Source organism: Dendrobates tinctorius, unplaced genomic scaffold, assembly GCF_039654945.1.
Source record: "Dendrobates tinctorius isolate UK_male_01 unplaced genomic scaffold, ASM3965494v1 ptg000069l, whole genome shotgun sequence".
In the NCBI taxonomy this organism is placed as follows: domain Eukaryota; kingdom Metazoa; phylum Chordata; class Amphibia; order Anura; family Dendrobatidae; genus Dendrobates; species Dendrobates tinctorius.
This window is the reverse complement of record NW_027361737.1, coordinates 13412389-13484477: the sequence shown is the minus strand read 5'-3', so window position 1 is coordinate 13484477 and position 72089 is coordinate 13412389.

Sequence of the window (72089 nt, the reverse complement as noted above, 5' to 3'; positions counted from 1 at the left end):
TCTGCCTACACCCTCCTATTTCCTGGGCTTCAACACAGCCAGTTGTAGTTCGGAAGTGCCGTCCACACGGAAAGAGATACTTGCTTCCGTGTCTCAGTGGGGTTCAGTAACGTCAGCTGATCCCCTGCTGTGTGGATGGCAGTCTCTCCTGCTGTAACCTCATTCAAAATACAGTAGACCTCTGCCTACACCCTCCTATTTCCTGGGCTTCAACACAGCCAGTTGTAGTTCGGAAGTGCCGTCCACACGGAAAGAGATACTTGCTCCCGTGTCTCAGTGGGGTTCAGTAATGTCAGCTGATCCCCTGCTGTGTGGATGGCAGTCTCTCCTGCTGTCACCTCATTCAAAATACAGTAGGCCTCTGCCTACACCCTCCTATTTCCTGGGCTTCAACACAGCCAGTTGTAGTTCGGAAGTGCCGTCCACACGGAAAGAGATACTTGCTCCCGTGTCTCAGTGGGGTTCAGTAATGTCAGCTGATCCCCTGCTGTGTGGATGGCAGTCTCTCCTGCTGTCACCTCATTCAAAATACAGTAGGCCTCTGCCTACACCCTCCTATTTCCTGGGCTTCAACACAGCCAGTTGAAGTTCGGAAGTGCCGTCCACACGGAAAGAGATACTTGCTCCCGTGTCTCAGTGGGGTTCAGTAACGTCAGCTGATCCCCTGCTGTGTGGATGGCAGTCTCTCCTGCTGTCACCTCATTCAAAATACAGTAGGCCTCTGCCTACACCCTCCTATTTCCTGGGCTTCAACACAGCCAGTTGTAGTTCGGAAGTGCCGTCCACACGGAAAGAGATACTTGCTCCCGTGTCTCTGTGGGGTTCAGTAACGTCAGCTGATCCCCTGCTGTGTGGATGGCAGTCTCTCCTGCTGTCACCTCATTCAAAATACAGTAGGCCTCTGCCTACACCCTCCTATTTCCTTGGCTTCAACACAGCCAGTTGTAGTTCGGAAGTGCCGTCCACACGGAAAGAGATACTTGCTCCCGTGTCTCAGTGGGGTTCAGTAATGTCAGCTGATCCCCTGCTTTGTGGATGGCAGTCTCTCCTGCTGTCACCTCATTCAAAATACAGTAGGCCTCTGCCTACACCCTCCTATTTCCTGGGCTTCAACACAGCCAGTTGTAGTTCGGAAGTGCCGTCCACACGGAAAGAGACACTTGCTCCCGTGTCTCAGTGGGGTTCAGTAACGTCAGCTGATCCCCTGCTGTGTAGATGGCAAAGTCTCCTGCTGCCTACACAGTCGTACCACTACTGATTTTTAACCGTGCTCCAATTAGGCCTGTGGCTCCACTGTCTCTCGTATTTCCCCTGTCCTCCAACCCTGCCAGTTACAGCTCCGAAGTGGCGTCTGCACAATCCACACTTGTTCCTGTGTTACAGGTGTTCAGTCCGGTCAGTTAATCCCCTGATGTGTGTCCGGCAATGTCGCCTGCTCTGTCCACATTCCCATTATGGGAATGTGGACAGAGCAGGCGACATTGCCGGACACACATCAGGGGATTAACTGACCGGACTGAACACCTGTAACACAGGAACAAGTGTGGATTGTGCAGACGCCACTTCGGAGCTGTAACTGGCGGGGTTGGAGGACAGGGGAAATACGAAAATCAGTGAAGCCACAGGCCTAAGTGGAGCTTGGTTCAAATTAGTAGTCTACAACCGATCTTAAAATTTCTTCAATGCAGCCTCAGCCTGCTCCGTGCTTGTCCCTGGGCTTCAACACAGCCAGTTGTTGCTCGGAAGTGCCGTCTTCACAGAGTAAAACACTAGCTCCTGTGTTTGTGGGGTTCAGTAACGTCAGCTGTTCCCCTGCTGTTTTGATGGCAATCTGTCCTGCTGCCTCCCAATTGACAGCACATCAGGCCTCAGCCTGCTAAGTGCTTGTCCTGGGCTCCAACATCGCCAGTTGCTGCTCATAACTGACTTTGGCACGGGTACTCCCTCCTGCCCAGCTTGGTTCCAGCCCTGCCTGCTGTTTCCGGGAAGTGTCAATGTCAGTTTGCCACCCCAAGTTGCCATGTCATGTTGCGGTTGGGTTAGCCGAGGCTAGGGTGCCAGCAGTTTAGGTGCTTCCTATGTGGACTGCGGGTTCTGGTAAGAAAGGCTTGTTCCATAGTGCCAGTAGGACAAGCACCCCCTGTAGGACTGTGTGATTCGGTAACTGCGGCCAGCTTGCGGCATGCCAACTTTGCTTTTCAGGGGTAACTTCTGATACCCCTCCGGGTTCCAGCACCTTCAGCTGGTTCTCGTCAGAGCCTTTGGCCTAGGTGCCTCCATCTCGGTATCCGAGTTCCGGCAACGTCTGCTGGTCCTTGGTAGTGCTTTGTAGCACAGGTACCTCCTGCTTAGTAACCGGGTTCCAGCACCGTCAGCTGGTCCTCGGTTGTGCCATTGGCTCTTATTCCTTCTGCTGCCCCTCCGGGTGCCAGCACTGTCAGCTGGTCCTCGCTATTTCCATTTGCTCTTGCAGCTTATGCTACCCCTCCGGGTTCCAGCACCGTCAGCTGGTTCTCGTCAGAGCCTTTGGCCTAGGTGCCTCCATCTCGGTATCCGAGTTCCGGCAACGTCTGCTGGTCCTTGGTAGTGCTTTGTAGCACAGGTACCTCCTGCTTAGTAACCGGGTTCCAGCACCGTCAGCTGGTCCTCGGTTGTGCCATTGGCTCTTATTCCTTCTGCTGCCCCTCTGGGTGCCAGCACTGTCAGCTGGTCCTCGCTATTTCCATTTGCTCTTGCAGCTTATGCTACCCCTCCGGGTTCCAGCACCGTCAGCTGGTTCTCGTCAGAGCCTTTGGCCTAGGTGCCTCCATCTCGGTATCCGAGTTCCGGCAACGTCTGCTGGTCCTTGGTAGTGCTTTGTAGCACAGGTACCTCCTGCTTAGTAACCGGGTTCCAGCACCGTCAGCTGGTCCTCGGTAGTGCCATTGGCTCTTGTTCCTTCTGCTGCCCCTCTGGGTGCCAGTACCGTCAGCTGGTTCAAGAGGACAAAGAACAGGAAGACAACCACCAAGATGCAGAACAACAAGAGAGAGAAGACAAAGAAGCATAAAAAAAACAAAGCAGAAGAACATTAAGCATAAGACTAATACTCTGAGCAAATGATATTATCTTATTTATAAGCAGAAGAAGACTAAGCAGTGTATGGGGGTGAGTCCGTTCCTCCTCGTGGTGCCCCTGGAAAAGGCCTGCTGCTGCAGGCCAAACTGAACGCGGACAAATCCTGTTGTAAATCTTTTGTGACAGGCAGAACGGAAGGTGTAAACTTCTAACTTTTCTAGATAACAACTACAGGAATGCCTGACACAAACAAGAATATGATGAAGAAGAATAGGAAGAAGATGAAGAAGTTGAATATGTAGAATAATAATTGTTGAATAAGAAGAATATGAAGAATGTAAGAAAAGGAAGAAGAAGAAGAAGAATGTAAAAAAAGGAAGTAGAAGAATTTAAAAAAGGAAGAAGAAGAAGAAGAATGTAAAAAAAGGAATAAGAAGAAGAATGTAAAAAAAGGAAGAAGAAGAATGTAAAAAAAGGAAGTAGAAGAATGTAAAAAAAGGAAGAAGAAGAAGAATGTAAAAAAAGGAATAAGAAGAAGAAGAAGAAGGTAAAAAAAGGAAGAAGAATAAGAAAGAAGAAGAAAGAAGAAAGAAGAAGAAGACATACATGTCTGGCAAAATATAAATGAGGCTAACATAGTCAATATCTTTGTAACTCCTAACATCTTTAAAAAAAAAGGTTAATTCCTGCTATTCCATTTGATTGGGCTAAACCTCTATGGCTTTAATGTCTCCTCCACCTCCCACAATACATTCTACATTATTCTTAGTTGTTTTTCTTCATGTAGAATTAACCTACAAGGAAAGAAAGGGTTTTTTTTAATTCCGATATTTTGGCCCCATTGACTTGCATTGGTTCCCGGTATCGGAATCGGCGATACCGATACTTTTTTTTAAGATCGACCGATCCATTCCGATCCGATATTTTCAAGTATCGGCTGGTATCGCTCAACTCTAGTCACGGATATATTTATATCTATGTGAAAAGCTGCAGCAAAGCGGTCTATAGGAGCGCTAAAGGAGAGGCAGGAACCATAAAAAAGGTTTTAAAAATCAGCTTTATTTCTTCCTTCAATACCCACAACGCGTTTCCACAGTCACAGCCGTCTTCCTCAGGTGGAATCATTCCACCTGAGGAAGACAGCTGTGACCGTGGAAATGCGTTGTGGGTATTGGAGGAAGAAATAAAGCTGATTTTTAAATCCTTTTTTATGGTTTCTGCCTCTCCTTTAGCGCTCCTATAGACCGCTTTGCTGCAGCTTTTCACTTATTTTCCTCTCCTTGAGGACTAGCGGCAGGAGCAGCTTGGAGGGCAGCCGCTTGCGGGAGGGCCTGCATTTTTTTTGGCAATGCTGAGAAGCTCCAGGACCTTTGGTATCGCACTTACGGCTGTGGCCGACTACAAGATATATCCGGAAGCCGGTGAGAGATGGACCGAACAGGAGAGCGGAGGTTGCCGACAGCCATGTGCAGTGCCCTCCTGGGTTGAGAGGACAAGCTCCCCACCCACTACTAACGTTTACACCGTGGTTGTGCAAGGGTGGCACAACCCTCTAAGGTGAGCACCCTGTTCATTTAGTTAGGGAAATCGATTTTAATACAGGTACACTCATTGCACCTCTCTTTTTATTTTTTCCTTATATATATTTATATCTATTACATACACACATTTCATAATTTGTATGAATTCAGTGGTTGATCTGTTGTACAGACATTTGCATATGTCTATCACATGTATTGGGACTGTACAATCATTGTCACAATATCGACCTTTGTCTCTTGTTTATGAAGTTGGGATCTTATTACATTGGGAACTGCAACATAATTAGTTTAAAAAGTTGTACATGTTTTTTTTTTCAAATTATTTTTATTTTTTATTTATTTTGGAAAAATAACTTCATTTCACCTAGTTTTCCAACTATCTCCTGTAAGTGCCATTTTTACATACCAATGTTTTAATGCATTTGCTTACACTATAATAAACTTTGGAGTTCTAACTATCCCTTTATCCTTGAAATTCAACTTGGTAATTGAAAACAAAGCTTTCCGCCTGCATGAGGTAGATTAAGGTGGACAATAAAGAAAAGCTTGAAGACATATATTGTTGGTGCATGGTGATGTAATTCATTGTGACAAGTGTAATTTATATGCTACATTATCTGCAAACTGTACATTTTAGGCCAATTTTCAATGGCTGTTAAAGTTAAATGTTAAAATTCATATTTTAGGGATGACACTGGTTGCTTGTTCCACTTCTGCTACTCATTTGTCATATGATTGTAATCAAGAAGTGGACAAGGGCAGTAATAAAAAGTGTGAAGAAGGAAATCATTCTGCAGGAACCTCTTTCATTCTTTGGAATCAATTCTGCTGGACTCAGAATTGTCCTATAAATCAGGCATCCTGCAAGCATGTACCTTCTGTCCGTTCTTACTCAAAAGCTATAACCTTGTTATCATGGTAAAGCTTTAACATAGAGATTCTAATACTATACTAGGATTTTTGCATTGCAGTGGAGAGATAAAACTAACACAATGCAAAATCTGTAACAAAGGTAAAGGTATTTTATACTGCTAATGTTCTCTTATATTTATGGAGTATAGGAAGTGTTGGTTCTCTGCTGTCACTGCATCTCTACACCCCTTTAAAGTACACAGTTATGTCACTAGGCAGGATTACTTGGTACAGTAAAGAAAATCATAAAATAATATCCTATCAAAGAGATTATATATTCAGGTAAACTTAAAAAATTGTATAAACGCACTGTTGTGAAAGTATAGAAACCTATGGTAATAAATGTAATGTAAGCCAACATTTAGATCAACATGTTAAGATAGTCTAAAATATACAATGTGCATACAGATTTAATGATATAATAGTCAATCATCAGTAAGTGCATAGAGTGGGCAAAACATCAGTGTTGACATCTATTTGGTACAAATCTACTGTAAGGGTCTGAAGTTGTTCTTATTTAAGAATCTTTAACTAGAGTTGAGCGAAACGGGCCGAACAATTTCAAAAGTCGCCGACTTTTAGCAAAGTCGGGTTTCATGAAACGAAACCCGACCCTAGGATGAGGTCGGCCACGAGGTCGGCGACTTACGCGCCAAAGTCGCGTTTCAAAAGTTTGTTTTGCGCTCTTTTTCAGCCAATCAGGATCCACGGACACTGTGGGCAACGTGATGACATAGGCAGGGGTCACCACCATCTTTCAGAAGGGCATGCAAGTGATTGGCTTGTTTTGGTGGGCGTCACAGGGGGTATAAAAGGGCGTGCACGCCGACCGCCATCTTACTTCTGCCGATCTCAGTATAGGCAAGCCCGGACGCCTGCCCCAAAGGGGCTACAGGGAGGGCGCACATGACTAAGGAGGGATGCTAGGCCTGAGGGTTAGTGAAGGGTAAGGTGTAGTGCTTTTGTGTTTGTGGGGAAGGTGTGGGTTGGAGCTATGGGGCTTATGGTGCAATGTGAGTTGGCAGGGAGTGGTCAGTAGTGCTTTGTGCTTGTGGGGAAGGTGTGGGTTGGAGCTATGGGGCTTATTGTGCAATGTAAGTTGGCAGGGAGTGGTCAGTAGTGGGATGGATATATAGGGCAGAACTGTGGGGGGATGGTCATTCCTTACCTTGCAGACGTCCGGAATTGTCAGCTCCTCACATCTGGGACTTCAGCTTGAATCTTTGGATCCAGAAGATGGAATACCTCGTGGCACAGATGAAGAGGATGATGGAGCAGCGCGGCCAGCAGTGGATGAAGGAACAGCTGCAGCGATGGTCTGGTGATGGCGACGGCGGAGAAGATGGGACCCCTCTGCCTCCGAAGCAGCAGCGACGATCACGGCCTCCTGAGCACCTCAGCCCAGAGTTAAGTTTGCAGCGGAGGATGAGCCCCATTAGCAGACCTGTTGCAGAAGACATTGTGGGGCCGGAGCCAGAAGTCGAGAAGCAGGCAGCAAGGTAACGGGGCGGTGAGTGACGTGGCCGGCCTCCCCTCCATTTCGGATTGCGTCATACAGTGGTGACACGCACGTTGCGGCCACGTTACCCGGCGTGGTCACCTGACCCGGCGCGGTCATCGGCATCGGTGGACGGCGGTGACGTGACGCGGCAAGGAGCCCGGTGGCGAGGTGGTGTGTGACTTCACCGGCCTCATTTCCTTTCTCGCGGCGCTGGGGGGAAGCGGGCTGTGGCTCGGTCATGTGGCCACACTTCAGCTGCCAGGGGTCAAAGGTCATGTGGTCCGGCGTCGCGTTCCCCCGGCATTGGGTGCCAGATTCAGGAGGTGTTGCCTGCGGCTGGAGCGCCAACCTCCCCCCCCCTGTTTGAGGCTCCGAGCCAGTGACTTTTTGCCATGCGTTCCCGGATGGACAGTCGGTCTGGGCGCTGGCGCTGCGGCCCAGGAGGGCTGCAGTCGGCGTAGATCCATGGAGAAGATCGCAGATGCGGTGCTCGACGCGGAGGACACGTGACGGCTGTTCCGTGGGGTTCCGCGGAGTCAGCCTAGTAAGTAAGGCTCACTTAAATCTTTATTAATGTCTAGATTATATTGGTTGGGAAGGGTGTTGCTACATATGGTTTCGGGTGTTTGTCTGGGGGTTCGGAAAGATGCGCGGCTGGTCCATGTGGACAGCGTTCGAATCTGTGAGGGAATGGTTGCTTTGTGGTCCAGGAGGCTGTTTTGTGCGCTTCATGAGTGTTGGGAGGTATTTTTTAATTTCATGCTAGTTTGCTTTTATGATAGTGGGTATATCTATAGGTGACGACATCATTTTATTTTGGTTAGTATAATTGTGCTTGCATTCTCTGGGTGTTTGTGTATGACTGGTGGTGATTCCATGGCGGTTTGTGAGTAATTCAGGTGGTGATACGGATATTGGCAGAGCGGTGGTGGATAGCCATATCCATGCCAGTTTTATGGTTTATTGTTATAGGCATGGGGTCTTTGGGCTGGAGGATTATCGCCGCGCCAAGTATTTGATAAGGGTTTGATGGTAGTTCACTGATGTGGTGAGCTGTTTTATCGCCGCGCCTAGTATTTGATAAGGGTTGATGTTAGTTCACTGATGTGGTGAGCAGTTTTATCGCCGCGCCTAGTATTTGATAAGGGTTGATGTTAGTTCATTGATGTGGTGAGCAGTTTTATCGCCACGCCTAGTATTTGATAAGGGTTTGATGGTAGTTCACTGATGTGGTGAGCAGTTTTATCGCCGCGCCTAGTATTTGATAAGGGCTTGATGGTAGTTCACTGATGTGGTGAGCAGTTTTATCGCCGCGCCTAGTATTTGATAAGGGTTGGATGGCAGTTCACTGTCTTGGTGATCTGTTTGGGTAGTGCATCGGGCGGCTTAATCTTTCACGTTACAGTGGGGTGTGTTCTATTGCTGGTCAGAGGTGAGGGGGTAGGTGGTCGAGTTTTCATTAGGGTGTGTTTTATTTATATGCCGGGTTCGGTTCTCCAATAGGGGCTTTGAGTGTACTATGGGTTTTCATGTTCACTAGGGGCATTTTGGTTTGTTGCGGCAGACGTTCTGGTGAGGTCGAGATGCTTGGGACGGCAGATCTTTCGGGAACCTGCCTTTCTGGCAGCAATGGATGACATTTCCCCCGGGGGGCTTGGAGTTGACCTTTTACCGGATTTGTTTTCCTGGTTAATTTCTGGGGGTACGTAGATATGGCGTGGAGCTGGGGTTATGGTTGGTCAATGTCCGGTTGTTGAGGTCCGTGGTTTGGTTTCTGTGTGGTAGTCGGGGATTATCTGGTATTAGGGATGGTGCAATGCTTATTTTCTGTTCATGGTCCAACCTGGGACTACTATCTGGTATTAGGGAAGGTGGTGTGCTTATTTCTGTTCATGGTCCAACCCTTGACTACTTTGGGTTTCTTCATGCTCAGGGCGTTGTTGCGGTTATCATGTGTTTGGATAAGTCAAAGTGTTTGATTCACTTGGGGCCCTATGTCTAAGTCAGGTTAGGTTAACGAGTACATCGTGTCAGGTCGGGGGTCGTTATTAGGTTCCCGTGTATATCGTGCTGCTGTTTTGGGGGGTTGATTTTGGTTATTGAATACGTGGGGCTACGATCCACTGGGGGTTTTTGCATGATCTGCAGTCATATGGCGTTCTTACGGTAATTTGGTGGTCGTGACTGCCCTGGGGCAGTTTTAACAACTTTTGTATGTAAGGACTGGTGGGTTCTCACTGCGGTCCTTTAGGGTTGCCAATTGAGCTTTTGGCAGACTGTATCGGGTGGTATTTGTTACAGCCGTTGATTGCAGCTACGTAGGAGTTTATTATACAGAGTGGATAGTTTTTTGTTACAATGGGCTAGGAGGTTTATTGTGGGTGCAGCTGGTCCTGCTTTGCCTTCTGGGTATACAGCTCTCCTTAGAGTCTTTTCTTTTTGGGTGCCCCCGGACGGGGGGGCCAGGGTGAAGTGTTGCGCAAGGATGATGCAACATTTGAGTTGGGTAACCCAGCGTGTGCTTTACTGGTCTCGGGGGTCCTGGTTGGTGAACGGTTTGTTTATCCAGCGGGTGTTGTTCCATTTGTCAGGAATTCTGTATAGAGCATGAGGCAGGACATGTTGTTTTCAATGGCCGTGTGAATGGTCTCCCGCGTGGGTGTAGCCCGTCCGGCAATACATGGCTATGTCATTTATTCCGTTATGCGCACTTGTCAGGACTGGCTGATATTATGGGGACACGGTTGTGGTGCAGCGCTGCTGCGGGGGAGGTGTACTTTAGGTAGTGGGTGAGCAGGTTGCAGCTATAACATTACTTTCATTAATGTCGGGCTGGTGGTACGCTGTGGCAGGGGAAGCTAGTGCGATGTGCATTGACTTTTAATGATTCTAAGGACCTGGTAATCGTCTGGGGCTGTGCTCCGTTTGGGGGTGCTTTTTGCGGTGCTTTAAGGCTGAGTGGTGGACAAGCATCGGTGAGTGCAATGTTTTGACGGATGGCCCGGGTTTATGGTGTCTGGGGTTTTCGGGAGACGTGATGTGTGTCTGAGTTTTCCTGGACTTCAGGTGGTGTGGAATCGCTTTTCTTTCTTTTGTGAGTAGTGTCGAATCCGCAGTTCAGCGGGGAATGGGTGCGGAGTACATCTCACTTTTGGTAAGAGGGTGGCAACAATAGTGTTGTGATTCTGGGTTCGAAGTGCACGGGTGATGCACACAATTAATTCGTTCCAGGTCGTGGTGATTACGGGGTGGATTGGTTTATGTTTTCTAGTTGGGTGGATATTTTAAGATAGATGCTATCACGCAGGGTTGACGGGACCAACAGCGTTTTGGTACTGCACGTGTGTGGTGGAGACTTGGTCGCTGGGGCGTCAAGGAGTTTGATCTGAGACATCGGGCCTGAATGCTCCTGCCTGGGAGCCATACTCGTGTTGTTGTTCATGACTATATAGTGGGGCACGTTTTTCAAGAATCTGTCGGAGGTTGGGGAACCAGTGTAGGTTCTGTTGTTACATCTATAATGGTTGGCTTTGATTATTATCAGGTGGAGTGCAATTTTCTGCCTGGGAGCCGTGCTCATGTTGGTGTCCATAGGGGCTCCTGTTTGGAATGACTACATAGTGGGTTTTACTGGGCACATTTTCAAGAATCTATCGGAGGTTTGGGGAACCAATGTAGGTTCTTTTGTTCACGGCAATAATGGTTGGCTTTGATTAATTATTAGGTGAAGTATAATTTTCGGAGGCGCCTGCAATGTTGCGGTCTCAACGAGGCAGAGGCGGTGGCTCAGGTTGGGGACTGGTCGCGCAGGCGGTGCATAGGATTGGACGATGCGGTTGGCTAGTTGCAGGTCTTGGGTGTGGCTGACCTTGTTGTACTGGTATTTTGGTGTAGGTTGGCATTGTGAGGTCTAATGGGGATCAGTTTTGATTGATTGGTCTTGGTACAGAAACATTGGTTACTCGAGCCGCAGAGTCGGCTCGGGTTGGGTTTTGGTGGTGGTACTCGCACGTACAAGGTGTCATATGTGCTCGCGGTGGCGGAAAGGAGGGGGTATTTGAAGTCGGTGGATTGCACAAAGAGCGGGGGGGTGAACCCAGTGCAGGAGCGGGTTACCCCTGGTGGTGCAATGGTATACTTGGTTAAGGTGGGTCCCAGCTGTGCTGGGTCACAGTGGGACATGTTAACGTGGGACCCTGCTGTGCTCGGTCACAGCGCGGCATGTTAACGTGGGTCCCTGCTGGGCTGGGTCCAGCAGGACATTGGTTGGGCAACACTCGGCTGGGTGTCCTCGAGCCGGTGTGGTGCGGCTGAGGGCACGTGGTGGAGCTGGTGTTGCAATCATGTACAATGGGTTTTGCAACACTCGGCTGGGTGTCCTCGAGCCGGTGTGGTGCGGCTGAGGGCACGTGGTGGAGCTGGTGTTGCAATCATGTACAATGGACTCTTCATTTACCCCCCCTCCTTTTGCTGGTGGTTATGTTTATGGAATATTTCTACGTTTATGGATAAAATGTTATTGCTTGTTTGCTGTTAATAAACGGGGCTGCTGTGGCCTTTTACATCCAATGTCACGCAGTCGTGTCTTATTTAAGTTAAGAAGGGGTAAGTGTGGGTTTTGGGAGGGGTCATTACAGTGAAGCCGTCAGTCAGACTTTCCTAAGTCAAGGGAGAGGTTGCTGATTCTGTAGGGAGAGCGTTAGGCAGGGAAGAAGACAAAAAAACTGCTTCTGCTGCTAGCGATTTGGCCTGTACAACACACCAGTCACTGTGTGGGCAGTGCAAGGGGAGGCTATATAGTGGTGTATCAGTGGTGTTGGTTGTTGGGCTGCCTTCTAAGGCTTCCTGACATTCCTGCATTGCTGTTTACCCACTGCTCCGCAAACTGCTTTTTTAAAAGCAATCCAATCTCCCTTATCCTCTAGTCACTTTTGTCACAGCTGTGCCATCGAGCCTGTGACATAGCGCTCAGATATCAGTGGGCCTCACACAATCCAAAAGTGTCCAGTGTCCAAAAGTGTGTAGAGATTCAAAATCTCCCTTATCCTCTAGTCACTTTGGTCACAGCTGTGCCATCGAGCCTGTCACATAGCGCTCAGATATTCATTGGGCCTCACACAATCCAAAAGTGTCCAGTGTCCAAAAGTGTGTGCAGAGATTCAAAATCTCCCTTATCCTCTAGTCACTTTGGTCACAGCTGTGCCATCGAGCCTGTCACATAGCGCTCAGATATTCATTGGGCCTCACACAATCCAAAAGTGTCCAGTGTCCAAAAGTGTGTGCAGAGATTCAAAATCTCCCTTATCCTCTAGTCACTTTGGTCACAGCTGTGCCATCGAGCCTGTCACATAGCGCTCAGATATCAGTGGGCCTCACACAATCCAAAAGTGTCCAGTGTCCAAAAGTGTGTGCAGAGATTCAAAATCTCCCTTATCCTCTAGTCACTTTGGTCACAGCTGTGCCATCGAGCCTGTCACATAGCGCTCAGATATTCATTGGGCCTCACACAATCCAAAAGTGTCCAGTGTCCAAAAGTGTGTGCAGAGATTCAAAATCTCCCTTATCCTCTAGTCACTTTGGTCACAGCTGTGCCATCGAGCCTGTCACATAGCGCTCAGATATTCATTGGGCCTCACACAATCCAAAAGTGTCCAGTGTCCAAAAGTGTGTGCAGAGATTCAAAATCTCCCTTATCCTCTAGCCACTTTGGTCACAGCTGTGCCATCGAGCCTGTCACATAGCGCTCAGATATTCATTGGGCCTCACACAATCCAAAAGTGTCCAGTGTCCAAAAGTGTGTGCAGAGATTCAAAATCTCCCTTATCCTCTAGTCACTTTGGTCACAGCTTTGCCATCGAGCATGTGACATAGCGCTCAGATATTCATTGGGCCTCACACAATCCAAAAGTGTCCAGTGTCCAAAAGTGTGTGCAGAGATTCAAAATCTCCCTTATCCTCTAGTCACTTTGGTCACAGCTGTGCCATCGAGCCTGTGACATAGCGCTCAGATATTCATTGGGCCTCACACAATCCAAAAGTGTCCAGTGTCCAAAAGTGTGTGCAGAGATTCAAAATCTCCCTTATCCTCTAGTCACTTTGGTCACAGCTGTGCCATCGAGCCTGTCACATAGCGCTCAGATATTCATTGGGCCTCACACAATCCAAAAGTGTCCAGTGTCCAAAAGTGTGTGCAGAGATTCAAAATCTCCCTTATCCTCTAGTCACTGTGGTCACAGCTGTGCCATCGAGCCTGTCACATAGCGCTCAGATATTCATTGGGCCTCACACAATCCAAAAGTGTCCAGTGTCCAAAAGTGTGTGCAGAGATTCAAAATCTCCCTTATCCTCTAGTCACTTTGGTCACAGCTGTGCCATCGAGCCAGTGACATAGCGCTCAGATATTCATTGGGCCTCACACAATCCAAAAGTGTCCAGTGTCCAAAAGTGTGTGCAGAGATTCAAAATCTCCCTTATCCTCTAGTCACTTTGGTCACAGCTGTGGCATCGAGCCTGTCACATAGCGCTCAGATATTCATTGGGCCTCACACAATCCAAAAGTGTCCAGTGTCCAAAAGTGTGTGCAGATTCAAAATCTCCCTTATCCTCTAGTCACTTTGGTCACAGCTGTGCCATCGAGCCTGTCACATAGCGCTCAGATATCAGTGGGCCTCACACAATCCAAAAGTGTCCAGTGTCCAAAAGTGTGTGCAGAGATTCAAAATCTCCCTTATCCTCTAGTCACTTTGGTCACAGCTGTGCCATCGAGCCTGTCACATAGCGCTCAGATATCAGTGGGCCTCACACAATCCAAAAGTGTCCAGTGTCCACAAGTGTCTGCAGAAATTCAAAATCTCCCCTGTCCTATAGACACCTTGTACCTTGTTTTACATTACTATATAGTTTGTTGGATTTTGTCTACATTTCTACCAAAAATGAGGAAGGCTGGTGGAAGAGGCCGTGGAATTGGGCGGGGGTTGGCAGCTGGTAATGATGGTGTTGGTGGTGGATCTAATGGTAGTGGCAAGAGCAAAATAGGACCGAATGCAGGAGGTGTTGAGCCTGCGTCATCGTCTGGCTACATAAGGCCTCGAACGCTTAGTTTTCTAGGAGTTGGCAAACCGCTTTTAAAGCCAGAGCATCAGGAAAAAGTTTTGTCTTACATTGCTGACTCAGCCTCCAGCTCTATCGCCTCCTCTTCTTCAGTTGTAAAAAGTAAAAGCACTGAGTCGTCATTGGAGGCTCATGTTCATGAACCACACCTTTCCTTGTGTCCTTCACCCCAACCAAGATTGAAGGATGACACAGGCCATACTACTGATTACTCCATGGAGCTGTTTTCACATACCATGCCTGGATTATCAAGTCAAATGGTGAATTACCCAGGCCAAGATGAATCTGACATGGAGTGCACTGATGCACAGCCGCTGATGGATGATTCTGCTGGTACATTCACTCAGAGCACTACATTGTCCTCGCAGTGTACAGAGCCAGATTCTGACCCTGATGAGACTCAGGTGCCCCTTCCCGCACACTATACCACCATACACGGTGACACAGAGGAAGGTGCACATGACATAGAAGAGGAGGTGATGGATGACCCAGTTGTTGACCCAGATTGGCATCCATTGGGGGAAGAGGGTGCTGCTTCCAGTAGCTCAGATGAGGAGCATCCACAGCAGACATCGACATCGCAACAGCTGTTATCTGGCAGGCCCGTAGCACTCCAAAGGCAGGTTCCAAACATCAAAAGAGTTGCTGGACAGCTTGTCCAGAGGGTCAAAAGATCACAGCGTGCTAGGCCGCAAAATGTCTGCCAAAGTAGGAAGAGTGCAGTGTGGCACTTTTTTGAACAAAATCCTCATGATCAGGCCAAGGTTATCTGTAAGAAGTGCGCAAAGACCTTTAGCCGAGGGAAAAATCTGAAAAATTTGAATACCAGTTGCATGCTTAGACATTTAACCAGCATGCACTTGCAAGAGTGGACACAACACCAAACCTCAAGTGCCACATGTGCAACTGATCACAACGAAGGTAGTCAGCAACGCTACATTGTTTCCCCCACTGTAAGCCCACCGGTTAGCACAGCAGCAAATGTTGAGGTGTCGTTGCAAGGCCACAGCAGTCAGGGAATCCCACTGTTATATCAACGAAAGACTGATTCTAGGCCATCAGAAAGAACACCAACTCCATCACCATCATCAACCCTCTCTCAGTCCGCCCTGTCCACCGCTACTTCCACCATATGCAGCTCTCAAGTCCAGCTCACCCTCTCAGACACTATGAGTAGGTCAAGAAAGTACTCAGTCTCTCATCTGCGTACACTGGGTTTGAACACCCACATTGCCAAACTAATCTCGTTTGAGATGATGCCCTTTCGGTTGGTGGAAAGCACAGCTTTCCGCGAACTCATGGCCTATTCAGTACCATGCTATGACCTACCCAGTCGCCACTTCTTCTCTCGCAAAGCCATCCCAGCCCTCCACCATCATGTGAAAGACCGCATTGTCCATGCACTCAAGCAGTCAGTGAGCGGAAAGGTGCACCTCACAACTGATGCATGGTCCAGTGGGCATGGCCAGGGCCGTTACGTGTCCATCACTGCGCACTGGGTTAATGTGGTGGATGCAGGGTCCACAGGGGACAGCGGTGGTGGGACAGTGCTGCCTAGCCCACGGTATAGGAAACAGTTGGCTGTAGGCGTTCGACCCTCCTCCTCCTCCTCCAGAAGCGAAAGCTCGTCCACAGAGCGCAGTCGTACGAGCACTCCATCTGCAGCTGCCACTGTTGCACACGATGTGTCCCCCTATCGAGCAGCTAGTGGAAAGCGTCAGAAGGCTGTGTTGCAGATGATGTGTTTGGGCAACAGACACACCGCCGAGGTGCTGGCCGAGTACTTGAAGCGACAAACTGAGTCATGGCTGGGCAGTGTACATCTTGAGGCAGGCAAGGTAGTTAGTGATAACGGCCGTAATTTTGTGGCAGCCATAGCCCTTTCAAAACTCAGCCACATACCTTGCTTGGCTCACACCTTGAACCTGGTGGTGCAGTGCTTCCTCAAAAATTATCCGGAGTTAACAGCCCTGCTCCAGAAGGTGCGAAGACTGTGCGCGCACATCCGCCGGTCGCCTGTACACTCCGTTCGTATGCAGAAGCTGCAGCGATTGCTCCACCTTCCCAACCACCGCCTCATTATCGACATTGCAACAAGGTGGAACTCCACCCTGCACATGGTGGAGCTGCTGTGCGAGCAGAGGCAGGCCATAATGCATTTGTGGGAGGATACACGGCCAGGCACTTTGAGAGCAGACATGGAGTTGACAGGTGTGCAGTGGTCGAAGCTGAAAGACCTCTGTAAAGTCCTTCAGTGTTTTGAGGAATGCACACGGCTGGTAAGCGCAGATGACGCCATCCTAAGCATGAGCATCCCACTTATGCGTCTGCTCATGCAAACTTTGACGCACCTTAAGGAGCAGGCGTCTGCAGCCAATGTTGATGAGGAGGAAGAGGAGGAGGGAATCCTTGGTGACATTCAGCCATTGTCTGCTCAGGGACCACTCCTGGACGAGGTGGAGGAAGAAGAGGAGGAGGAGGATGATGATGGGGATGATTACTTAGGGGAGGAGGATGTATCTCGTGGGGCAAGTGAAAATGTTGGCGTGGCAAGGTCTGGTACAGGGTTTGTGCGTGACTGGAGGGATGTGGATTTGCCAGAAAGTGCTCCTCCACCCAGCACTCGCAGTGCATCATTGACACTGGGAACATTGGCCCACATGTCAGATTATGCCTTGCAGATCCTAAAAAGGGACCCCCGCATTGCCAAAATGATGAACGATGACGACTACTGGTTGGCCAGCATCCTGGATCCACGCTATAAAGGCAAATTACAAAACATCATGCCACAGGAGAACCTTGACCTAATATTGGCTAATAAACAAGCAACTCTGGTAAATCGGTTGCTTGAGGCATTCCCAGCACACAGCAGCGGTGATGGTTCTCACACGAGCCGTACGGGCCGGGGGCAGCTTGGCAGAGGTGTTCGTGGTGCACACAGCAGAAGTGGCGTTGGAGACAGGGGTTTCATGACAATGTTGTCGACTGATTTTTCAAATACCGCTCACACAACTGGTAATACTGCATCGATGGAAAGTGACAGGAGACAGCAGTTGTCAACTATGGTTACAAACTACTTTTCCTCCCATATCGATGTTCTCCCACACAGGTCATTCCCCTTTGACTATTGGGCCGCTAAACTGGACACCTGGCCTGAATTGGCCCAATATGCCTTACAGGAGCTCGCTTGCCCAGCTGCAAGTGTGCTATCGGAAAGAGTCTTCAGTGCAGCTGGATCAATCCTGACAGAAAAAAGGACCCGTCTGTCAACCCAAAATTTGGATGATCTAACCTTCATTAAAATGAACCATGCATGGGTTTCCAAGGATTTTGTCCCACCTTCCCCTGATGACACATAGGGTGACAGAAAAATGGCTTGCTTTGGTCCACCTCTTCCTGGGACTTCACCTATTTCGCCTTTTGCATCAGCTGAATGTCCAACATCAACATATGCCACTTTCTAAAACTCCCTAACTGTGCTGCCTCCCCCCCCATGGCCGGGGTCACCACCTAGCGCACGACACCGTGCGAGTGCCGTTGCCCTGGACAGGTGGGTAGGCCGACTCTTGGGCGCGGGCACTGGCACAGGGTCCCTCATAGTGCAATCAAGTGTCTCTGACGGTGGTGGTGCACACCCGCCGTCAGACACACCGCTGTACTATGAGGGGCCCAGTGCCAGTACCGACGCCCACGAGTGGGCCCCCCTTGCTTGGGCAGGGCCCCAGCATTTGCAATCTTTACCTCTCCCTGCTCCTCCGCTGTGTAATCTGGGCCGTCAAATCCATACTGTGCAAGACACCGTCTGAGCCTGCCTCCTGATGTATAGACATATATTTTGAATGTGTACGCTATCCATACATGTTATCTGGGGATACGGTACCCTTTCTAACCTTTGTGCAATCACGTGCAATCCATACTGGGCCTAACACCGTCTGAGCCTGCCTCCTGAGACATATATTTTGAATGTGTACGCTATCCATACATGTTATCCGGGGATACGGTACCCTTTCTAACCTTTGTGCAATCACGTGCAATCCATACTGGGCCTAACACCGTCTGAGCCTGCCTCCTGAGACATATATTTTGAATGTGTACGCTATCCATACATGTTATCCGGGGATACGGTACCCTTTCTAACCTTTGTGCAATCACGTGCAATCCATACTGGGCCTAACACCGTCTGAGCCTGCCTCCTGAGACATATATTTTGAATGTGTACGCTATCCATACATGTTATCCGGGGATACGGTACCCTTTCTCACCTTTGTGCAATCACGTGTAATCCATACTGGGCGTGAGAACGGCTGGCGAGCTGTTAAGCAAGCTACAGCACCTGTGGTTTGCACACGTAAGTTTTTCATTTTTTCAGGAATGACGGTTAGGCCTAATTCCGGAACTGCGGTTGACCTGCGCTTACTGGGAAATCATTGTTCGCGGGTAATAATTGTAATCAGTGATCCCCATCACTAACGTTGTTCAGCGGGTTATCTGCACCTGTAAGCGACAAACGCTGGCCTTTTCAGTGTAGCGCACATGCAGCCACGAACATGTAAGGGCATGACACACCAGTTATTGGCCAATCTCATGTTCCAGAGCCTCACGTGTCCCTCTAGTAAGCCGGACTCGGACCGCGGGGCATGACGGAGTCTCATTCGTTAACGGAATTAAGCTTGCAATGTGTGCATCTGTTCTGTAGCTGGCATGGTTGAGGTTTCCCAGGTGGAGTCGAATTTAACCGTAGGCTCCACTCCTGGTGGTGCCCTTCTGGACATTCCTTTAAGGTTCAGCTTTGCAACCATACTGCCCACATAAAACAAACACTTTGCCTTCATGAACGCTGTTTGGAGGGTCATGACTCGTGGGAATAACGCCGCCCAATCAGTTAACCTGCTAGAGAGATCCTTCGTTGCTCCCAAGCATGACATCACACTCCCTAAGAAGAAGGTAATGCCACTGTGGCGACCGTACTCCTGGGGGCGACACAAGTGCACTGATGCCCAGCCACTGCTCGATGAATCTGCTGGTACATTGACCCAGACCACTACATTCCCCTCGCACGCTACCCGGCCTGAATCTGACCCTGATGAAACTCAGGTTACCCTTCCCATATACAGTTCCATCTTACACGGTGACAAAGAGGAAGCTGCAGATGAAAGTGCAGGTTCGGCCCACCCGCCATCAGACACACCACCGTACTATCAGGGGCCCTGTGCCAGTGCCGTCGCCAACGAGTGGGCCCCCCCTGCTTGCCCAGGATCACAGCACTTGCAAAGTTGAAATACTGTGCAGTGAGATGGAAGATGGGGACGACGAGGAGTCTAGACTAGTACAGGGATTCCCTAGCGAGGAGACTTATTTGATTGTTTTCAATGTTGGGACAGCAATTTTTGGGGAGCACTATACTCTGGAGAATGATAGATGGGGCCCACCATACACTGGAACATTCCAAAGGTGGACATCAGACACTGGAGCAGCATTTACAGGGCCCATTATACACTAGAGCATTAGAAATGGGGCCCATTATGTTTGGAGCATTATTTGGGCCCATAAGACAGTGGAGCTTCATCCATGGGGACCAACATATACTGTAGCATTATGTGGAGCTCATCATATACTGTTTCAAACATTATATGGGACCAATGATTCTGTATGGAGAAATAGATGGGCCTCGTCATGAGATGTAAAAAGTGAGGTATTTTTCATTGTACTATACCGCTATTTCTCTGCCATATCGGAGCATGATGAGTTGTGGTATGTGTTAAAGGGGCGCTCTTTCGCCCAGGGCACATGAAAACCTGCAGCCAGCCCTCCCCCCCACAACTTTAGCCAAATAACCCCCATTTTTCAGTGCGTAACTTGTATTATGAAGTTAATTAAGGTTGACAAGCTTAAGTAAGAAGAATTGATGCTTTTGGCATTCAAATGGGCACTGTAGGTGTGTTTCCTGTCCTCCTCTCACTGCCGACTTTTATTCCCCATTGACTTACATTGGGTTTCGTGTTTCGGGACGACCCCGACTTTTCCCTATAATCGGACGATCTTGCTCGACCCGACTTTTGGAAAAGTCGGGTTTCACGAAACGAAACGCGACCCTAAAAAACCAAAAGTCGCTCAACTCTATCTTTAACTATAAAAAATACTATTTTTTTTCTCTGTTTTGTTGGGTGTTGTTCCAATACACACAAAATAAAGCTGCGCCTGTGCATTCTGGCTCCAGACAGAATGAGGCATCCAGCGGTGAGGAGTGTGTACGGCGCCCGGAGATGACAGTATGCGTACATACCGCGATCTCGGGTGCCATACTTACATACTTACTTGACCGGGAGGAGTGTTGCCACGGCGCTTCTCTTCGGCCGGAGACCGGGGCAGGAGGGCATAGCGCGATCCGGCGTTATTTTACTGAAGACACATTTGCAGTGTGTCTTCAGCAATATGGCGCCGGACAGTGCTATGGGCATGCGCGTACTCTGGCGCCAGACTCCTCCCCCCGGTCTCCAGCAGAACGCTGGAGTACAGGAAAGAAGGGTGAGTATAAATTTTTTTTTTGTACACTGTGTTCCAAATTATTATGCAAATTGGATTTAAGTGTCATAAAGATGTAATTTTTTGTTTATCAAATAAGCTCAGAGATGGTATTGTGTATCAGGGCTCTTTGGATCACTGAAATCAATCTCAAATGCCTGTGATAATTAGTTTACCAGGTGAGCTCAATTAAAGGAAAGCTACTTAAGAATGATGTTCCACATTATTAAGCAGGGCACAGGTTTCAAAGAATTTAGGAAATAAAAAGGATCTCTCTGCTGCTGAAAAGCATCAAATAGTGCAATGCCTTGGTCAAGAGATGAAAACATTAGATATTTCCCAAAAACTTAAACGTGATCATTGTACCGTTAAGAGATTTGTGGTTGATTCTGAGCACAGACATGTTTGTGCTGATAAAGGCAGAATGAGGAAGGTTTCTGCCAGGCAAGTTCATTGGATTAAGAGAGTGGCTGCTAAAAAGCCATTACAAACCAGAAAACAGATATTTAAAGCTGCTGGTGCCTCTGGAGTCCCTCGAACCTCAAGGTGTAGGATCCTTCAAAGGCTTGCTGTGGTGCATAAATCTACTATTTGGCCACCCCTAAACAGTGTTCACAAGCAGAAATGGTTGCAGTGGGCCCAGACATACATGAAGACTAATTTTCAAACAGTCTTGTTTACTGATGAGTGTCGAGCAACCCTGGATGGTCCAGATGGATGGAGTAGTGGATGGTTGGTGGATGGCCACTATGTCCCAACAAAGCTGCGACGTCAGCAAGGAGGTGGAGGAGTCATGTTTTGGGCCGGAATCATGGGGAAACAGCAGGTAGGGCCCTTTAAGGTTCCTGAAGGTGTGAAAATGACCTCTGCAAAGTATATAGAGTTTCTGACTGACAGCTGTCTTCCATGGTATAAAAAGCAGAACCGTGCCTTCAGGAGCAAAATCATCTTCATGCATGACAATGCACCATCTCATGCTGCAAAGAAGACCTCTGAGTCATTGACTGCTATGGGCATAAAAGGAGATAAACTAATGGTGTGGCCACCATCCTCCCCTGACCTCAACCCTATAGAGAACCTTTGGAGTATCATCAAGCAAAAGCTCTATGAGGGTGGGAGGCAGTTCACATCAAAACAGCAACTCTGGGAGGCTATTCTGACTTCATGCAAAGAAATACAAGCAGAAACTCTCCAAAAATTCACATGTTCAATGGATGCAAGAATTGTGAAGGTGATATCAAAGAAGGGTTCCTATGTTAACATGTAACTTGGCCTGTTAAGCTAGTTAACTCCAAAATATCCTTTTTGTTCAGTGAATGTGACCTCCTAATGCTGCAAATTCCACAAATGAGCATTTTCAGTTCTTTAAAACATATCAAATGTTTAGAAATTCTACTGTGCCTAATAATTTGGAACAGTGAAATTTGAGTTTTTATTCATTTTGGAGATTATACTGTTATTATTGGGAGGTTTCTTCAACAAAATTTGATGTATACTCTAACCGGTGATGACTTTTATTAGACTGACTGTCATTTGTACCGACTATTTAGGAAAATCAGAGAAAAATATCATTTGCATAATAATTTGGAACACAGAGTATGTGTGTAGTTTAATAGGGGTGAGGGGGATCATATATATCAGAATAAGAGGGGTGAGGGGAACAGGCATACCAGGAAAAAGGGGAGAGGGGACCATGCATACCAGAATTGGGGGGTGAGGGGACCATGCATACCACGAAAGGGGAGTGAGGGGACCATGCATACCACGAAAGGGGGGTGAGGAGAACATGCATACCACAAAAGGGGAGTGAGAGGACCATGCCTACCATGAAAGAGGGGTGAGGAGAACATGTATACCACGAAAGGGTGGTGAGGGGACCATGCATACCATGAAAGGAAGGTGAGGGGACCATGCATACCACGAAAGGAGGGTGAGGGGACCATGCATACCACAAAAGGAGGGTGAGGGGACCATGCATATGCAGCACCCCACAGGGCCTGTGGGTACTCGGTACCTGGCCCGTCGACTTCCATGGGGGACAGTGTCATGGTGGCGGCGACCCGGTCGGTGGCCCAGAGGCGTCCAGTAATTAAAATAGGGGAAAGTTGTGTGCTATTTATGTGGTAAAAATGAAAATAAAGTTATTAGATGGTGAAATACGTGACACCACCTGTGGTATTCTAGTCAGAGGTGACCAGCGCTGCGGTGTTGCTTCTCTGGGATGGATGTTGGGCGCAGCTATGATGTTGTAGCCCTCCACTGGTAGGGCTGTAGTCCCAGGGCAAAGATGTTAAATAAATAGTAAAAATGGCTGTAAACTTTGGGGTGCAGATAAATGAGAGAAAGACACAGAGAGGTGCAGTTTCTTTACCTTTTACTGGTAATAGGTTGCAGTCTGGAGTACCACATACAGGTGATGGAATGAGTCCGGCTCGCCTGGAAGCATTCAGGGGATCCACCTTGCCAGGTGGGGATTTAGGACCTTCCTTTCTGCGCTTTGTGTCTGGGTCTCCGCTGTATATATTTATGCTGCGACCCTCTATTCGTGATGGTTTCACTAACCTGTACAGCTGTCAGCATGAGCCTATTCAACTGGTACCGTTCTCTTCACCATTGGCCTCGGGCTCCTTATCCGCTGCCGTGCCCTCAGGTGACTAATGTGCACCGGAATTTACAATCCCCTGTACTTTCAGATTCGGCTATCAAGGCGTACAGTTCCTGTCAGCCTATGACTCTGATGTCCCTTTTCTCATTATTAGCGCTTCACTCAGGGGCCTGCTATATGCAGTATTTTAGCTTCCCTAGTCTCTTAGTCTCTGCTCTTGTCCTTTCCCTCTTCACAGATCAGCTCCCTGTCTTCATCTGACAGGATCTTCCAGAAAGATCTCTTTACCTCATGTCCTCACGTTGTAACTGTCACTTTTCCTTTTGCCATAAAGTGAGACCAGTGAACTATAGTAACCTCTCAGTGGTGCACTGCAGGAGATCGTCGTGGACACTCGTGGATTTCTGCGGATCAGGGAGTATATCGGTTGTTTGTTATTTAGATGACATTGGCTTCGGGGATCAAAGTGACAAGTGATGGTGAGTATGTACTCTATGTTATATGTACTGTATGTCTATATGTATGTATTGTATGAATGTATGAATGTATTGTATGTAGTATGTATGCTGTATGAATGTAGTATATGTAATTGTATCCTGTAATGAATGGGCAGCCAGTGTAACGACTGGCGAAGAGCGGACGCGTCCGAGTAACGATTAGCCAGATGGACAACCCTGGCTGCTGCATTAAGGATGGATCCTGGGCCAGAGACAATAGTTCAGCGTCCTCAAATCTATAGTGAGATTCAAATTCTCACCAATCCTATAGACACCCTACACCTTGTCATACACCATCCAATTTCAGCCTGTTACATTGAGGTGTAATCTCTCCTGGGCTTGAGACAATAGTTCTGCGTCCTCAAATCTATAGTGAGATTCAAAATCTCACCAATCCTATAGACACCCTCCACCTTGTCATTCACCATGCAATTTCAGCCTGTTACATTGAGGTGTAATCTCTGCTGGGCCTGAGACAATAGTTCAGCGTCCTCAAATCTATAATGAGATTCAAATTCTCACCAATCCTATAGACACCCTCCACCTTGTCATTCACCATCCAATTTCAGCCTGTTACATTGAGGTATAATATCTACTGGACCTGAGACAATTTTTCAGCGTCCTCAAATCTATAGTGAGATTCAAATTCTCACCAATCCTATAGACACCCTCCACTTTGTCATACACCATCCAATTTCAGTCTGTTACATTGAGGTGTAATCTCTCCTGGGCCTGAGACAATAGTTCTGCATCCTCAAATCTATAGTGAGATTCAAAATCTCACCAATCCTATAGACACCCTCCACCTTGTCATTCACCATGCAATTTCAGCCTGTTACATTGCGGTGTAATCTCTACTGGGCCTGAGACAATAGTTCTGCATCCTCAAATCTATAGTGAGATTCAAATTCTCACCAATCCTATAGACACCCTACACCTTGTCATACACCATCCAATTTCAGTCTGTTACATTGAGGTATAATCTCTCCTGGGCCTGAGACAATAGTTCTGCGTCCTCAAATCTATAGTGAGATTCAAAATCTCACCAATCCTATAGACACCCTCCACCTTGTCATTCACCATGCAATTTCAGCCTGTTACATTGAGGTGTAATCTCTGCTGGGCCTGAGACAATAGTTCAGCATCCTCAAATCTATAATGAGATTCAAATTCTCACCAATCCTATAGACACCCTCCACCTTGTCATTCACCATCCAATTTCAGCCTGTTACATTGAGGTATAATATCTACTGGACCTGAGACAATAGTTCAGCGTCCTCAAATCTATAGTGAGATTCAAATTCTCACCAATCCTATAGACACCCTCCACTTTGTCATACACCATCCAATTTCAGTCTGTTACATTGAGGTGTAATCTCTCCTGGGCCTGAGACAATAGTTCTGCATCCTCAAATCTATAGTGAGATTCAAAATCTCACCAATCCTATAGACACCCTCCACCTTGTCATTCACCATGCAATTTCAGCCTGTTACATTGCGGTGTAATCTCTACTGGGCCTGAGACAATAGTTCAGCGTCCTCAAATCTATAGTGAGATTCAAATTCTCACCAATCCTATAGACACCCTACACCTTGTCATACACCATCCAATTTCAGTCTGTTACATTGAGGTGTAATCTCTCCTGGGCCTGAGACAACAGTTCTGTGTCCTCAAATCTATAGTGAGATTCAAAATCTCACCAATCCTATAGACACCCTCCACCTTGTCATTCACCATCCAATTTCAGCCTGTTACATTGAGGTGTAATCTCTCCTGGGCCTGAGACAATAGTTCTGCGTCCTCAAATCTATAGTGAGATTCAAAATCTCACCAATAGTAGATACACCTTCTACCTTGTTTTACAGTACCATATAGCTGGTGGTATTTTGGGTACATTTTCACAAAAATGAGGAAGTATGGTAGAAGATGCCATGGAAGTGGGCAGGGGTTGCAAGCTGGTCCCTATGGTGGTGGTGGTGTTGCATCTGTTGGTAGTGGCAAAAGCACAATAGCAGCTAAGGCAGGAGGTGTTGAGCCTGCGTCATCGTCTGGCTCCACAAGGCCTCGAAGGCTCTCTTTTCAGGGAGTAGGTAAACCACTTTAAAAGCAATGAGATTCAGGAACAAGTTTTGGCTTACATTGCTGACACAGCCTCCAGCTCTCTCACCTCCTCTTCTGAAGCTTCAAAAAATGAAAGCACTGAGTTGTCATTGGAGGCTCCTGGTCAGGAACAACACCTTTCCTTGTGTCTTTCACCCACACCAAAAGTGAAGGATGCGGCAGCCCACACTTCAGATTACTCCATAGAGCTCTTTTCACTTACCATGCCTGGGTAAAAACAAGTCAAATCCTGAATTCCTCAGTCCAAGATGAATCTGACATGGAGTGCACTGATGCACAGCCACTGCTAGATGATTCTGCTGGTACATTGACCCAGAGAAATACATTTCCCTCGCAGTCTACTGAGCCAGAATCAGACCCTGATGAAACTCAGGTGCCCCTTCCTGCATACTATACCACCTTACACGGTGACACAGAGGAAGGTGCACATGAAATTGAAGAGGAGGTGATGGATGACCCAGTTGTTGACCCAGATTGGCATCCATTGGGGGAAGAGGGTGCCACTGCCAATAGCTCAGAAGAGGAGGAGGAGGATCCGCAGCAGGCAACGACATCGCAACAACTGTTATCTGGCATGACCGTAGCAGTCCAAAAACGAGTTACAAAAACCAAAAGAGTTGCAGGACAGCTTTGCCAGACGGCCAAATTAGCACAGCGTGCAAGGTCTCAAAACGATGTCCATAGTAGGAAGAGTGCAGTGTGGCACTTTTTGGAACAAAATCCTAATGATCAGGCAAAAGTTATCTGTAAGAAGTGCGCAAAGACCTTTAGCCGAGGGAAAAATCTAAGAAATTTGAATACCAGTTGCATGCTTAGACATTTAACCACCATGCACTTGCAAGCGTGGACGGACTACCAAACCTCATGTACCACATGTGCAACTGCTCCGAATGAAGGTATGAAGGTAGTCAGCAACGCTACATCACATCCCCCACTGTAAACCCACCGGTTAGCACACCACCAGCAAATGTCGAGGTGTTGTCGCAAGGGCAAAGCAGTCATGGAATCACAATGTTATTGCTACGAAAGACTGAATCTAGGCCATCAGCAACACCACCAACACCATCACTATCACCAACCCTCTCTCAGTCCGCCATGTCCACCGCTAGTTTCACCATATGCAGCTCTCAAGTCCAGCTCACCCTACTAGAAACTCTGAGTAGGACAATAAAGAACTCATCCTCTCATCCGCGTACACTGGCTTTGAACGCCCACATTGCCAAACTAATCTCGTTAGAGATGATGCCCTACTGGTTGGTTGAAAGCAAAGCTTTCTGCGAGCTCATGGCCTACGCAGTACCACGCTATGACCTACCCAGTCTGCACTTCTTTTCTCGAAAAGCCATTCCAGCCCTCCACGTGCATGTGAAAGACCGCATTGTCCATGCACTCAAGCAATCAGTGAGTGGAAAGATGCACCTCACAACAGATGCATGGTCCAGTAGGCATGGCCAGAGGCGTTACGTGTCCATCACTGCGCACTGGGTTAATGTGGTGGATGCAGGGTCCACAGGGGAAAGCGGTGATGGGACAGTGCTGCCTAGCCCACGGTATAGGAAACAGTTGGCTGTAGGCGTTCGACACTCCTCCTCCAGAAGCGAAAGTTCATCCACAGAGCGCAGTCACATGAGCACTCCATCCGCAGCTGCCAGTTTTGCACACGAGGTGTCCCACTATCAAACAGCTAGTGGTAAGCGTCAGCAGGCTGTGTTGAAGATGATGTGTTTGGGCAACAACAGACACACCGCGGAGGTACTGGCCGACTACTTGCAGCGACAAACTGAGTCATGGCTGGGCAGTCTACATCTTGAGGCAGGCAAGGTAGTTTGTGATAACGGCTGGAATTTTGTGGCAGCCATAGCCCTTTCAAAACTCCGACACATACCTTGCCTGGCTCACACCTTGAACCTGGTGGTGCAGTGCTTCCTCAATAATTATCCGGAGTTAACACCCCTGCTCCATAAGGTGCTAAGACTGTGCTCGCATATCCGCCGGTCGCCCGTACACTCCAGTCGTATGCAGAAGCAGCAGCGATTGCTCCACGTTCCCAAGCACCGCCTAATTATCGACGTTGCAACAAGGTGGAACTCCACCCTGCACGTGGTTTAGAGCAGGGCCGCACCTATAATGAGGCCATTTGAGTGAGCTGCTCAAGCGGCAGGCAGCAGGGGGCGGCATTATGCGCTCTGCTACCAGCAGCACCTACAATTTAGCCTGCACACTGGTGCTGCTGGTAGCGTGCAAAGGCTTGTAAGTGATGAGATCACAGGAGGGAAGGAGTCAGGGCCCCCGATCATGTGACCCCTGACTCCTCCCCTCCTGTGACCTCTTCACAGGTCCTGTGGGCATCAGCCCTCAGTCTATCAATCATCTCCATCCCTGCTCTCCTCTGCCGCTACGTTCTATTCTCTGCCAAGGACCTGTGATGAGGTCACAGGAAGGGAGGAGTTGAGGTCACATGATCAGGGGCCTCAGTGTTGCATCGTCTCTAGCAAGACTCTGCTGTGCTGGTTTGTCATCGTGCTGAATGAGGCAAGTTTCTGTGTGGGTTCAGGAGGGGTTTACAGGGTGTATGTATCAGAGCCGCACGTGTGCGAGGTGTACGGACCGGAGCCGTGTATGTGTGAGGTGTACGGAGCGGAGCCGTGTGTGTGCGAGGTGTACGGAGTGGAGTCGTGTGTGTACAATGTGTATGGAGCAGAGCCGTGTGTGTGCAAGGTGTACAGAGCAGAGCCGTGTGTGTGCGAGGTGTACGGAGCGGAGCCGCACGTGTCCGAGGTGTATGGAGCGGAGCCGCACGTGTGCGAGGTGTACGGAGCAGAGCCATGTGTGTGCGAGGTGTATGGAGTGGAGCCGCACGTGTGCGTGGTGTACGGGGCAGAGCCATGTGTGTGCGAGGTGTATGGAGTGGAGCCATGCATGTGCGAAGTGTATGGAGTGGAGCCGTGCATGTGCGACGTGTACGGAGAGGAGTCGCGCATGTGCGAGGTGTACAGAGCGGAGCTGCGCGTGTACGGGATGTACGGAGTGGAGCTGTGTGTGTATGGGGTGTACAAAACGGAGCCACGTGTGTATGGAGCGGAGCTGCATGTGTGTGAGGTGTACGAGGTGGAGCCATGTGTGTATTGAGTGTAGCCGTGTGTGTGCGAGGTGTACAGAATGGAGCCACATCTGTACGGAGCGGAGCAGTGTGTGTACGGGGTGTGCGGAGTGGAGCCGCGTGTGTATGGAGCGGAGCTGCGTGTGTGCGAGGTGTATGGAGCAAAGCCGCATCTGTACAAGGTTTACGGAGTGGAGCCATGTGTAAAAGGTGTACAGAGCAGAGTCGCAGGTGTGTACGGAGCGGAGCTGCGTGTGTACGTGGTGTACAGAGCGGAGCTGCGTGTGTAAGGGTTGTACGGAGTGGAGCTGTGTGTGTATGGGGCGTACAAAACGGAGCCCTGTGTTTATGAAGTGTATGGAGCTGAGCCGTGTGTGTGTGGAGCAGAGCTGTGTGTGTATGGAGTGAAGCAGAGCAATGTGTGTACGGAGTGGAGCCACGTGTGTATGGAGTGGAACCGCGTGTCTACGAGGTGTATGGAGCAGAGCCGCATGTGTACAAGGTTTATGGAGTGGAACCATATGCGTACAAGGTGTACAGAGCGTGGCCACATGTGTAAAAGGTGTACGGAGCAGAGCCGCATGTGGTTTAGGTGGAGCTGTGTGTACTGAGTGGAGCCTTGTGTGAGAGGCATAAAAAGCAGAACCGTGTGTGTATGAGGTGTGCGGAGCCATACGTGTGCAAGGTGTATGGTGGGGAGCATCCATACCTCCCAGTGGGACAGTTCCGATTTTGAGAGAGAGAGAGTCTGCCCCGGCCTGGAGCTTACTTTTCCCGCGGACAAAGAAGTACATGGTGGAACCCCGAGGAGCACTTTAAAATTTGCACATGACGTTCCACCAGAAGTGACATGCTAGAAGCTGACCGGAAATGAGGGAATTTCGGGAGGATATTGTGACAAAACCATGGAGGCACTTCAGGGAATGCTTCAGATCCATCACCGTGTCCTCTGACAGTGCGGACAGCGGGATTGCCTTGGACTCGGGGATGCTGGCCGTGTGAGTGGATCATGATATGTCCTGCATCGGGAGGCTCAGGTGGGCACTACAATGGGAGCCGGGCTGCTATAGTATCTTTATAGAATCTTTCTTTCTTTCTCTCTCTGTTCTTTCTTTCCTCTCTTACTCTCTCTTTTCTTTCTTTCCCTCTGTTCTTTCTTTCCCCTCTTCCTTTCTCTCTCTCTGTTCTTTCTTTCCCCGCTTTCTTTCTCTCGCTAATCTTTCTTTCTTTTTCTCTCTGCTTTTTCTTTCTCTCTCTGTTCTTTCCTTCTTTCTCCCTGTTCTTCCTTTCTCTGTCTCTGTTCTTTCTTTCCCCTCATATTATCATTCTCTTGCTCTGTTCTTTCTTTCCTCTCTTTCTCTCTCTCTGTTCTTTTTCTCTCTGTTCTCTCTCTGTTCTCTTTCTTTCCCATCTTTCTTTCTCTCTCTGTTCTTTCTTTCATCTTTGGTTCTTTCTCTCTGTTGTTTCTTTCTTTCCCCTCCTTCTTTCTTTCTTTCTTTCATTCTTTCTGTCTATTCTTTCTTTCCCCTTTCTTTCTTTCCTCTCTTTCTTTTTCTTTATCTCTCTGTTCTTTCTTTCTTTCCCCTCTTTTTTTCTCTCTCCCTCCCTCTCTGTTCTTTCTTTCTCCTGTTTCTTTTTTTCTCTCGCTGTTCTTTTTTTCTGTCCCCTCTTTTTTTCTCTCTCTGTTCTTTCTTTTTCTCTTTCTTTCTTTCTTTCTCTCTCTGTTCTTTCTTTCCTTCCCCCTCTTTCTTTCTCTCTCTTCTATCTCTCTCTCTGTTCTTTCTTTCTTTTCCTCAGTACCAGTCAGTGTGCCCACAGTACCGGTAGAATAAGAGGGGTAGCAAACTAGGTGGCACTGGTCACATTGATCCTTTCATACTTTTTACTGGTGTATAATCATATGCCCTGAGCACCCCCATAAAGTGGGCCAGCCCCAGACAACAGAATACAAACAAATCATTATTACTATCAGTCCAAGTGGACAATTACATACATAAAGTTAATGATGTCCCTGTGCCAAGCAGTGCGGAGGATCAGAGGAGACCAGAGCAGCGGGGTATGGTGAGAAGAATGATATGGGGCCCATTATGCTGTATGAAGTAATATATGGGGCCCAATATACTGTATAGAGCATTATATGGGGTCCATAATACTGTATGGAGCATTATGTGGGGATAGAGGATGACTTTGTTTGTTGTGGATCTGACCACTGGGACCTCCATGATCCTGGGAAACGTAGCTTTGAAGAGCACCATGTAAATGGAGCTGTGGTCAATCATATGCACTGTGGTGCCATTCACATGTGGCTCTTCAAATAACCAAGAGAGTGATGAGGGGACGACAAAGTATAGCAAAAATTCACTGATTGGGGCTGATGAGTGCTATAGTTTGTGGGCTGGTGGGATTTGTGTGGCAGGGCTGCTTTTTTGTCCCAGTCTGGCCCTGTGCCAGGCCTATTATTGCTATCAATGATCCTTGTTCTTGTTACTTTTGTGTTGTTCTTGTATGTGCGTGTGATGGCCCTGACATCCTTGTGTTTGGACACCTTTTTTTACTATTTATCTAAATCAAAATGTCCACTATTGTACTCAGTTTTACAATATAGATATAAAAATGTACTTTGTGTGCGGGGGGGCGTCATTTTGCTGTTCGCCTCAGGCAGCAGAGAGGCTAGCTTCACCCCTGGTTCAGAGGCTGTGCGAACAGAGGCAGGCTATAATTCATTTGTGGGAGGATACATGGGCAGGCAGTTTGCATGCAGACATGGAGTTGTCTGGTGTGCAGTGGTCGAAGCTGAAAGACCTCTGTAAAGTCCTTCAGTGTTTTGAGGAATGCACACGGCTGGTAAGCGCAGACGACGCCATCATAAGCATGAGCATCCCACTTATGCGTCTGCTCATGCAAACTTTGACGCACATTAAGGAGCAGGCGTCTGCAGCCGAGGAGGAAGAGGAGGAGGGAAGCCTTGATGACAGTCAGCCATTGTCTGCTCAGGGAGATCTCGTGGACGAGGTGGAGGAAGAAGAGGAGGAGGAGGAGGAAGATGATGGGGATGATTATTTTGGGAAGGAGGATGTTTCTCAGGGGGCAAGAAAAAATGTTGGCATGGCAAGGTCAGGTACAGGGTTTGTGCGTGACTGGAGGGATGTGGATTTGCCAGAAAGTGCTCCTCCACCCAGCACTCGCAGTGCATCATTGATACCTGGAACATTGGCCCACTTGTCTGATTACGCCTTACAGATCCTAAAAAGGGACCACCGCATGGCCAAAATGATGAACGATGACGACTATTGGTTGGCCAGCATCCTGGATCCACGCTATAAAGGCAAATTCCAAAACATCATGCCACAGGAGAACCTAGAGCTAATATTGGCTAACAAACAAGCAACTCTGGTAAACCATTTGTTTGAGGCATTCCCAGCACACAGCGGCGGTGATGTTTTTCCAACAAGCCGTAGGTGGCAACATGAAAGAGGTGTTCATGGTGCACACAGCCAAAGTGGCGTTGGACACAGGGTTTTCAGGACCATGTTGTGGACTGATTTTCAAGTACCGCTCACACGACTGGTAATACTGCATCGATTGAAAGTGACAGGAGGCAACAGTTGTCAACTATGGTAACAAACTACTTCTCCTCCCATATCGATGTTCTCCCTAACCGGTCATTCCCCTTTGACTATTGGGCCAGTAAACTTGACACCTGGCCTGAATTGGCACAATATGCCTTACAGGAGCTCGCTTGCCCTGCTGCTAGTGTGTTATCTGAACGAGTCTTCAGTGCTGCTGGGTCAATCCTGACAGAAAAAAGGACCCGTCTGTCGACCAAAAATGTTGATGATCTAACCTTCATTAAAATGAACCATGCATGGGTCTCAAAGGATTTTGTCCCACTCTCCCCTGCTGACACGTAGGTTGCCAGAAAAATGGCTTGCTTTTGTCCTCCTCTTCCGTGGACTTCTCCAATTACTCCATTTTCAGCTGCTGAATGTCCAACATCAACATATGCCATTTTTTCCACCTCCCTAACTGGGCTGCCTCTCCTCACAAGGCCGGGGTCACCACCTGGCGCATGCACCCGTGCGAGTGCCGTTGCCCTGGACAGGTGGGTGGGCTCACTCTTTGGCAACGGCACTGGTTCAAGGTCTCTCATAGTAGAATCAAGGTCTCTGACGGTGGGGGTGCACACCCGTCGTCAGACACACCGGCGTACTATGAGGGACCCTGTGCCAGTACTGCCGCCCACGAGTGGGCCTCCCCCTGCTTGCTCAGGGCACCAGCACTTGCAATACTTACCTCTCCCTGCTCCACCACTGTGTAGTCTGGCTTGTTAAATACTTCACTGGGACTGCCAATACAAATTTGGTGAACTGATAGATGATGGTTAAGACGTAGCTATGCCCTGTCCCACTGGCCGGGCTCTAGCTTCAGATGATCAATGGCTTACATTTCTTATGGATGTCGACTCACAATGAGATGCAGTGGTGGTTTATCATCAGCTTTCACGGTTTTCCGACTCACAGACGTGTGACATTCCTGCCCACATTTTTAAATGTGTCCTCTCATGCCAATCTAATAGAATCGCCTACGGCCTGTGGCTTGTCTTTTGCACTCCAAAGTTACCTGACAGATCATGATAGGCAGTGAGGACAATGTCTACATCTGTCCCTGTGATCACAATTTGATGGAGATGACTAACGGTGATGGGTTCCATGGTACTGCGATACAGCAAACCTTTCTTCACAAGAACTGTTTTCGCTGTCTCCACAGACAAAGTAATTGAGGGTCAGCATCGCCTCTGAGAATTCTCCCGGGAGCTTTTCCCGTGATTAGTAATTCCAAAATTTCTGCAATCAGTCGATTTTCCGTCTGTACTTGTATCCATCTCGTTTCCTCTTGCAGAGAGTCTGGACTGCCTTACTGAGACTGAAATATATATGAAGATTTAAAAATACCCCAACAGTGTATACTGGTGTACGCTTCAAAAACATTTCCTTTTTTCTACTTTTTAGATTGTTGTCTAATCCATACTGAGGCTGTGAGTGTCTTTGTTGGACTCTGGAAATAAACGCGGAGATTTTAAATGTTTAAACTATGCTATATATACTGTACCTGTTTTCCGGTGATACTGTACCCTTTCTCAACTTTCTGCAATCTTGTCGAATCCATACTGTGCCTGAGACCGTCTGAGTCTGCCTCCTGATTACAGATGAGTGGTGTTTGAGTAGAACTGTTGGCCAAGTTCAAATTCTAGCTGTTTTGGGCGGTGTTAGATCCATTCGTCGAACTACAACACTTTGATTAAAATTCGGCTGTTCGAGTTTCCGTTCTAGAATGTTTCGTTAAACAAAAGCGTATCTTTTTTTCACATTAATAATGGTTTTCAATGATAATAGACAGTTTTAGGGCATAGTAGCGGTGTCTGGTAGCTAGTGGTGTATAACACCTGTGAAGGAGCTACACCGTGTGTGTTTCTAATAATTTTTTATCGTATATTGTCCAGAAAATCCTTTTGGGCCTAGTAACTGTGTCTGCTACTCAGAAGAGGAGCCCACCCGTGTACTGAGCTATGCCACCTTTTTATGAAAGAACCAGTTTTTGACTGCATTTAAACCACTTAATACTTTGGGCCTAGTAACTGTGTACGCTACTCAGCAGAGTTGGCAACCCGTGAACCAAGCTATGCCGCCTATTTATGTAAGAACTGTGTGCTGCTCAGCAGAGGAGCCCAGCTGTTAAGCAAGCTACAGCACCTGTGGTTTGGACACTTTTTTTTTCACATTCTTTCTGGAATGCCGTTTAAGCCTAATTCCGGAATTACGGTTGACCTGCACTTACTGGGAAATGCTTGTTCACGGTGAAGAATTGTAATCCCAGATCCCCATCACTAACGGGGTTCAGCGTGTTATCCGCACCTGTAAGCGATACACGCTGGTCCTTTCATTGTAGCACGCGTGCAGCCGATCTCGCATGCCAGAGCCTCGCGTGTCCCTCTAGTAAGCTGGACGCGGACCGAGGGGGCATGCCTGAGTCTCGTTCGTTAACGGAATTAAGCTTGCAATCTGTGCAGCTTTTTTGTGGATGGCATGGTTGAGGTTGCCCGTGTTGAGTCCAATTAAGCCACAGGCTCCACTCCTGGTGGTGCCCTTCTGGACATTCCTTTAAGGTTCAGCTTTGCAACCATACTGCCCCCAGAAACCAAACACTTTTCCTGACAGTGACATTCTGGTCAAAGAGCGCGATGACATCACGTCTGTACGCCCTCTGCCTAAACAGTCCAAGTGCAGAGAGATGGAAGATGGGGACAACGAGGAGTCCAGAGTACAGGGATTCCCTAGCGAAGAGACTTATTTAATTGTTTTAAAGGTTGGGAGCAATTTTTGGGGAGCACGATACTCTGGAGGATGATATCTGGGGCCCACCATACACTGGAGCATTCCAAAGGTGGACATCAGTCACTGGAGCAGCATTTACAGGGCCCATTATACACTGGAGCATTAGAAATGGGGCTCATTATATATGGAGCATTATTTGGGCCGATAAGACACTGGAGCTTCAACCATGGTGAACAACATATACTGTAGCATTATGTGGAGCTCATCATATACTGTATCGAACATTATATGGGACCAATGGTTCTGTATGGAGAAATATATGGGCCTCATTACTCTGTATGGCGCACTATGCGGTGGCCATAATTCTGTATGGAGGAATATACTGTCTGTTTTTGGAGCTATTGGAGAATTTAAAATGGATATCAGTCATGTGATGTAAGAATTGAAGTATTTTTCATTGTACTGTACCGCTATTTCTCTGCCTTATCAAAGGATCATGATTTGTGTCATGTGTTAAAGGAGCCCAGTGACACTCTTTGGCCCTGGGCCCACGAAAATCTGGAGCCAGCACTACCTCCCCACAACTTTACCCAAATAACCCCCAGTTTTCAATGCCTAACTATTATTATAAAGTAAATTAAGGTTGACAAGCTTAAGGAATAAGAATTGATGTTTTTGGCATTAAAATGGGCCCTCTAGGTGTGTTTCCTGTCCTCCACTCACTGCCGACTTTTCTTCCCCATTGACTTACATTGGGTTTCGTGTTTCAGTCGGACTTCGACTTTTCACAATAATCGGCTGATTTCGTTCAACCCGACTTTTGCGAAAGTCGGGTTTCGTGAAACCCGACTCGACCCGAAAAAAGGCAAAGTCGCTCATCTCTATCCACCTCTACTATGGGTTGTGGAGTGTCCAGGACTTCTTTCTTGTCCTTCAGTTGATCAGGGCACATCTTTAATTGATCTCTTGAGACTGCTTCGAAGGTTTCTCCTCCATCTTTGCTGATGATACATACTATGGTGTTATTAAAGTCTGAAGGTATCACGGTGTATGGCTCTGCTTCCCACTGGTTATCTAGTTTGTGAGCATGTCTCTTTCTTTTTAGTACTTGTTCTCCTGGTGTCAAGGGAACTGCAGGGGCGTGTTGATTGTAATTTTTTTCCTGTCTCTGTCTTGCTTGGGACAAACTTTTCTCCACACATTCTTGTACTTTGCGGTATTGTTGCTGCCACTCTGCATCCCAGTCTTCATCTGGTGATATTGTCTCAGGTGTTAAGACTCCCATGTCTAAATCAATGGGTAACTTGCCAGGTCTTGCTCACATCAAGTAGGCCGGAGTGCAATTGGTGGAATTTACCGGTATATGATTATATAGACCTACCAGATCTGCCAACTTCTCTGGCCACTGGTTTCGTTCTTCCAGAGGTAAGGTCTTCAATAAGTCAATGACCACTTGGTTCATCTTCTCACATATGCCATTTGTCTGTGGACGGTACGGCATCGTTCTGATTTTCTTGCAACCGTACATGTTACAGAACTCCTGGAACACTTCTGCCTCAAAGGCTGGACCTTGGTCGGTGAGCACTTGTTCAGGGTATCCGTGCGGTCGACAAAAGTGTTGCTAAAATGCCTTGGCTGCTGTCTTCGCTGTTTGGTCTTTAACAGGTACGACTACCAAGAACCTTGCGTAATGGCCCACGATGCTCAAAGCATAGGTGTAGCCATTTCTACTCGGAGTTAACTTCACGTAATCCAAGGCTACCAGTTTTGTGATGATCGGTTGTAATGGGGCTCGCTGGCTGTTTCGGTCTTTTCTGCGCAGGTTGCATGGGCCACATTCTCGGCACCACTTCTCAATGGAACTCCTCATGCCAACCCAGTAGAACCTTTCACGAAGTAGGATCTCCAACTTTTTCCAACCAAAGTGACCTGCTCCATTGTGGTACGCCTCTAAGACCATTGGCGCATCCCTCTTTGGGATTACCACCTGCCAGACCAGTTTGTGTGTCCGCGAGTTGATGTTCCTCCGACACAGTTTACCCACGTAGATGAACAGCTTGCCTCTTTCCTTCCTTAGCTGCTGTGCTTCCTGTGGGTCATCTGGACAAGGGTGTGCATCAGCTTCTACCAGGCACTCCTTTACGAGGCGAACAGCTGGGTCACTGTCTTGTGTCTCTGCCCACTCATGATGGGGTAATGGATTCAGCGTTACCTCTTGTATGACAAAGCGCTTATTCCTCACTCCTTGAGAGCGCTGGGCTGCAATTGGATGGTGGAAGGCTGGTAACTTAATTTCTTCGAGTTCTTTTGGATCTTCTCCCCCGTCTGGTGAATTAGGCATCCTGGACAACGCGTCCGCATTAGAGTTCTTATGTCCTGCTCGGTACTTGATGGTGAACTCGTAGTTGGACAGCCGGGCCATCCATCGCTGCTCAAGTGCCCCGAGCTTTGCCGTTTCAAGGTGATTTGGTGGATTATTGTCCGTGTAGATGGTGAACTTTGCTGAAGCCAAGTAGTGCTTGAAGTGCTCTGTTACCACCCAGACTATGGCGAGGAACTCCAGTTTAAAGGAACTGTAGTAGTCGGGGTTCCTCTCAGTGGGACGAAGCTTCCTGCTGGCGTAGGCAATCACTCTCTCTCTGCCTTTCTGCACTTGTGACAGCACTGCTTCCAATCCCACGTTGCTGGCATCAGTGTAAAGTACAAACGATTGGTTATAGTCAGGGTAGGCCCAGACCTCATATCCTGTGAGGGTCAATTACAACTTGGTGAAGGACTCTTCTATCCTTTTGTTCAACTCAAATGGAAGATTTTTGTTCTTGGCCGTCTTGGATTGTCCCACTAGAAGATCTTGCAGCGGTGCTGCTATCTTGGTGAAGTCCTTGATAAATCTTCGGTAGTAGCCTACTAACCCAAGAAATTGCCTCACTTCATGGATAGTGCTGGGTCTTTTCCAGTCCCGGATAACGGTGACTTTGTCAGGATCGGGTGCCACACCTTCCGCGCTCACCACATGGCCTAGGTACTGCACCTTGGGTTTCAAAAGGTGACATTTGGATGGTTTTATTTTCATGCCAAAGTTTGACAGGGCTTCAATTACCTCGGCTAGGTGCCTCAAATGGTCTTTGTAGGTTTTGGAGAAGATGATGATGTCATCCAGGTACAGCAGAACGGTTTCAAAGTTTTTATGTCCTAGGCAGCATTCCATTAACCGCTGAAATGTTCCTGGCGCATTGCTGAGCCCGAACAGTAAGTAGTTAAACTCGCAGAGGCCCATTGGTGTTGTAAACGCTGTCTTCTCTTTGTCTGCCTCTGCCACAGGAACCTGCCAATACCCACTGGTGAGATCTAAGGGAGAGAAATGATTAGCAGTTCTCAGTGCAGCTAGTGATTCCTCAATTCTAGGCAATGGGTAAGCATCTTAATGTGTAATGCTGTTAATCCGCCTGTAGTCTACACACATTCTCATAGTACAGTCTTTCTTCTTAACGAGGACTAATGGAGCTGCCCAAGGGCTACAACTATCTCTGATTACCCCAGCCTCCTTAATCTCTCGTAGCATACTCTTGGCACATTGGTAGTGTGCTGGGGGTACAAGCCGGTGTCTCTCTTTTATGGGTGGATGATCTCCGGTGGGGATATGATGTTGAACCCCTTTTGTCTGCCCAAAATCTAGAGGATACTTGCTGAAGACCCGTTCAAATTCTCGAGCCACCCGATAAGCCCCATGCTTTTGATGTGAAGGGGTGGAGTCAGTGCCTACGTGTAGCTGCTGACACCAATCCTCCTATTGCCCTTCAGAGCCATTCTTTTCCACCTTGTCAGACGGAAGCAAGGGTTCTAGTGCCTCTATTGCATTGTTACTGACGGTGAACAATTTAGCAGGGGTGGCATACCGGGGTAACTGGACCTCTCTCTCCCCACAATTTAAGATGCGTATTGCTACTCTCCCCTTGCGGACATCAGCTACCCTTCTGGCTGTCAGGATAGTGGGCCTACTATCAGAGTACATGGGTTCTACCAGGGCTTCGTAGTCTTCACCCCTTAGGCCTATTGCTGCCCGACACCAAATTAACATTTCACTTCTGGGAGGTACTGCAATGGGGAAAGGATCACTTACTCTGACACTGCCGACTTCTCCACCAGACAGCTCTACCTTTCGTCTCTGCATCAGGGCTCTGATCTCCTTTTGCAGGACCCGCTGCTGACTGGAGCTGGCGGTCTTGGCTACCTGTTGTAACAAAACAATAATTTCTCCAAGACAATTTTCAATTACATTAGTGCCTAAAGTGATCATAGATGGCATTCTCGTTTGTCAATATCAACTATTATCAAACCTTGCGATTGCAATTCTACTCGGCCAATCTTGATGGTCACCTCTTTATACCCCATCTGAGACAAGGGCTGACCATTGCTGGCCAGAATGGCAAGGTCTTTATCTGGGCTATGAGTAATGTCTGAATCAGCCCAGTACTGCTTAAAGGGTGCTGCTGTGCTTTTTTCATATATGTTTTGCAGTCACTGCAGCTTGCACCTATTCACACTTGGAAGGTGCTGGTCAGGCTTTTTTTGTATAGCTATTTATAGGGGGGGTGTGACTCCCTCTGCTTGACACTTGCACTCCTCCCGTTAACCTGCAGGTGTTCTCAACCAGTTCTACTTGCCCATTCACTTGTAGACTTGCAGCCCAGGAGAGACATGTTTGTCCATTATAGTAGGTTTTTTTAACCAGAAAGTGGCATATACAGTAGGATATGGAAGGGTTATTATAGGACCCGTCAGAGAAGTGTCACCTTGCCGCGGTTGACGGGCACACATGAATTGGCCAAATCATGCGCTAAGAACCTTTGCTTTTGTAAGTACATCTTGCTGAGTTACTGAGGGACAGAGCGTTTGGAAGTTGTTATTTCCATTGGCGTCACATGTCTTGGCATTCACAGGGTGCTGCTGTGCTTTTTTCATATATATAGAGAGAGAGAGATAGATAAAGAGATAGATAGATAGATAGATAGATAGATAGATAGATAGATAGATAGATAGATAGATACAGGGTAGGACTGGGACTGAAAATCAGCCCTGGCACACAAGCCAAAGCAGCCCACATTCAAATAAATAAAAAAGGAGTGTATCTTCTATGCAGCTTTTTCTGTACAGTTTGTGGGTGAGACCAGTAAGGGAGTTAAATAGGTGAAAACTTACAGTTTACGTCCCTCCTTGTCTTTAAAAGGTGGGAGATATGGCATTCTATGACTGTGCATTTGCCCCATGACCCTGCTGACATTTTTGGTTTTGAAAAGAAAAAAAAATTGCAGCATGCTACGAGCGGCTCCCAAATCGGATCACGTGCACCTATACAAGTCTATGGGTGCGTGTGACACATCGGACTACAGTCTGATTTAAGTAGACACAAAGAATGGAGAAGATGGAATAATGTAGATTCTCCGTCTCCTCCGCACTTGTGATACCGTTATCTCAAGCAAGAGAATCAGATCACCGTAAACTGACACTGATCAAAACTCAGATCAGAGTATGATCAATGTCATTACCATAATCGATCCGATTCTCTGACATCATCAATCGTGTGAACAAGCCGTTAATGATACACCACATAAAGAAAAAATTAAAGGGATTGTCCATCTACTAAAAATGGCCAGTCGTGCACCAGGAGCTTATTTGGCCCAAAAGATCTGATTTATATAGAGACTAATTGTCCGGCACTAATAGAAATCAGATATTCTTGGCTAAATAAGCTCCTGGTGCAAAACTGGCTGGAGGACAGGGAAAAAATATAATTCTCATCAGACCCAAAAGTCAGCCACCAGCCAGTTCTGGACCAGAGAATGGAAACATGAATATTAAGGGTGTGTGCACACGCAGTGGATTCTGCTGTGGATCCGCAGCGGATTTGGCCCTGCGGATCCGCAGCAGTTTTAGCTGCGGTGTACAGTACCATTCTATCCTATGAAAATCAAAAACCGCAGTGCCCACGGTGCGGAATTTTGCGCACGGTTTTGCTGCGGTTTCAAAACCGCAGCATGTCACTTCTTTGTGCGGATTCAGCAGCCGTTTGGCATCTGCTCCATGACAGGTTTCAAACCGCAGACCAAACCGCTGAAAATCCGCAGATTTAGTGAAATCCGTGCTGAAAATTTTGCAGGACAATCCTCAGCGTGTGCACACACCCTTAAAGGGGTTCTCCACTACTTTAACACTGATGACTGCTCCTTAGGATAGGTCATCATTAGGGTTGAGCGAAACGGGTCGAAAAAATTCAAAAGTCTCCGACTTTTGGCAAAGTCGGGTTTCATGAAACGAAACCCGACCCTAGGATGAGGTCGGCCACGAGGTCGGCGACTTACGCGCCAAAGTCGCGTTTCAAAAGTTTGTTTTGCGCTCTTTTTCAGCCAATCAGGATCCACGGACACTGTGGGCAACGTGATGACCTAGGCACGGGTCACCACCATCTTTCAGAAGGGCATGCAAGTGATTGGCTTGCTTTGGTGGGCGTCACAGGGGGTATAAAAGGGCGTGCACGCCGACCGCCATCTTACTTCTGCCGATCTTAGTATAGGGAGAGGTTGCTGCTGATTCTGTAGGGAGAGCGTTAGGCAGGGAAGAAGACAAAAGAACTGCTTCTGCTGCTAGCGATTTGGCCTGCACAACACACAAGTCACTGTGTGTGCAGTGCAAGGGGAGGCTATATTGTGGTGTATCAGTGGTGTTGGTTGTTGGGCTGCCTTCTAAGGCTTCCTGACAAGCTGGCATTGCTGTTTACCCACTGCTCCGCAAACTGCTTTTTTAAAAGCAATCCAATCTCCCTTATCCTCTAGTCACTTTGGTCACAGCTGTGCCATCGAGCGTGTCACATAGCGCTCAGATATCAGTGGGCCTCACACAATCCACAAGTGTCCAAAAGTGTACGCAGAGATTCAAAATCTCCATTATCCTCTCGTCACTTTGGTCACAGGCAGCTGTGCCATCGAGCCTGTCACATAGCGCTCAGATATCAGTGGGCCTCACACAATCCACAAGTGTCCAGTGTCCAAAAGTGTACGCAGAGATTCAAAATCTCCATTATCCTCTCGTCACTTTGGTCACAGGCAGCTGTGCCATCGAGCCTGTCACATAGCGCTCAGATATCAGTGGGCCTCACACAATCCACAAGTGTCCAGTGTCCAAAAGTGTACGCAGAGATTCAAAATCTCCATTATCCTCTCGTCACTTTGGTCACAGGCAGCTGTGCCATCGAGCGTGTCACATAGCGCTCAGATATCAGTGGGCCTCACACAATCCACAAGTGTCCAGTGTCCAAAAGTGTACGCAGAGATTCAAAATCTCCATTATCCTCTCGTCACTTTGGTCACAGGCAGCTGTGCCATCGAGCCTGTCACATAGCGCTCAGATATCAGTGGGCCTCACACAATCCACAAGTGTCCAGTGTCCAAAAGTGTACGCAGAGATTCAAAATCTCCATTATCCTCTCGTCACTTTGGTCACAGGCAGCTGTGCCATCGAGCCTGTCACATAGCGCTCAGATATCAGTGGGCCTCACACAATCCACAAGTGTCCAGTGTCCAAAAGTATACGCAGAGATTCAAAATCTCCATTATCCTCTCGTCACTTTGTTCACAGGCAGCTGTGCCATCGAGCCTGTCACATAGCGCTCAGATATCAGTGGGCCTCACACAATCCACAAGTGTCCAGTGTCCAAAAGTGTACGCAGAGATTCAAAATCTCCATTATCCTCTCGTCACTTTGGTCACAGGCAGCTGTGCCATCGAGCCTGTCACATAGCGCTCAGATATCAGTGGGCCTCACACAATCCACAAGTGTCCAGTGTCCAAAAGTGTACGCAGAGATTCAAAATCTCCATTATCCTCTCGTCACTTTGGTCACAGGCAGCTGTGCCATCGAGCCTGTCACATAGCGCTCAGATATCAGTGGGCCTCACACAATCCACAAGTGTCCAGTGTCCAAAAGTGTACGCAGAGATTCAAAATCTCCATTATCCTCTCGTCACTTTGGTCACAGGCAGCTGTGCCATCGAGCCTGTCACATAGCGCTCAGATATCAGTGGGCCTCACACAATCCACAAGTGTCCAGTGTCCAAAAGTATACGCAGAGATTCAAAATCTCCATTATCCTCTCGTCACTTTGGTCACAGGCAGCTGTGCCATCGAGACTGTCACATAGCGCTCAGATATCAGTGGGCCTCACACAATCCACAAGTGTCCAGTGTCCAAAAGTGTACACAGAGATTCAAAATCTCCATTATCCTCTCGTCACTTTGGTCACAGGCAGCTGTGCCATCGAGCCTGTCACATAGCGCTCAGATATCAGTGGGCCTCACACAATCCACAAGTGTCCAGTGTCCAAAAGTGAACGCAGAGATTCAAAATCTCCATTATCCTCTCGTCACTTTGGTCACAGGCAGCTGTGCCATCGAGCCTGTCACATAGCGCTCAGATATCAGTGGGCCTCACACAATCCACAAGTGTCCAGTGTCCAAAAGTGTACGCAGAGATTCAAAATCTCCATTATCCTCTCGTCACTTTGGTCACAGGCAGCTGTGCCATCGAGCGTGTCACATAGCGCTCAGATATCAGTGGGCCTCACACAATCCACAAGTGTCCAGTGTCCAAAAGTGTACGCAGAGATTCAAAATCTCCATTATCCTCTCGTCACTTTGGTCACAGGCAGCTGTGCCATCGAGCCTGTCACATAGCGCTCAGATATCAGTGGGCCTCACACAATCCACAAGTGTCCAGTGTCCAAAAGTGTACGCAGAGATTCAAAATCTCCATTATCCTCTCGTCACTTTGGTCACAGGCAGCTGTGCCATCGAGCCTGTCACATAGCGCTCAGATATCAGTGGGCCTCACACAATCCACAAGTGTCCAGTGTCCAAAAGTGTACGCAGAGATTCAAAATCTCCATTATCCTCTCGTCACTTTGGTCACAGGCAGCTGTGCCATCGAGCCTGTCACATAGCGCTCAGATATCAGTGGGCCTCACACAATCCACAAGTGTCCAGTGTCCAAAAGTGTACGCAGAGATTCAAAATCTCCATTATCCTCTCGTCACTTTGGTCACAGGCAGCTGTGCCATCGAGCCTGTCACATAGCGCTCAGATATCAGTGGGCCTCACACAATCCACAAGTGTCCAGTGTCCAAAAGTGTACGCAGAGATTCAAAATCTCCATTATCCTCTCGTCACTTTGGTCACAGGCAGCTGTGCCATCGAGCCTGTCACATAGCGCTCAGATATCAGTGGGCCTCACACAATCCACAAGTGTCCAGTGTCCAAAAGTGTACGCAGAGATTCAAAATCTCCATTATCCTCTCGTCACTTTGGTCACAGGCAGCTGTGCCATCGAGCCTGTCACATAGCGCTCAGATATCAGTGGGCCTCACACAATCCAAAAGTGTCCACTGTCCACAAGTGTGTGCAGAAATTCTAAATCTCCCCTGTCCTATAGACACCTTTTACCTTGTTTTACATTACTATATAGTTTGTTGGATTTTGTCTACATTTCTACCAAAAATGAGGGAGGCTGGTGGAAGAGGCCGTGGAATTGGGCGGGGGTTGGCAGCTGGTAATGATGGTGTTGGTGGTGGATCTGATGGTAGTGGCAAGAGCAAAATAGGACCGAATGCAGGAGGTGCTGACCCTGCGTCATCGTCTGGCTACATAAGGCCTCGAACGCTTAGTTTTCTAGGAGTTGGCAAACCGCTTTTAAAGGCAGAGCATCAGGAAAAAGTTTTGTCTTACATTGCTGACTCAGCCTCCAGCTCTATCGCCTCCTCTTCTTCAGTTGTAAAAAGTAAAAGCACTGAGTCGTCATTGGAGGCTCATGTTCATGAACCACACCTTTCCTTGTGTCCTTCACCCCAACCAAGATTGAAGGATGACGCAGGCCATACTACTGATTACTCCATGGAGCTGTTTTCACATACCATGCCTGGATTATCAAGTGAAATGGTGAATTACCCAGGCCAAGATGAATCTGACATGGAGTGCACTGATGCACAGCCGCTGATGGATGATTCTGCTGGTACATTCACTCAGAGCACTACATTGTCCTCGCAGTGTACAGAGCCAGATTTTGACCCTGATGAGACTCAGGTGCCCCTTCCCGCACACTATACCACCATACACGGTGACACAGAGAAAGGTGCACATGACATAGAAGAGGAGGTGATGGATGACCCAGTTGTTGACCCAGATTGGCATCCATTGGGGGAAGAGGGTGCTGCTTCCAATAGCTCAGATGAGGAGCATCCACAGCAGACATCGACATCGCAACAGCTGTTATCTGGCAGGCCCGGAGAACTCCAAAGACAGGTTCCAAACATCAAAAGAGTTGCTGGACAGCTTGTCCAGAGGGTCAAAAGATCACAGCGTGCTAGGCCGCAAAATGTCTGCCAAAGTAGGAAGAGTGCAGTGTGGCACTTTTTTGAACAAAATCCTCATGATCAGGCCAAGGTTATCTGTAAGAAGTGCGCAAAGACCTTTAGCCGAGGGAAAAATCTGAAAAATTTGAATACCAGTTGCATGCTTAGACATTTAACCAGCATGCACTTGCAAGCGTGGACACAACACCAAACCTCAAGTGCCACATGTGCAACTGATCACAACGAAGGTAGTCAGCAACGCTACATTGTTTCCCCCACTGTAAGCCCACCGGTTAGCACAGCAGCAAATGTTGAGGTGTCGTTGCAAGGCCACAGCAGTCAGGGAATCCCACTGTTATATCAACGAAAGACTGATTCTAGGCCATCAGAAAGAACACCAACTCCATCACCATCATCAACCCTCTCTCAGTCCGCCCTGTCCACCGCTACTTCCACCATATGCAGCTCTCAAGTCCAGCTCACCCTCCCAGACACTATGAGTAGGTCAAGAAAGTACTCAGTCTCTCATCCGCGTACACTGGGTTTGAACGCCCACATTGCCAAACTAATCTCGTTTGAGATGATGCCCTTTCGGTTGGTGGAAAGCACAGCTTTCCGCGAACTCATGGCCTATGCAGTACCACGCTATGACCTACCCAGTCGCCACTTCTTCTCTCGCAAAGCCATCCCAGCCCTCCACCATCATGTGAAAGACCGCATTGTCCATGCACTCAAGCAGTCAGTGAGCGGAAAGGTGCACCTCACAACTGATGCATGGTCCAGTCGGCATGGCCAGGGCCGTTACGTGTCCATCACTGCGCACTGGGTTAATGTGGTGGATGCAGGGTCCACAGGGGACAGCGGTGGTGGGACAGTGCTGCCTAGCCCACGGTATAGGAAACAGTTGGCTGTAGGCGTTCGACCCTCCTCCTCCTCCTCCAGAAGCAAAAGCTCGTCCACAGAGCGCAGTCGTACGAGCACTCCATCTGCAGCTGCCACTGTTGCACACGATGTGTCCCCCTATCGAGCAGCTAGTGGAAAGCGTCAGCAGGCTGTGTTGCAGATGATGTGTTTGGGCGACAGACACACCGCCGAGGTGCTGGCCGAGTACTTGAAGCGACAAACTGAGTCATGGCTGGGCAGTGTACATCTTGAGGCAGGCAAGGTAGTTAGTGATAACGGCCGTAATTTTGTGGCAGCCATAGCCCTTTCAAAACTCAGCCACATACCTTGCTTGGCTCACACATTGAACCTGGTGGTGCAGTGCTTCCTCAAAAATTATCCGGAGTTAACAGCCCTGCTCCAGAAGGTGCGAAGACTGTGCGCGCACATCCGCCGGTCGCCTGTACACTCCGTTCGTATGCAGAAGCTGCAGCGATTGCTCCACCTTCCCAACCACCGCCTCATTATCGACATTGCAACAAGGTGGAACTCCACCCTGCACATGGTGGAGCGGCTGTGCGAGCAGAGGCAGGCCATAATGCATTTGTGGGAGGATACACGGCCAGGCACTTTGAGAGCAGACATGGAGTTGACAGGCGTGCAGTGGTCGAAGCTGAAAGACCTTTGTAAAGTCCTTCAGTGTTTTGAGGAATGCACACGGCTGGTAAGCGCAGACGACGCCATCCTAAGCATGAGCATCCCACTTATGCGTCTGCTCATGCAAACTTTGACGCACCTTAAGGAGCAGGTGTCTGCAGCCAATGTTGATGAGGAGGAAGAGGAGGAGGGAATCCTTGATGACATTCAGCCATTGTCTGCTCAGGGACCTCTCCTGGACGAGGTGGAGGAAGAAGAGGAGGAGGAGGAGGAGGATGATGGGGATGATTACTTAGGGGAGGAGGATGCATCTCGTGGGGCAAGTGAAAATGTTGGCGTGGCAAGGTCTGGTACAGGGTTTGTGCGTGACTGGAGGGATGTGGATTTGCCAGAAAGTGCTCCTCCACCCAGCACTCGCAGTGCATCATTGACACCGGGAACATTGGCACACGAGTCAGATTATGCCTTGCGGATCCTAAAAAGGGACCCCCGCATTGCCAAAATGATGAACGATGACGACTACTGGTTGGCCAGCATCCTGGATCCACGCTATAAAGGCAAATTACAAAACATCATGCCACAGGAGAACCTTGACCTAATATTGGCTAATAAACAAGCAACTCTGGTAAATCGGTTGCTTGAGGCATTCCCAGCACACAGCAGCGGTGATGGTTCTCACACGAGCCGTACGGGCCGGGGGCAGCTTGGCAGAGGTGTTCGTGGTGCACACAGCAGAAGTGGCATTGGAGACAGGGGTTTCATGACAATGTTGTGGACTGATTTTTCAAATACCCCTCACACAACTGGTAATACTGCATCGATGGAAAGTGACAGGAGACAGCAGTTGTCAACTATGGTTACAAACTACTTTTCCTCCCATATCGATGTTCTCCCACACAGGTCATTCCCCTTTGACTATTGGGCCGCTAAACTGGACACCTGGCCTGAATTGGCCCAATATGCCTTACAGGAGCTCGCTTGCCCAGCTGCAAGTGTGCTATCGGAAAGAGTCTTCAGTGCAGCTGGATCAATCCTGACAGAAAAAAGGACCCGTCTGTCAACCCAAAATGTGGATGATCTAACCTTCATTAAAATGAACCACGCATGGGTTTCCAAGGATTTTGTCCCACCTTCCCCTGATGACACATAGGGTGACAGAAAAATGGCTTGCTTTGGTCCACCTCTTCCTGGTACTTCACCTATTTCGCCTTTTGCATCAGTTGAATGTCCAACATCAACATATGCCACTTTCTAAAACTCCCTAACTGTGCTGCCTCCCCCCCCATGGCCGGGGTCACCACCTAGCGCACGACACCGTGTGAGTGCCGTTGCCCTGGACAGGTGGGTAGGCCGACTCTTGGGCGCGGGCACTGGCACAGGGTCCCTCATAGTGCAATCAAGTGTCTCTGACGGTGGTGGTGCACACCCGCCGTCAGACACACCGCTGTACTATGAGGGGCCCAGTGCCAGTACTGACGCCCACGAGTGGGCCCCCCTTGCTTGGCCAGGGCCCCAGCATTTGCAATCTTTACCTCTCCCTGCTCCTCCGCTGTGTAATCTGGGCCGTCAAATCCATACTGTGCCTGACACCGTCTGATCCTGCCTCCTGAGACATATATTTTGAATGTGTACGCTATCTATACATGTTATCTGGGGATACGGTACCCCTTCTAACCTTTGTGCAATGACGTGCAATCCATACTGGGCCTAACACCGTCTGAGCCTGCCTCATGCTGTATAGACATATATTTTGAATGTGTACGCTATCCATACATGTTATCCGGGGATACGGTACCTTTTCTAACCTTTGTGCAATGACGTGCAATCCATACTGGGCCTAACACCGTCTGAGCCTGCCTCATGCTGTATAGACATATATTTTGAATGTGTACGCTATCCATACATGTTATCCGGGGATACGGTACCCCTTCTAACCTTTGTGCAATGACGTGCAATCCATACTGGGCCTAACACCGTCTGAGCCTGCCTCATGCTGTATAGACATATATTTTGAATGTGTACGCTATCCATACATGTTATCCGGGGATACGGTACCCCTTCTAACCTTTGTGCAATGACGTGCAATCCATACTGGGCCTAACACCGTCTGAGCCTGCCTCATGCTGTATAGACATATATTTTGAATGTGTACGCTATCCATACATGTTATCCGGGGATACGGTACCCCTTCTAACCTTTGTGCAATGACGTGCAATCCATACTGGGCCTAACACCGTCTGAGCCTGCCTCATGCTGTATAGACATATATTTTGAATGTGTACGCTATCCATACATGTTATCCGGGGATACGGTACCCCTTCTAACCTTTGTGCAATGACGTGCAATCCATACCGGGCCTAACACCGTCTGAGCCTGCCTCATGCTGTATAGACATATATTTTGAATGTGTACGCTATCCATACATGTTATCCGGGGATACGGTACCCCTTCTAACCTTTGTGCAATGACGTGCAATCCATACTGGGCCTAACACCGTCTGAGCCTGCCTCATGCTGTATAGACATATATTTTGAATGTGTACGCTATCCATACATGTTATCCGGGGATACGGTACCCCTTCTAACCTTTGTGCAATGACGTGCAATCCATACTGGGCCTAACACCGTCTGAGCCTGCCTCATGCTGTATAGACATATATTTTGAATGTGTACGCTATCCGTACATGTTATCCGGGGATACGGTACCCCTTCTAACCTTTGTGCAATCACGTGCAATCCATACTGGGCGTGAGAACGGCTGGCGAGCTGTTAAGCAAGCTACAGCACCTGTCCAGACAAGTACAGGGATTCCCTAGCGAGGAGACTTATTTGATTGTTTTCTATGTTGGGACAGCAATTTTTGGGGAGCACTATACTGTGGAGAATGATAGATGGGGCCCACCATACACTGGAACATTCCAAAGGTGGACATCAGACACTGGAGCAGCATTTACAGGGCCCATTATACACTAGAGCATTAGAAATGGGGCCCATTATGTTTGGAGCATTATTTGGGCCCATAAGACAGTGGAGCTTCATCCATGGGGACCAACATATACTGTAGCATTATGTGGAGCTCATCATATACTGTTTCAAACATTATATGAGACCAATGATTTTGTATGGAGAAATAGATGGGCCTCGTCATGAGATGTAAAAAGTGAGGTATTTTTCATTGTACTATACCGCTATTTCTCTGCCGTATCGGAGCATGATGAGTTGTGGTATGTGTTAAAGGGGCGCTCTTTCACCCAGGGCACATGAAAACCTGCAGCCAGCCCTCCCCCCCCACAAATTTAGCCAAATAACCCCCATTTTTCAGTGCGTAACTTGTATTATGAAGTTAATTAAGGTTGACAAGCTTAAGTAAGAAGAATTGATGCTTTTGGCATTCAAATGGGCACTGTAGGTGTGTTTCCTGTCCTCCTCTCACTGCCGACTTTTATTCCCCATTGACTTACATTGGGTTTCGTGTTTCGGGACGACCCCGACTTTTCCCTATAATCGGACGATCTTGCTCGACCCGACTTTTGGAAAAGTCGGGTTTCACGAAACGAAACGCGACCCTAAAAATCCAAAAGTCGCTCAACTCTAGTCATCATGTTTGATTGGTGTTGGTGCGACAACTGGCACCACCGCAGGTCAGCTGTTCCCAGTGCTGGCGGGAACTGCACAGAAAGGGTATGTGCACACGTTGCGGATTTGGCTGTGGATTTTTCCGCGCAGATTTTGCTAAATCCGCAGGTAAAATGGCCTACGCTTTACCTGCGGATTTTCTACAGATTTTGTGTGGATTTCGCCTGCGTTTTAACACTTGTGGATTCCTATAATGGAAGAAGTGTAAAAACGCAGCAGAGTCCGCACAAAGAATTGACATGCTGCGGAAAATAAATTGCTGCATTTCTGCGTGGAATTTCCGCAGTATGTGCACAGCGGATTTGGTTTTCCATAGGTTTACATGGTACTGTACACCGCATGGAAAACTGCTGCAGATCCGCAGGGCCAAATCCGCAATGTGTGCACATACCCTTACAGAACTGCACAGCTCAATCTACTGTAAAGTGGCCACAATCGGGTTCTGCATGTCCACCCCTTTATTTGAATAGGTGCCAAATGTGCAGTATCTGAGCAATTCCCACCGGCACCGAGTACAGCTGATCTGTGGTGGCAGCGGCAGGTGTCGCATCCACACAGATCAGACCATGATCACCTATCCTAAGAAAAAGTCCTTCCTGCTGTGGCTTCCTGCTGTGGAGATGAGCGACACGTGGACGCAGGCGGGAGGACGTCAGGATCGCCTCGTCTGACAGGTAAGTAGCGACCCCCGACCCCAGCGATGTCGCTGGTGAGATCTGCCTGTGTGGCAGCTCACTAGCGACCACTTAGCGATGTACCAGCGATCCTGACCGCGTCATATCGCTGGTCGGGATCACTGGTGCATCGCTGAGTGTGACAGTACCTTAACTCACCCAGTGACCCAGATTGGGGCAGGAAGGACAACACACAGCGGCCAACTGCTAGACTGGAGCTAATTGGGGGAGGCCAGGGGTGTACATAAAAATCATGGGGCCCCAGAGCAAAAGTCCTAATAGCCCTGCACATAATATAATGGCCCTATATACAGTCCTGCACATATTATAATGGCCCCACATATAAAGCCCCATATACAGTATCATAGATATATATATCTCTCATCACCACCTGCCTCGCCGCCCCACTGAGCCCGGCTCCTGCGCACGCCAGCCGCCCCACTGAGCCCGGCTCATGCACACGCCAGCCAGCCCCACTGAGCCCGGCTCCTGCACACGCCAGCCGCCCCACTGAACCCGACTCCTGCAAACGCCAGCCGCCCCACTGAACCCGACTCCTGCAAACGCCAGCCGCCCCACTGAGCCCGACTCCTGCACATGCCAGCCACCCCACTGAGCCCGGCTCCTGCACAAGGCAGCCGCCCCACTGAGCCCGGCTCCTGCACACACCAGCCCCACTGAGCCTGGCTCCTGCACACGCCAGCAGCCCCACTGAGCCCGGCTCCTGCACACGCCAGCCGCCCCACTGAGCCCGGCTCCTGCACACACCAGCCGCCCCACTGAGCCTGGCTCCTGCATAAGCCAGCCGCCCCACTGAGCCCGGCTCCTGCACACGCCAGCCGCCCCACTGAGCCCGGCTCCTGCACACGCCAGCCGCCCCACTGAGCCCAGCTCCTGCACATGCCAGCCCCACTGAGCCTGGCTCCTGCACACGCCAACAGCCCCACTGAGCCTGGCTCCTGCACACGCCAGCCGCCCAATGAGCCCGGCTCCTGCACATGCCAGCCAGCCCCACTGAGCCCAGCTCCTGTATTCACTCACTCACCAGGTCCCAGACATGACTGTCGCTCCAATCCTGGCAGCTTTCAGTGATTACAGTTGGGGGTGGGTAGGCCGGGCATCCTGAGCCTCTTGTCTCCTCAGTGCTGCAGCATGGCCCTGGAGCAGCAGAGTTTGCTCTCTCCGCCCACAAGAACGTCCTGACGTGCAACGTCAGACGATCTTATTCTTAACCCCCTCCTGTGCCACTGGTGAGTAATGATGCAGCTGGGTACTGTGTAAAACCGCCGTGCTCGCAGATTTAAAAGGCCGGCGGCAGGAATCTAAAAGGGGCCGGTGACTTCATAGCTGGTGGCCGGATAAGCGGGTGCCGCCACTCCAGCAGTCCACAAGAGGCACATGTATGGCTGCCCAGCAGGAAAATGCCCGGTTTGCCAGATTACCAATACGGGATTGGATAGATGTAGAGATAGATAGATAGATATAGAGAGAGATAGATAGAGAGAGAGATAGAGATAGATAAGCAGCATCAATAGTGAAAAGTTGGTCACATTTGTCAAGCGCTATCCTTTTGTGTGACCAACCTGTCAAACACTTTTCCAAGCGATGCTTCAAATCGCTTGGAAAAGTGTAAGCATTTTGCAAGCGTTTTTAGTTTGCAGAACGCTTGTGTTTTGCGGGAAACCGCATGCGAATTCTGCATGTTTTTACCCCCTGCGGGGAGTTGTGGAAATGCTGCGGATATTTCCGCGACATTTCTGCAACGTGGGCACTAAGCCTTAATGTGGCTATAGCATTGTCGCCATGATTACGCCTTGCCTGTCACTGTGTATGGGGGCCCCGTGTCTGTCCGTCACTGTGTATGGAGGGGGCCCAGTGTCTGTCTGTCACTGTGTATGGAGGGGGCCCAGTGTCTGTCCTTCCCTGTGTATGGAAGGGGCCCAGTGTCTGTCCATCACTGTGTATTGGGGCCCCGTGTCTGTCCATCACTGTGTATGGGGACACTATGTCTGTCTGTCACTGTATATGGGGGGCCCGTGTCCGTCCATCACTGTATATGGGGCCCCCATGTCTGTCCGTCACTGTGTATAGGGGGGCAAGTCCAGTACACCACATCAGCAGGCACACAGGTGAGGTGAGGTGAAATTTTAACCCCGCGCATTCCAATTCACGAAACAATTTTGCCCCTATCTACATACTGGGGAAAAAGTGTGTGCACGTCAAGCCCCGCCCCTTATTATGATGTCATAATGCCCCTATTTGCATACTGGGGAAACAGTGTGTGCCTATCAAGCCCCGCCCCACATTATGATGTCACAATGGTTGCCATGGCGATGCTGATGTCATCATAGGTTGCAAGCCCTGCCGCCGCTCATTATGATGTCATAATGGTTGACTATGGGATGGAGGATGTGTGATGGGTATATGGGCACTGGACTATGGGATGGAGGATATGTATGACGGGTATATGGGCACAGGACTATGGGATGAAGGATGTGTGATGGGTATATGGTCACTGGACTATGGGATGAGGATATGTATGACGGGTATATAGGCACGGGACTATGGGATGGAGGATATGTATGATGGGTATATGGGCATGGGACTATGAGATGAAGGATGTATGATGGGTATATGGGCACTCGACTATGGGATGGAGGATATGTATGATGGGTATATGGGCACGGGCCTATGGGATCGTGGATATGTATGATGGGTATATGGGCACGGGACTATGGGATGGAGGATAATTATAATTTGCTATAACTAACCACAGTTAGTTACTATGCCCGGGCAGCGCCGGGCTCTTCAGCTAGTATATATACAGTATATATACATACATGTGCATCTCACAAACTTAGAATATCATCCAAAGGTTAATTTATTTCAGTTCATCAATACAAAAAGTGAAACTCTTATATATTAGAGTCATTACAGAGTGATCTATTTCAAGTGTTTATTTATGTTAATGTTGATGATTATAGCTTACAGCCAATGAAAACTCAAAAGTCATTATCTCATTAAATTAGACTTTATAATACCAGCTTGAAAAAATGATTTTCAAATCCTAAATGTTGCCCTAATGAAATGTATATTCAGTAAATGCACTCAATACTTGGCCGGGGCTCCTTTGGCATCAATTACTGCATTAATGAGGCGTGGCATGGAGGCGATCAGCCTGTGGCACTGCTGGGGTGTTATGGAAGCCCAGGTTGCTTTGATAGCAGAATTTAGCTCATCTGCATTGTTGAGTATGGTGTCTCTCATCTTTCTCTTTATAATACCCCACAGATTCTGGGACCTTCCTTTCCAAATGAAATGCAAAATTTAATTTAATCTGAAAATAACACCTTGGGCCACTGAGCAACAGTCCAGTTATTTTTCTACTTGGCCCAGGTAAGACGCTTCTGGCGTTGTCTATTGGTCATGAGTGGCTTGACACAAGGAATGCAACACTTTTAGCCCATGTTCTGGATATGTCTGTGTGTGGTGGCTCCTGAAGCAATGACTCCAGCAGCAGTCCACTCCTTGTGATTTTCCTCAAATTTTTGAATGGCCTTTTCTTAACAATTCTTTCAAGACTGCAGTTATCCCGGTTGCTTGTGCACCTTTTTTCTACAACATTTTTTCCTGCCACTCAATTTTCCATTAATATGCTTGGATACAGCAGTCTGTGAACAGCCAGCTTCTTTAGCAATGACCTTTTGTGGCTTACCCTCCTTGTGGCGTGTGTCAGTGACTGCCTTCTGGACACCTGTCAAGTCAGCAGTCAGTTTGTGGAGCCTACTGAAACAGACTAAGGGTATGTGCACACGCTGCGGATTCTGCTGCGGATCCACAGCAGATTTGGCCGCTGCGGATCCGCAGCAGTTTCTGCTGCGTTGTACAGTACCTGCTGTGCAGACGCTGCAGAATTTTCAGCGCGGATTTGCTGCGGTTTCAAAACCGCAGAAAGAATTGACATGTCAATTCTTTCTGCGGATTCTGCTGCGGTTTGCCATCCCCTCCATTGTGGAGATGAAAAACCGCAGGGCAAAACCGCAGGCTAATCCGCAGGTAAAACCGCAGGTCTTTTGACCTGCAGATTTACCTGCGGATTTTACAAAATCCGTGCGGCCAAATCCGCAGAGCATTCCGCAGCGTGTGCACATACCCTAAGGGACCTTTTTAAATGCTTAGGAAGCCTTTGCAGGTGTTTTTTGTTAATTATTCGAATTTACTGAGATATAAATTTGTAGGATGATACGTTACATACTGTTCTAACTGTATGATTTTGTAGCTATTAAAAACTTTTCCCAGACATAGTATTCAATAAAAGTGATCACAGTGATGCTTTGCAAAGCCCCACAATGATTAGAGTGTTGTACAGCCCAAGGGAACTTTTTTTTATGACTCCCATTGTACCTTTCAATAAGCTTCATTGTATTGAATAACTATAATTACCTATTTTATTAAACTTGCAAAGGATTAAAAAGATAAAGATGCAGCTGCTTTAATCATCCCAACAAGCCAATTTAATTAGCTTATTTGTCCAGCTATTGATTGAATGCAAATTATGAGACGCCTTAGATTGTTCAAGACACAAGTAATCCCAAAAATTAAACTGGACGCCCTCCAACAACATGTCCCATAGTGCTATTGAGAAGGTCATCCAATTAACATTCATCATATGCTTGATAATCACTTACTGCTTCTGCTACACAGGCTCTGCTTGCTCTGTCAATAATTGCAAATGTAATTTTGTGTTTGAATCTCAGAATTAAGGTCTGGAAAATCAATTCTTTTACATCATCTATATCTGTTATTGAAAAAAAACCTTACATTAAGCTTTTATTTAGAACAAGATTCATAATGGATAATCAAAAACAATATTATTTGAAAGAGTATTCCAGCAAATAGGCTTAAGGGGGTTTTACACTAAGCGATATCGCTAGCAATATCGCTAAAACGTCACTGGTTTTGTGACGTTATAGCGATATTGCTAGCGATATCGCTATGTGTGATACTTACCTCCGACCGGCTCCCCCGCTGTCCATCGCTGATCGCGCGAGAATGTCCGGCTCCATTTCTCGTCGGGCGCTTCCTGCTGAGACTTCCTGCTGTGACGACGAGCGACGTGTGGAGGCGGGCGGGAGGACGCAGGATCGCTGTGTGTGAATGGTAAGTATCGTGCGCTGCGTCGCTGCTGCATCGCTGTGAGATCTTTCTGTATGAAAGCTCACTAGCGATCATTTAGCGATGCACCAGCGATCCTGACCGGGTCGGATCGCTGGTCGGATTGCTGGTGCATCGCTAAATGTAAAAGGGCCTTTAATCTCTATTAAGGATGAAATGTAACTTTAATGATGCTTATCTATCTTTTCATAAAACACAACATGGGAGCAAATGAAGTATTAAAAATAAATAAATTAATGTTACTTACCTCTGCAATTCCAAATCGGCAAAAGGAGATAACTATTTGGATGACTACCTAATCCTGAAGCAAGTAAGTGGCCTTAGCTGTCTTGTGAGAGACATCATCACTTTCTACTCCCACGGAGATGACCGGAGCATTGCACTAGTGTGGAAAGGGATCACAGGTTGCAAATGGGTTGCCATAACACTCAAACTGAAGGTTTCCCTTGACAACAACTTTATATTCCTATGAATTTCAGCAAATAGTGGGGCTACATAGGACTTCACTAGTCACTAAAATACTGAAGATTGCAGGTACAAGTGCCCAAGAGTGCAGCATACAGCAGCTCCAGTCTTCAAATTCCCCCAATAGGTCTTGTTTTTCAGAATTTCCTTAGTATTGCAGAAGTGATGGAATTATCAAGGCATCAGAAATTGCCACAGGTTCTCTCACTAACAAAATCCTGAAAATATGATCAGTTGGGGTGTTTTGACAACGAGAGTTGAAAAACAAAGTTGAGAAACTCTGCCCTAGAGGACTAGAAAAATGTAAGAAAAAAATCTTTAAAAATAATACGAATTCTGAAAGGTTTGAATCAACAATGTTTTCTCAAAAAAAAAAATTTGAACAATAAATAAAAAAAAATATTTGTTCATATCACATCTGTGAATGTCCAAACGATCAAAATATAAATCTACTGTATTTTAACTATATGGTAAATGCCATAATGAAAAAAAATAAACACCCAAATTGTGAGTTTTTGGTTACCATACCGCCCATAAAAAATACAGTTGAAAGAGAACAAAAAATGTATCAAAGCAACAGCTTGGCATACAAAAAACAAACCCTAACACAGCTTGGTCAGCAGAAATATAGAAAAATATTTAACCACTAAAATATAAAAAAAAAATAGATACACATACAAGTTGGTATCGTTGTTTTCATACTTGATAGAAAGACTAATTTTGCCAAGTAATTTTTTACCACTGTAAGGCCGTGGTCACACTTGCGAAAAACTCGCACGAGTCTCGCATCTCAACACCCGGCACTGCCGCCGACACTTGGGACCGGAGTATGCGGCTGCATGTATTTTTATGCAGCTGAGCGCTCCGGTCCCGAGTGCTGGCAGCAGAGCCGGTTGTTGAGATGCGAGACTTGTGCGAGTTTCTTGCAAATGTGATCCCGGCCTAAAACAAATAATGGCAGAACTGCTTTTTGCAACCATTTTACCCCATATGGATTTTTTTGTTTCATATGGATTTTTATTTCTTCAGTACATTTTTTTGGTAAAGAAAATTTTATCAGTTCACTCATTTAAGGAAAAATTCAAAATAAAAAAGCCCTCATATGATTATGCTAATTGTAAAATGAAAAAGTAAGAAATCATGAAAATGCAAAAAATGTAATTGATCCATTAAGAAGGGGTAAAAAAAAAATAGATAGCATTTATATATATACTGTATATATATATATATATACACAGCATATATATATATTTACAGTGTGTATATATATATATATATATATATATATATACACATCACAAAACTAAAAAAAGATGTTTAGTCCGCAGTCTGTATTTTAGAAAGTATAGAGTAAAAGTGACCTGCACAGCAAAAATTGAGTGTTTAGAAGGAAAATAGTATAAATCGCATATGAAACAAAACTTTCTGTACAACGGGAGATAGAATGCATGGCATTGGTCCCGACTTTTCGGCCTTTATCAAGGATATCTGCCTTAGTGCCCAATGGTGTTCTAAGGATTCTGGTTGGTCTAATAAATACAAATTCTTAAAATCACTTTTCCTCCATTTTGTACAGAAAGTTCTTTTCATATGCATTTTAGAATGGTTATCAGGGAACAAATAATTCCTTTTCCAAGCATCCAGAACTGATGGTGCACAAACCATGAATTTTAGCGTAATGAAATCCAACTTGTATACAGCTGTTTCAGGCTTGTTAGTCCTCATTAGTACTAGAAATAGGAATGATGACTTCTTATGACTAATCATGGCTATGAATCATGTGGAGCAGTCCATAATAAGTAAGCAAGCATGTTAACCGGTATGGTTGTGTTTAATGGGAATGAAAGCCCCAAATATCCCTTAGTTGAATGACTAACACAATACATTGAAAACTTGACAGCATTTGCACGTAACCAAATACAAATACCTCCTTTCGAAGAGGCAATGCATTACAAGTTGTGTAAGAAAGCCAAAGGCAGCATTTTTTTGTTTCCCTTGTCTTTTTTGTCATAATATCCACAGATGACTTATCAGATCTTCTCCTGTAAAATAAAGATCCATTAATTTAGTCAGAAAAACATTCATGACTGGAATACGAAGATATTATAACTGATAAGATCCAAAAACATATCGCTCCTTGCGTTTTACACCAGGAATCTATGAAATATTGAATGACATTATATCACATTAACTTAGTTCAAGATAATATATTGTATTTTGAACTACACTGAACCACTCAGAATGTAAGAAAAAGAGCCATTATTGAGCGGAGTTACCGTTAGATAAGAGAGCAGTATGTTGCTAGTGGTTTCTGGCCATTGGACAGTAAGCGGAGCAAAATACACCTTTAAAATTACACCCATATGTTGCTTGATAAAGTGTTCAGAAGACAATGTATGATCCACTTTACCTCGCCTAGGCAGGCACTGTAAACAATTCTACTTGTAAAATGTATATAATGGGTATCAAATTCTAAGATATTGCGTTTACATTCTTCCAAATTAGGTCGTAACCAATTCCAGATCGACACAAAGTAGCAGAAGTTACTTTGTTTTCATGTTAACAGACAGAAAATCCCCCCTACCATTGTGATTACAGTAACCAGACTTCATAGAGGGCTTTATAATACAGACCAGTGACAGGACCAAGGCATTGTATAGATGGGTATCAAAACAGATTTCATTCATTTCAAGGGAAAATCGTATCCAATGTCAAAATTCATCTTAATCCAATTTTCACTGTTACTGTATAGGGAGGAGGGAATATCCAATCATATCACTGCATACAGCACATGGCTATTTCAAGGCATCAGAAACCAGCGGAAGCATTGAAATATTTAAAAGAAATGTTCTCAGGCAACTCTGATGAATGAAGGGCAAGATATTCATTTAAATAGTTCTCTTAGGAGAATAAATAACATACATTTTAGTTTCGCAAACTGTTTATTGACAGAAACCATTGCATATATATTAGTGAGTAATTACAGACTTGTATCATCACTTGAATATTCACTGCGTACTGTGAGGATTCTCAGGCACTGGGTGCATGATCGCAATTTGCATACATGTGGTCACGTGTGTTGACTAAATGTGTGCAGACACATCTAGTCAAAATGTAGCTTAGAAGTATGCAACTCCCATACTTGCAGTCACATGACTGCCAGCTCCAGGTACCCGAAATGGAGAATTCTCACAGTGTGCAGTGCACGCAATGTGAGGATTCCCAAATCTGCAGTCACATGAAGTCCTGTACTTACAGCCATGAGTAGGCCACATAGCATGTGTATGGGAGATTGCTCATAGTCGGAATTCCCGGACTAAAGTTAACAGGCCAGAGATGTGGTCTGACAAAGGGCCAGAGAGTGGGTAGGGAGCAGTAGGTGCTTCCGGAGAGGTAAATGGCACGGGAACAGTTTAAACAGAAAAAAATCATATCTCACCACTTCTCTTTCTGGACATCCCCACTGCTCCCTGCCCTCTGTTCAGCTCTCTGCGGCCTCCATCCTGCCAAAACTCCAGTCTGGTAAGTATGGTGAGTGGTGAGATGAGTATGTTTTTTCTTTTTATCCTGTTGCTGGCTTTCTACGGTTCTTTGGCCACCATTTTGCCTAATTGACAGTAAGCAAGTTAAAAAAAAATCTGTATTCTCCAGAATATGGATTTTTATCAAATTCAAATAGAATTCAATTCCATTAGAATAAATTTGCCCATCTCTATTTGCTCTGACCCTCTCATTCAAGTGGATTAAATTCACCTGCAATTCTGCTCTACCATTTCTATTTGGAGAGGAAGTTACTATATCGGTCAATAGGACTAGCATGCACATCATTGGTACGATAGTCGGTTATTAAGCAGAAACTTTCTATACCTATTGCCATTAAGTACAGCTGCTATTCACCATGCATGCAATCCTATTTACAATGTTACTGTTCGCATACTTAGTGTTGTGCACACTCTAGGGTTTTGCATATTATAATACTTTGCACACTGTAGACATCACTGCAAGAGGTATACATATCTATACACAGTTTTGATTTTTTAATTGGCTGAGCACAGACACATCTGACCTTGCAGCGATGTCTTTATTTCAGTAGTGGTGGAAGGTCTCATATACACTAATCACAATATAAATTCTGTGCTGCCACACCATGGGTTATTAATAGGGATGAGCGAATGTGCTCGGTGATACTTAGAAATTCTTCGAGTATCTGAGTGCTCAGATGCACTCGTTAGGCTGGTTTCACATTTGCGTTTTTTAGCGCTGGAAAAAAACGCACACCTGCGCATGCGTTTTTTCCCCTATATTTAACATGGGTGCGCATACCTGCGCGCTGGTAAGCGCATGTATGCGATTTTCATGCGCTGCGTTTTTTTGGGGTGTGCGTTGGGATTTTCCAGACGCAGCATGTTGCATTTTTTGGCCCTGCAAAAAAGCGCATGCGCACATATGCGCACGTTTTGCGCTAAAAATGGCCATTATAGCCTATGGATGCGCATATGTGCGCACTGGCATGCTCATGTATGCGTTTTTTTGCATATGCGTTTTTTTTTTTAAACCATGGAATTTAGGGGTTTGGGTTAGAGTTAGGGTTAGTTAAGGGGGTTTAGGGTTAGGGTTATGGTCAGGGTCAGGGTTAGGGTTGGGGTTTGGGTCAGGGTTAGGGTTAAGTATGGTTTTGTTAAGGATTAGGGTCATGGTTAGGGTCAGGATTAGGGTTAAGTATGGTTTTGTTAAGGGTTAGGGTCAGGGTTAGGGTTAGGGTTAGGGTTAGGGTCAGGGTTAGGGTTAGGGTTAGGGTTAGGGTCAGGGTTAGGGTCAGGATTAGGGTTAAGTATGGTTTTGTTAAGGATTAGGGTCAGGGTTAGGGTCAGGATTAGGGTTAAGTATGGTTTTGTTAAGGGTTAGGGTCAGGGTTAGGGTTAGGGTTAGGGTTAGGGTCAGGGTTAGGGTTAGGGTTAGGGTCAGGGTTAGGGTTAGGGTCAGGGTTAGGGTTAAGTATGGTTTTGTTAAGGATTAGGGTCAGGGTTAGGGTCAGGATTAGGGTTAAGTATGGTTTTGTTAAGGGTTAGGGTCAGGGTTAGGGTTAGGGTTAGGGTCAGGGTTAGGGTCAGGATTAGGGTTAAGTATGGTTTGGTTAAGGGTTAGGGTCAGGGTTAGGGTTAGGGTTAGGGTAAGGGTTAGGGTTAAGTATGGTTTTGTTAAGGGTTAGGGTCAGGGTTAGGGTTAGGGTTAGGGTCAGGGTTAGGGTTAGGGTTAGGGTTAGGGTTAGGGTCAGGGTTAGGGTTAGGGTTAGGGTTAGTTAGGGTTTAGGGTTTGGGTTAGGGTTAAGTATGATTTGGTTAAGGGTTAGGGTCAGGGTTAGGGTTAGGGTCAGGGTTAGGGTTAGGGTTAGGGTCAGGGTTAGGGTTAGTAAAGTCATGGTTTGGGTAGTGTGAGGGGCCACCTAAAAATGTTGGAAAAAAACGCAAACGCGGTAAAAACGCGCTAAAAACGCATACAAACGCATAAAAACGCTGCGTTTTTTTCATGCATGCTCATAAAAATGCTTGAAAAAAACGCAGCAGTTGTATGCTTATGTATGCGTTTTTTCAATGCGTTTTTTTGCGGGAAAAACGCGCTGCAAAAAAAAGCAAGTGTGAAACTAGCCTATCTTGGTGAGCATTGGGTAGGGCTCGATTTAAAATTTAAATTCACACCCCGAATCTTTGGCACCTGTTACACAGCCAGTAAGCATGTGGGGGATTGCCTGCACATCATAGTAATGCCGTAGCAATCTTGCTACTGGCATTACTGTGACTGGATGGTCATGTGACATCATCAGGGGTTATAAAAGAACAGGCACTGACCGAATCGGCACAATGACGCCATTGCACAGCTCTGTGACAGTTCGTATTGGAGGGAGAGATTGCTTGTCCAGGCCAGAGTTCTGTAGTGTTGATATTGGTGCTGTAGGTGAGCCATCATACTAACAGCCCTTTTAAGGGCTAATTGATTTGCTGTTTGTATCATATACATTCTGTATTTAGTCTAGGAAGGAAGAGCGAGTTGCAGGAGCAGTAAAAGTGTCTGAATACAGTCTGCAGACAGGGATTATTCCTCTGCAATCCTTGCAAAATATATAGCTACAGAATTTTTTATTTTTTTTTAAATTGAATATATTGTGTCTACCATCGAGTATTAATCATAGAATCGTAGAGTTGGAAGGGACCTCTACATACGTGTTTTGTGGTACATTTTAATGTTATATAACATTCCAAAAAAGATGTTGATTTTTTTCTGGAATAAATTACTCATCCATAGATTATTCTGTGCTTTGGGGTACCTTTTTTGATATTTAACACTCAAAAAAAAGTTTAAAATTTTTGCTGTGTTACATTTCACACCCACACAGTATTCCTTTGTCTGGGGTACATTTTTGTGATATCTAACTCTAGAAAAAAGCATTTAAAAATTGTTCTAGGTTTAATTACTCACCCATACAGTATTCTGTGGTATACATTGCATTTCTCTGATATCTAGCCCTTCCAAAACGCGTTAAAAAAATTACTGGTTTAAATTCTCAGCCATACAATGTTCCATGGTCTGGGCTACATTTCTGTGATATATAACACTTAAAAAAGCGTAAAAAAAATTTGGTGGGTTAAATTTTTCAGCCATACAGTACTCCTTGGTTTGGGGTAAATGTATGCGATATCTAACAATACAAAAAAAACATTTAAAATGGTTACTGTATGTGTTCAGTTACTCACCCATAAAGTATTCCATGGTATGGGGTACATTTCTGTGATATCTAACACTTCCAAAAATCTTTGAAACATTTTTCAATTTCTTACCCATACAAAATTACATGGTCTGTGGTGTATTTCATTGTTATATAGCAATCACAAAAAGTGTTGTAAAATTATTCTTCTTTGAATTACTCACCCATACAGAATTACATGCTCTTGGTACATAACGGTGGTATTAAACTAAAAAAAATGCTTTGACTGCAGCCGGTGACCAAATTTCTTATTTATGTTAAAAAAAAGTTTAGTTTCAAGTGATCCTACACCAGGACACTTTGAGCAGCTCTTAACAACATCATTTCTTGATTGTGGCCTCTCGCCCTGCATGCTCCAACAGGGACAGGAGGACATGCTGCTTAGTGATGCACAAAACTTAAACCAACCGTGGCCACATGAAGATGCATAAAATGGCCAAGTTATGTGTACCTGGAAGCCACGTTAAGGCATTCCTCGTTTTTCAGGTCCAGAGGATTTTTCATAGGTTCCCATTCAGATGGAGACTTCAGTCTTAGTGAGGATTGGCATAGACAGGGACCTGGAAAACGAGAAATGCCTTAACGCGGCTTCCAGGTACACATAACTTGGCCATTTTATGCACTAAACTTTCTCAATTTTTCATATTTCTAATGCAGTAATGCAATTCATTTTTCATTTTTCATATTTGCATGTTATGGCGCTACAGTGTGTTTCCTTTCCTGCTATGCATTAAGACCAAACAAAGCTTTGCTATCTGGTTTCTACTGGCTGTTCTATGTATCGGCATACCCCTGGGTGCTAGAACAGATCAGAACCTGAGCGGGCGTTCACGATGTTCTGGGGATCTCAGAAATATACAAGAAGTATGGCTAGGATATGTACAGTAGTATCTCTATAACTCATTATGGAATTATGTTTCAAGGGTGCCAACACTTTTGGCCATGACTGTAATTAATTTAAATATGCAGAGAGTAAAAAAGGTATAAGTTGTATAAATTGAGATGACAACAATGTTAAAGTCCCATGCAGTAAATAAACTAAAGTGCAAATAATGCATACAATAATAGTGACATGCTAAAGCTCACCCACCAAACACCCGAGTGCATTTCAACAATGCTTCGATAAGGGTTTCAGAAGCAGTCTCCGGTCACCATCCCAGTCGCTCTCCGGTGGATCACAAGGAGCCCTGACCATTGCACACCCATTGGCGGATAAATGCTCAGGTGTCATCCTGTACACAACGGGCTTCTGGCTAGAGTCTGTCAGTCGAATCAAAAACAACCCAGACTGTAGCAGAAAGGCTGGCACAAGGTTGTGTGAGAGCCAACCTGCACACAGCGGGTTTCTGGTCAGAGACCTTGTGGTGATTTTCTGACACGGCAGGTCACGATCCCTTCGTCCTTGCCGTCACTGATGCAGAACCCTTTTTTCCCTCAGCCGTGCACTGTCTTCCGGCCAACCTTTCCTGTCTCCACACGCTGGGCTGTACCTCGTCATGCTTAGCCACACCCCCTGTCAGCCCATGCAAAGATCGGTCTGGTTGCTTAAATTTTTCCCCAGACATCCGATGAGACAGCCCCGATGGTTCCAGATGCGTCACAGGAAATGTAGTCCCAGCCCGGTTTGTCTTCTTACATATGCATTCCCATGCTCTAGCGGTTCATGCAAGTGCCCAATGAGTTGGCACACTGGAAGTGGCATGGATGACTGATATGACTTGCCCATCTCACTGTAACAACCCTGCTAGCATCACTGCATGGCCTCCCATCCCCCGCACACCAACTTACTTTCTGTTTCAAGCCATGCTGTGAATTCTGTCTGTTGCCAGCTCTGTGCCTCTGCTCTCCATGTTTCCAGACTGTGTGTATAGGGGGGCGGCGCCTGAACTCTCTGGTTCTTATGTAGTCAGGGTGCACCTGTGTAATCTGTCCCTTACCAATCACCTAGAGCCCTTGACTATTTAGTTTCGCCACACCCACTGACCTTTGCCTGTGCAATGTCTATACTCAGTTAGTATCTTGCTGCTGAGGAAGCCAGGCCCTGTTCTGTGTATCTCCTTCTCTGTAGGAATACTCTTTGTCTCGCTTTGTACCTTGTCTGCCTGCCAGGAGGCAGAATATCCTGGCCCTTGAGTCTTGTTCCCAGTACCTTGTCTGTACTCTGTCCGCCTGCCAGGAGGCAGAATATCCTGGTCCTTGTGTCTTTGTCCCTGTGTCTCTGTCTGAACTCAGTCTTACCTCTGTCTGTCTGTCAGTCTCCTTGTTTGTGGTTCCTTCTCTGCTGTGTCTTTCCTTGCACCCTCGCAGCTTTATCTGTGCATCTGCACCCTCGCAGCTTTATCTGTGCATCTGCACTCTAGCCGCTCTGTCTGCACGGCTCCCTAGCCGCTCTGTCTGCACGGCTCCCTAGCCGCTCTGTCTGCACGGCTCCCTAGCTGCTCTGTCTGCACGGCTCCCTAGCCGCTCTGCCTGCTCCGCACTCCTGTGGCTCTGCCTGCTCCGCACTCCTGCGGCTCTGCCTACCTACACCTGCTGTGTGAACAGGTCCCTACCTGCTCCTTCTCATACCTCGCCAATCTGTCCTGTGTCTCCAAGCCGTGCCCGTCTGTCCTGTGTCTCCAAGCTGTGCCCGCCTGTCCTGTGTCTCCAAGCCGTGCCCGCCTGCCCTGTGTCTCAGCCGTGCCTGTCGTGTCTACCTGCCTGCCTGTCTAGCCTCTGTCAAAGTGACTTGTCCCCGAGTGGGACCAGTAGCCACAGCCAGACACCACCCTGGAGTGGCACCCGACAGCTATCTGCCGCACAAGCCTGACCTCACCATCGGAGGCTCCAGTGAAGACCGAGGTAGCTGTCGTAGTCACGCCCCTTCCAGGGTAGTTTGGTGTGTGGCACAGTGAGGCCACAACCCCCCGGTTAGTGCCATTCAGCCAAGGCGTGAGCCTGACAGTTTGCACAGGCCATGGTCCCCGCTGAGTCCCATGTCCTTTCGCCCTCGGAGCAAGATGAACTTTTTTGCCAGTATGGGCAACCAAATAAATTTACCCGGTCTGAAGCCCAATCCTTCACTGCTCCACCCACCATTGTGATCTCCAATAGACTGTTTGCTCAACTAGAGCCTGGCATACCTAAAGTTGAACCTCCCTCGGACCCGCCAAGATATGATGGGGACCCCAAGCAGTGTCGTGCCTTTATGGAGCAGTGCCTACGCTATTTTCAATGGCATGCTCCCTACTTCGCCAGCGATCTGGTAAAGGTAGGATTACTAATGTCCTACCTAACAGGAGATGCGTTGCAGTGGCTTAACCCCCTTTGGGAAGCAGGGGATCCCATCACCTCGAGCTTACCGGCCTTCATGGTGGCCTTCTGCAAAGCCTTTGACAAGCCCAGTGCAGTGTCTCCTGAAGAGTCTTCCCCTCCAAGCTTCCAGGAACAGATCCGATGAAAGAAACCTGTGGCCAATTCATCTTCTCCATCTGCGACCATCCATGACCCATCTGTTCCTCAGCTTGCCAAAGCAGCCCCCCATGCAAGATCCAAGAGATCTAAAAAGAAGAAGCGGGCAAAGTTGCAGCCGGAATCTGGTCTCTGTCCTGTGATGCCAATGACTGTTTCTCTGCCTTCAGGGAGCTTTGGTGTGTATAAACCACCAGCCATACGGAGTCAGTGTGTGGTCTCTGTCGTACAGCTCCCGAAGTCTGCATGGGCGTTTTCTCGTGGTGGCCGAGCCCTACTTGAGAACAGTCTAGTCCTGCAAGGACAACTACAGCTCCAGGTTGGAGCTTGGTATACAAAGAAGTTTGTCTTCCATTGGCTGTCTGGTATGCCCATGGGTCATTCTGAACCAGAGATCCTGGTGCCCATTTATGTTTGGAGACCCAGCAAGGTACCGCGCCTGAGACAACCAAGTGACAAGAGGTGTCTGGTTCCCTTGCGTCAGACTCAGTCAGCCAAGTCATCGTCTTTATCCAGCCTGCTGGTCGTCGAGTCTAGGGGTGATGACGCCTCCGAAGAGGGTGAAGCGGAGGTCTCCTCGTCACACATCTCCAGCAATGATGCCAGTGATCTGCTCCCTAGAGCATCCCTGCCTCCTGATTGTCTTCCCCAGGATAAAGGGCTGAAGATGGATCCTGAGTGGATGCCCTCGGCTCCTCTATGGCCAGTGGGTGAAGGTCCCAAGATGGAGCATTACTCATCCTCTAACCTGAAAAAGGGGGCCCAGTTTTTTCTGAGTAACAGGTTGAAATGGCTCCCTGTATGTATGCCTCCTGCTTCCATATGGCAGGTGGATGCAGAGGTGGGAACTGTGGCCTATGTAGCTCCGTTGTTCACTCACCTGGAGGAGATCCAATTTTCTTTGGATAATGGGCTAAAAAGTGACTCTGTGCAGGTGTCTTCAGTTTTTAGCTGGTCGGCTGATGTAGGAGAGATGTCGGAAGCTGCCAGGGCCCCGCTTTTTGCCAATCTGGAGGAAGAAGTCTTTGTACCCTCTGTGTTGGAAGATGACTCCATCGGGCACCAAGAAGCTTGGCACTCTGGGATTCCTGATGGCACACATATTCCACCCTACCTGAAGGATGTCGTGTCAACCTGGACGGTGTACGGTCCCGTACTCCTTCTTCTGGTCATTCTGGCAGGCTTGAGGAAGAGGGGCCATAAAGGGGGGGGGTACTGTAACAACCCTGCTGGCATCACTGCATGGCCTCCCATCCCCCGCACACCAACTTACTTTCTGCTTCAAGCCATGCTGTGAATTCTGTCTGTTGCCATCTCTGTGCCTCTGCTCTCCATGTTTCCAGACTGTGTGTATAGGGGGGCGGTGCCTGAACTCTCTGGTTCTTATGCAGTCAGGGTGCACCTGTGTAATCTGTCCCTTACCAATCACCTAGAGCCCTTGACTATTTAGTTTCGCCACACCCACTGACCTTTGCCTGTGCAATGTCTATACTCAGTTAGTATCTTGCTGCTGAGGAAGCCAGGCCCTGTTCTGTGTATCTCCTTCTCTGTAGGAATACTCTTTGTCTCGCTTTGTACCTTGTCCGCCTGCCAGGAGGCAGAATATCCTGGCCCTTGAGTCTTGTTCCCAGTACCTTGTCTGTACTCTGTCCGCCTGCCAGGAGGCAGAATATCCTGGTCCTTGTGTCTTTGTCCCTGTGTCTCTGTCTGAACTCAGTCTTACCTCTGTCTGTCTGTCAGTCTCCTTGTTTGTGGTTCCTTCTCTGCTGTGTCTTTCCTTGTGCCCTCGCAGCTTTATCTGTGCATCTGCACCCTCGCAGCTTTATCTGTGCATCTGCACCCTCGCAGCTTTATCTGTGCATCTGCACCCTCGCAGCTTTATCTGTGCATCTGCACTCTAGCCGCTCTGTCTGCACGGCTCCCTAGTCGCTCTGTCTGCACGGCTCCCTAGTCGCTCTGTCTGCACGGCTCCCTAGCTGCTCTGTCTGCACGGCTCCCTAGTCGCTCTGTCTGCACGGCTCCCTAGCCGCTCTGTCTGCACGGCTCCCTAGCCGCTCTGTCTGCTCCGCACTCCTGCGGCTCTGCCTGCTCCGCACTCCTGCGGCTCTGCCTACCTACACCTGCTGTGTGAACAGGTCCCTACCTGCTCCTTCTCATACCACGCCAATCTGTCCTGCGTCTCCAAGCCGTGCCCGCCTGTCCTGTGTCTCCAAGCCATGCCCGCCTGTCCTGTGTCTCCAAGCCGTGCCCGCCTGTCCTGTGTCTCCAAGCCGTGCCCGCCTGTCCTGTGTCTCCAAGCCGTGCCCGCCTGCCCTGTGTCTCAGCCATGCCTACCTGCCTGCCTGTCTAGCCTCTGTCAAAGTGACTTGTCCCCGAGTGGGACCAGCAGCCACAGCCAGACACCACCCTGGAGTGGCACCCGACAGCTATCTGCCGCACAAGCCTGACCTCATCATCAGAGGCTCCAGTGAAGACCGAGGTAGCTGTCGTAGTCACACCCCTTCCAGGGTAGTTTGGTGTGTGGCACAGTGAGGCCACAACCCCCCGGTTCACGCCATTCAGCCAAGGCGCGAGCGTGACATTCACCACGCTTATCGGCCCATAGAATATCGGATGTTGTGCGTGCGGTTCTATGCATCTTAAAAGGAAAAGTTCCAATCGGCTCTCAAAACCAATGGATGGATAAATAGGGAGAAGATTTTGTCCTCTTACAGTGTTTGAGGGTCAGCATATGCCAATGGAACTGATCATGTGACCACAGTGTGAGATGAGAGGATACAATTATTTTCACCAGAGATATGGTGTCACATGAAATACAAAGTAAAAAATATAAAATATATATTAAAATATATATTTACTGTATATATATAATGTAGCCCAGTGTCTGGGCCATCATTTAGAGCTTTGAATTCAAGTTTCCATTAAAACCTGGTGGATGGTGTAAGCCTTCTTTTCTGGGAGTCCTGATAGCTCAAGCAACCGTTTTTTTTGGGGGGGGGTTCACAGCAACACTCAGATGGCACAAACATCAGTTTCATAGAGTATTATTGGTAGAAAAATGTAAGAATAGCAAAACAGGTAGTTGAGTGAAAGTATTGTAAGTGCAAGCCTGCCTGTCTGGGAGCCCTACTGCTACAGGCAATGCACATGAAGAAGACCCAACTTGAATTCCCCACATTTCAAAAATTTATTGCCACATACTACTAAAGTGGCATCAATTTCCACAGAGTAGAAATAATATAAAAGGCCTCTGACACACCTTCTACTACAGGAAACCCACTAGATGGAGACCTAACTTGGAGTCCCCACATTAAATAAAATTGTTTTATAGATCAGCAGCAGTAGAAACAGCAGGCACAGAAGGCACAAAAACCGTGTCACAGACTGCAATAATGGAAGATCGATGAATAACACTAAAAACAACATCATCGCCTAGTGTGCTCAGACTGCGATTGAGGTGCAAAAGCCATTGGAAATGTATGACTTGTTCATTTTGATAAAAATTAAGTGGTCTACACTTTCAGGGGACTGCAAGATGCCCTTATCCATCAGGACACCAGCAGCAGCGCTGATGACACTTTCTGAGAGAACGCTGCCGGCCATGAATAAACTTCTAAGGTATGACAGGCAATATCACACCACTCATCCATTTTTGAAGACCAAAATGCAAAAGGGTCAAAATTTCCCCTGATGGCATTGATATTGAGCTGGAGATTCTCCTGCGCCATCCTCTCCGATCGTTCACAACATGTCATATGTGTATTATGTTCTGCTAGTGCATGGACTGGTCTAAACAATGTGTGAAATTACTCACAAAAATTGCTTATGCCACTTGTACAGCTGCTGCTGTTAATGTTTTTGCAGTGATGCCTTGATTTTCCCAGAGTTGGAAGTTTAGAACTACAACACAAACCAGTACATTGCACATGCAATGTGTAATGCACAGCTGTCTTGGGGAAAACCACTCTTAAAATTGTCTACAAGTGTGTTTCAATAATCCAGCATGTGTGCGTCCCTCTCCGGGGGTTAAGCATCTGGCAAAATTTACTTTTGTACAGTGGATCTAACAGCGTGGCAACCCTTCTAACCCTAAGACAATGGGCATCATGTTAAAGATAGTGCAGTAAGAAGGCGCTCATATGTCGGGCACTTCCATGAGATCCCAGTCCATGTTGTGTTTGTGCCTGGTGACATTCGAGCTTGCTTCCGCCATGCCCTCCCACCAACTAAGGACAATTGAGAGGGGATTATTATCCACTTCATCTCCTGACTGTTACTCATCCATCACCTCTTCCTTCTAGTCCTTCACAATTTGTTCCTTTACTCCTGCACCTTCGCTGTTTGTCTGGAACCATGAGCCCTCATCGATCACTGTAATCCACCCGTCTGTGCGATGACAATCCGGAACTTAGAGATATTGTTATCTTTTCCGCATCCTCCTCTGCTTCCACCTCTTAATCTGGGGCCACCACCACCTCAAACAGACTATTCAAAGTGTGCTTCAAAGTGAGCACACAGCAACTATGCTTTCTGCAGCAGTGTATCCAGATTGGGACAGTGAAGGAGAATTGCTGTACCATCAGGTTGAGAACATGAGCAAGGCATATGTGTAAGATTGCCCCAGCATAAGGCCACCATCAGGTTTGCACTGTTATCGCATATATTCTTCCCTGGCTTCAGGTTCAGTAGAGACAGCC